The sequence below is a fragment of the Oreochromis niloticus genome, linkage group LG3 (assembly GCF_001858045.2).
Source record: "Oreochromis niloticus isolate F11D_XX linkage group LG3, O_niloticus_UMD_NMBU, whole genome shotgun sequence".
In the NCBI taxonomy this organism is placed as follows: Eukaryota; Metazoa; Chordata; class Actinopteri; order Cichliformes; family Cichlidae; genus Oreochromis; species Oreochromis niloticus.
The window spans coordinates 52847630-52919718 of NC_031967.2; the positions used below are offsets into that span (position 1 = coordinate 52847630).

General features: G+C 38.7%; 5 protein-coding genes across 6 annotated transcripts in view; 2 read left to right on the forward strand and 3 right to left on the reverse strand.

Annotated features, from left to right (window-relative positions):
- LOC102080463 (uncharacterized) overlaps positions 1–7747 on the forward strand; it is a 9972-nt gene extending 2225 nt beyond the window's left edge. The window contains exons 4-11 of the mRNA XM_019354615.2: positions 771–1040; positions 3514–3780; positions 4922–5227; positions 5524–5784; positions 6018–6266; positions 6499–6575; positions 7068–7118; positions 7253–7747. Of these exons, the coding sequence (XP_019210160.2) occupies positions 771–1040; positions 3514–3780; positions 4922–5227; positions 5524–5784; positions 6018–6266; positions 6499–6575; positions 7068–7094 (1457 nt within the window). The 3' untranslated portion in view covers positions 7095–7118; positions 7253–7747. The remainder of the gene's footprint in view (positions 1–770; positions 1041–3513; positions 3781–4921; positions 5228–5523; positions 5785–6017; positions 6267–6498; positions 6576–7067; positions 7119–7252) is intronic.
- Positions 7748–17781: 10034 nt separating this feature from the next.
- LOC112845983 (nectin-4) lies at positions 17782–20407 on the reverse strand. Its single transcript, XM_025905156.1, has 4 exons — positions 20383–20407; positions 20048–20134; positions 18095–18447; positions 17782–17862 (listed from the first exon to the last, which is right to left on the reverse strand). The coding sequence occupies exons 1-4, from the start codon at positions 20405–20407 to the stop codon at positions 17782–17784; spliced, it is 546 nt and encodes a 181-aa protein (XP_025760941.1).
- Positions 20408–33879: 13472 nt separating this feature from the next.
- On the forward strand, positions 33880–40486 carry LOC102082768 (uncharacterized). Its single transcript, XM_019354610.2, has 9 exons — positions 33880–34083; positions 34272–34304; positions 35726–36007; positions 36778–37044; positions 37466–37771; positions 38048–38314; positions 39464–39712; positions 39940–40014; positions 40440–40486. Exons 1-9 carry the CDS (start codon positions 34044–34046, stop codon positions 40484–40486), a joined length of 1566 nt encoding a protein of 521 aa, XP_019210155.2. The 5' UTR covers positions 33880–34043.
- Positions 40487–48294: 7808 nt separating this feature from the next.
- On the reverse strand, positions 48295–59861 carry LOC109199321 (nectin-4-like). Its single transcript, XM_019354618.2, has 4 exons — positions 59776–59861; positions 59401–59499; positions 50225–50563; positions 48295–49986 (listed from the first exon to the last, which is right to left on the reverse strand). Exons 1-4 carry the CDS (start codon positions 59786–59788, stop codon positions 49730–49732), a joined length of 708 nt encoding a protein of 235 aa, XP_019210163.1. The 5' UTR covers positions 59789–59861; the 3' UTR covers positions 48295–49729.
- An 8413-nt stretch (positions 59862–68274) lies between these two features.
- LOC112846434 (uncharacterized) overlaps positions 68275–72089 on the reverse strand; it is a 15982-nt gene continuing 12167 nt past the window's right edge. For both annotated transcript variants that reach the window (XR_003219384.1, XM_025905952.1), the window contains 2 exons: positions 69311–69649; positions 68275–69097 (listed from right to left, as the gene is read on the reverse strand). Coding sequence is in view for 1 of the 2 variants with exons in the window: in XM_025905952.1 (XP_025761737.1) it covers positions 68856–69097; positions 69311–69649 (581 nt within the window). In the remaining variant the exon portion in view is untranslated. The remainder of the gene's footprint in view (positions 69098–69310; positions 69650–72089) is intronic.

The following is a 72089-nucleotide window of genomic DNA, read 5'->3' on the forward strand; positions in this document are numbered from 1 at the left end:
TGTTACATATCAAACTATTAGTTTCATGCATCTGCAGTATATTTTAAGTTGTCTAACTTGTCTCCAAAATTGAGGTCACGTGAATAGATATTGCACTCAGCTATGAGGCTAGTTTAGGTGCAGTTTTTAGTTGTTTTTTTGTTTTTCTTTTTGCCTTCATGCAGACTAGTGCATTTATCTGATCAGCTTAACAGACTAAGGTAGTTACCCAGCAGAAGTCACTGGTGGAGAAAGCAACCACACACTGTGCTGCTCAGTCCTACTAACTGTTTTTGTTTAAAAACAAAATATCTGAAACAACAGCATTTAAAATACAATAACACATACCAAACATATCAGATTAACTTCCTAGTATGAAACTCAAAATGCTACATGCTGTACATGTGTAGTATTATTGTAAAAAAAAACAAAAAAAAAAAAAACCGTGAGATAATTGGATGAATTGTTTTTGTCATGTTTTTTCTCTCCTAATCTATGGGCATGTATGCATGGTTAATTAATGTGGCAATGCACATTCTGTACTTAGTTTAATTGTCTTAGTATTTATTTGTTTATAGAGTGATTAAAAAGAGGTTTCAGATTTGTGAAAAAATGTCATCAATAAATCAAACTCACTCAGAAATCAAACTGACTGACTAACTGAAACATTCACTAAAATGACAGCATTATTTGTGACATTTATGGTATATACTTTCTATGTAATACTTGTTATGTGAAATAAGTAACACGTTGATGTCATTTCTCTCTCTCTCTTTGTCCTTTTCAAAAAGTTAAGTACCTTTTTGAAAAACCCACCGCCATTCTGAGACCAATAAGTTATGAGATACCACTAGGGGGCAACGTGACACTGAGCTGCTCTGTGGAGGACTCTGACAACTGGACGATTTTGTGGTACAGAGGTTCTAATGACGAGCCAATGACAGAATATGAAGGGAAGAAAGCTATTAATGTGTCACAAAGCGGCGTCTACAGCTGCAGAGGAAGAAGTGATACAGGTCGCCTCACATACAAAAGTGATTATGCCATCATTAAAGACACCCGTGAGTTTAGCTGTTTATCTCTTGGTCAATGCAAGTTAAACTTATGTGATCTGTCCTTCTTTTTGTCTTTCTGTCAGTAATATTACATGGGGACGTATGACATGGTGAACAGGAAGAATATCAGGCCACAGACAGAGAGACAATTTTTTACTGGTTTCACAGAGTTCTTTATTTCAAAGATATAAATTTGATCAGTTTATATCAGTGTTTCCCAACCACTGTGCCGTGGTACATAGATGTGCCTTGAGAAATGATCAGGTGTGCTGTGGAGGTGATCTGGTTCCACCTGCAACTTGACTTGACTAATGAGAAGAACAGTTACATTATCTTCCATTAGAGGGCAATACAACTTCTAGCTCCAAGTAAATGGGTTGCCAACTGCCCGTAAAACAGAAGAAGACGAAGAAGAAACTACATAATAGTCATGGTGCGAGTGAGACTATGCAGTGCATAACAGCAATAGATAAATATTTAAACAGAAAAAGTAGTCAATCTGACCTGGATCCTGGAGAAAATTCTGACCCCGATAAAGGCTCCAGCATGAGTAGTGGTTAGAAGAAAGCAAAATAAGGTATACTGGGGACAAACCGAGCCTATTCAGCTTTACCTGGTGCGTGGGGAAAAATATCAATCTGCTTCTTGTGACATTTTTATTTAGGTGGTGTGCCGTGTGATTTTTTTCTAATGTGAAATATGGGTTGTGGCTCTAAAATGCTGGTAACACTGATTTACATGAACTTTACTCAGAATCCCAAACAGTTTGTATCTGTGAATCAGTGGGCTGTTTTCTGTTCATTGTACTATTACCTTGTAAATAGCAGGTTTCCTATACTTTAATCCTAAGTTTATTTTCAGCACTGTAGCCAGGTACTGTCTGTTGACCTAACATACCTGTAACCTTAGAGGCTTCATGAATTTCTTCACAAGCAAAATTTGAACCATTAGAGAAATCAGCAACCACCTTACAGACATATCATTATCTACAGCTACTTTCAGTACCAGTGATATTTATTTAGACTCTTTTTCTATTAACTTCAGTACTTACTCCAAAACATGAATGTGTCTTTTAGACCCCATTCCTACAAAACTACTCAAAGCACACGAGCCATTAATTAATTAATTAATTAATTAATTAATGCTTCAGTCTTAAATATGACCAACCTGTCTCTCTTATTGGGCTGTGTATCATTGGTACACACACACACGTATATATATATATATATATATATATATATATATATATATATATATATATATTAGGGGTGCAACAATATTCGTATCGATATTGAACCGTTCGATACAGTGCTTTCGGTTCGGTACGCATGTGTATCGAACAATACAAAATTTTTAATGTATTTTATCAACTTTTCTTTTTACGATGCTGTCTGTGTTGAGTGCTGAGTGGATCTGCGTTCGACTACTCCCCCTAGGCTACACTGTCGAGTGCAGATCCACTGAGCGTAGTGCAAGCTAGCAAGACATAAGTTAAGCTCGTTGCAACATGGCAACTGCCTCAATGCTACCCGAAATTGAACCTCCCCCACCCTCATTCAGATCTGGCGTTTGGAACTATTTTGGTTTTCATGTGAAGTATGACCCTGATGGTAAGTGCGTCATGGACAAAAGTAAAATAGTATGTCGGATGTGCCACGCAATGCTCAATTACATTGGTGGGAACTAGTGCGTTAGCGCAGTTAGCTTGTTAACGTGTTGACGCTGTCCAGCCCCACGCACGGGGCAATCCGCGGTAACTTGTTAACTGAAATTTCCCGTGTTATGGTGTTAATGTCATTTTAACGAGATTAACGCTGACAGTACTAGTGGGAACACAACGAATATGACTGCACATTTACGTCGACATCATCCTAGTGCAAAGACAAGTGGAAGCAGACAAAAACAACAAGCACGCATGCTACAAACTTTACCCGAGTCATTTAGACAGCGGTTAGCACATGATTCTCCTTATGGGGACCTGATATGTTTAATATGCTGCTGAGAGTATACCCCAGAAGAAGGGTATAGTATAGCTTTTATTTTGGAAAGAGCCCTTTCTCTGTAATAAACTCTCTTTTCCAAAGATGAGTGATTTCTCGATCAGACAGATTTATTTATTTTTTTGTTGTTTCAGCAACATTACATTTAAAAACTGTACTTTTGAGTTAAAATATATATTTATAATTTTAATAAATGACAAATTAAAAAGGCATGAACATTTTTTTGTATCGAAAAAATATCGAACCGTGACACCAAAATATCGAACTGAACTGAACCGTGAATTTTGTGTGTCCTTGCACCCCTAACATATATATATGTATATATATATATACATATATGTATATATATCTCACAGTCACATCATAAAGCGCATTGAGGCAATTCTTATCATGATTTGGCATTAAGTAAGTAAAATGTAATTTGACTGAATTGAATGATGCTGTCGTTTGTCTCCTAATTTAATATTTTCTGTGAACAGTTCCTATTACGGCCATTATAACCATACAGCCCAAATGGACTCAGATATACATGGGAGAGACATTCACTGTCAGATGTGAGATCCCAGGAGGAGAAGGAACTTACTGGAGCTATGATTGGAGACCAAAAAGGTTTACCACATATTACACAACCAATGAAAGAACATTCTACAATGTTGGTTGGGAAGACAATGGAAATTATCAATGCAGGGGCAACAAGGGGAATTCCTTGACACAGTGGAGTAATGTCATTCCAGTAAACATATCATGTAAGTTGGGCATCTTTTATCCATTTAAACTGTTTCATCAAATCAATTAAAAAAAGCTAACAAACAAAGAAGAAAACACTCTTCTTTTTGCTTTTTCGGGTGCTTAATATCTGTTGTGATTTTTTTTAAATAAGAAAGATTCAGTGAAAAAAATCAAGATAAAAAAAAGACATATCATAGTAACTTTTCTGTGTTGCTTCTCATTTATCCAGGTCATGGTACTCTAAGGGGCTTGGAAAGAAAAGCTACTAGTCTTCTTTGAGTTTTTTGAGTCCAGTCACTTAATAATTAATCAAATACAACCAAATATAAAATTGTTTTGTCATGGTCCTCTACTCCATGCCCTCTCTCTATGGTTGTCTGGTCTCCCTGTTAGTCACATGTCTGTGTTAACTCTTGCACCTCATCAAGTTTGTAAATCTAGAATCTGTGGGCGTTTCTCAATATGCGTACTTGCGTTCTTGTGTACTCGTGATACGTCATCAGTCGGAGACCAAGTACTGTTCCAATTCGAAGTACGCATCAAGCCGAGAACGCGAAAAAGTCCCGGATGTGTTCTCGATCCGCCCGTTTTATCGAGCATGCATGGTGTGGACTTGGGACAGCTATATATCCCAGAATGCATTTCGTCCAAAACTCAACAGCGGACTCCCGGCACATCATTTTCAACCCCCCCCCCAAGTGATATATAAGTCACTTAGATCACTTCTAAATGTTAATGTTTGGTTTATTTCAGTGTTTTATTTGTTCCTGAGTAAACCGGTTTGGCTGTGATTACAGTTAAGCTTCATAACATGTTACTCACAGTTAAATTAGGAGGGGACGGCAGTAAAAACTCCAGACCTGTGACATCATCACGTATGCAGGTGTTCCAATTGTACATATCGCGAGTCCGTGCTCGCGTTCTCGGCGGGTACGTACTCCCGTGCGTTCTCGGCGAGTACGTACTCACCAAGAACGCGAGTACGTACTCGCGTACTTGGGCATTGATAAACGGCCTGTGTCTCTGTTTGTGTGAGGCTACACCTGAGTTATGATAGGTTGGCTGTTCAAGATGGCAAAGTGACCCTGAGCTGATATGTGAATCCATCATCTAGCAATATTTCAAAAAATAAATAAATAAAAACTTTTCTTTCAACAGTTACACTGCGTCCTGTCCTCACTGTGTCTCCTTCATGGCTGAGTCCCGGAGCCTCAGTAAATCTGAGCTGTGAGGTTGAATATCCTTCTGAAGGATGGCTCTTCTCCTGGTATAAAGCTGTTCCTTATTATAAAATAACAGAGGAGCCCTACACTTACGAGCTGCTACCTGATGGCAGCAAGACTGCTCAGAGTTTCTACATCATTAATGGGCAGACAAGCACAGCAGGGTATGTGTGCAGAGTGGAAAGAGGAAGCAACTTCTACCACAAGTATTACAGTGACCCAAAGTTTGTCTGGTCTGCAGGTCAGTTTGCTTCTGTCTCTTTTTTAATAAGCAGAAATTATGTCATTAATTCGTTATTATGGCAGTTAAATGTCTCTACATAAATTTATTGTTTTCCCTTCTCTCCATTAACAAGCAAGACTCACTTCAGTTCTTTGTTTCTCTTATGATCTTTTTTCCATTAATATTACAGCATTGAAAATAAAAAAGATGCATGTACTTTTACTTGTATTTCAGCTCATGTCAGTACTTGTAATGATGTTTAGTTAGTTTTTATGTGCCTGTGCTTTCACGTATCGATCCATGCTGTTTTTCAGATGTTAATTCAGCAGCATCTCTCACAGTCGGCCCTGTAGTGCAAAACTTCGGCTATGACTCTGTCAAACTGACCTGTAAGGGAAACTCTCCTTCGTGGAGAGTGAGGAAGTTCCCTGAGAATAGGAGGCCATATTGCAGTAACTTTTGGGATTCAGGAGAATCCGTATGCATAATCGACACAACATATTCCGATGATGGAGTGTACTGGTGTGAGTCTATGTCAAAAGAGTTCAGCAATGCAGTCAACATCACTATACAAGGTATGTGGATTTTTTATCCGTGTCTGTTAATCATTACAACATTTCATGAATATTTCTCCCAATACTCTTTATGTTAAGCAATTCTTTTGTGGAAAAAGAGGTAAAAATGTCACATCTTCATGCTACAAGACATTTGTAAAATCTATTATTATTGTACATAAGCATTTTAAGGTATTTTTTCAGAAAGTCTGCTCCAGCTGATACAGTTAAAATATCATCTGACCGTTCTGCAGATTTTTATTCTGGTCCTATCATGGTGATCCCTGATGATCCTGTGAAAACGGGAACTTTCGTTAGTCTTAGCTGCAAGTTGAGAAGAAAAAAAATCTATCCCAGTGTGGCTTTTTACCACAATAACAAACTTATCCAAAATGATTCCCGAGAGGAGCTGAACTTCTTGGCAGTGTCAAACTCTGATGAAGGTTCCTACAAGTGTCAGTACTCAGGAAAAGAGTCGCCATCGCGTTACATGTCGGTTAAGTGTGAGTAGCATTTAAACATTAATCAAACCTAACTTAAAAAATAAACATCTTTGAAATCTTTGACAGGGAACTTATTTCTCATGCATTTTGTTAGCAAATATGTATAGCAGATAGAAATGTGTGCCTGTTTTAAGCACTGAAGTAATCTTACTGTATTTTATGGTTTAATAAACTATATTTTGTAAAAAATATCTCATATAAAATCTGTTGATTCTGTTTGTTATCCCACTAGCTGCTGCTGGACCTGAAAGCTCTGCATTTCCTGTCACAGCCAGAATGAAAGTCGTGAATGCAGTCGCCTTCATCCTGGTCAGTACTGAAACCAGTTATTATTACCATTTTAATCTGAACTGAGTCTGAGTTAGAAGTCAAAGGTAAAAGTACAGAGAATGTCATGTAACAGTGGTGGAGGACTTGTATGAGTGAGGTGAGCAGTAGTAACAAATGGGTTCAATGATGGGGTGGAACTACTCTGGGACTGGATCTGAGACCCTTGTTGTTTGCAGTAGTGATAGACAGGCTGCCTGATGACGTCAGGCTGGAGTCTCTGTAAACTATGATGTTTGTATGGACTCAAATATTTAAATGTAAATCAAAATGCATAGTTGTAAACTGAGTTTTGCAACCTTGTAAACCAAAATATCTGAAAATTTTATGTTTGTGCGTCTATAGATGGGAATTTGTGTGTGTGTGTGTGTGTAAAAATGATTTGTGTTTGTAAAAAATATTTACACAAGCTACAATTTTTTTTTAAGTCCAATAACATTAAATTAATTGTTACTGGATGATCTTTTTATGTAGGTAATGATGCTGTCTATGAATCAGTAACACAAATGGAAGAAACTGGAGAAGGTACCATATATATTTTGAATATTAAAGAGCAATACGAGATATGAAAGCTTTTTGACTGAAGGATTTCAGGTTTTGGAGGATTTGGTTCATCATGACATCCTTAAACTTTCTGTCTTTATGTGGATGTTTTACAGGTCAGTGAGGAGAGCTGTAGCAGCAAAAGAAAAAAGAAGCATTTTGTGAACCCACTGTTGCTCCTCTGCTACACAAATACACCAGTTAGTTTGTTTGAAGATAATACAACAAAATGCAGACTTCATAGTCTCTTTTAGCACAAATAAAACAAGGAATACATCTTTCAGGCTCTATAATAACTTCTTTTTTTATATTTTAAAAATTTAAAAATAATCATTTGTAGTAAGAAAAATCTGAAATATGTGATCTTTAGTGACTGATCATGTATATTTATATAATGTAGCTCTGAATAATCTCTGTATAAATTGTGTTATAGAGGGTAGCAACATGCAGTATGAAAAATGTCCTGTGTCTGTTCTTGTGACAGCAGAGCTGAAAATCTATTGATCTATTGAAATCTATTAAGTGGTGGAGGATTATCCATGATGATTACAGTTTATTACTAATGTTCCATATTTGATTTTCTGCCTTTCTGGACCAAATAAATGTTTAAAGAAATTCAGTGGCCACATTCATTTGATTGTTTTGTTTTTTTTCCATATTAATGTTGGCTTAAATTTGGCACAGATAAAGCTCATGAAAGTAAAAATTTAGATTTTACATTTTAAAATCTGCCAACAACAAACAATTTGAAACTATATATATATATCTATATCTATCTATCTATCTATCTATATATATATATATATATATATATCAGGTAGCAGCTCATAAGTGTAGGGCTCCTCTGTTATTGTTATGTGTATATACAGGGAGTGCAGAATTATTAGGCAAGTTGTATTTTTCAGGAATAATTTTATTATTGAACAACAACCATGTTCTCAATGAACCCAAAAAACTCATTAATATCAAAGCTGAATGTTTTTGGAAGTAGTTTGTAGTTTGTTTTTAGTTTGAGCTATTTTAGGGGGATATCTGTGTGTGCAGGTGACTATTACTGTGCATAATTATTAGGCAACTTAACAAAAAACAAATATATACCCATTTCAATTATTTATCTTTACCAGTGAAACCAATATAACATCTCCACATTCACAAATATACATTTCTGACATTCAAAAACAAAACAAAAACAAATCAGTGACCAATATAGCCACCTTTCTTTGCAAGGACACTCAAAAGCCTGCCATCCATGGATTCTGTCAGTGTTTTGATCTGTTCACCATCAACATTGCGTGCAGCAGCAACCACAGCCTCCCAGACACTGTTCAGAGAGGTGTACTGTTTTCCCTCCTTGTAAATCTCACATTTGATGATGGACCACAGGTTCTCAATGGGGTTCAGATCAGGTGAACAAGGAGGCCATGTCATTAGTTTTTCTTCTTTTATACCCTTTCTTGCCAGCCACGCTGTGGAGTACTTGGACGCGTGTGATGGAGCGTTGTCCTGCATGAAAATCATGTTTTTCTTGAAGGATGCAGACTTCTTCCTGTACCACTGCTTGAAGAAGGTGTCTTCCAGAAACTGGCAGTAGGACTGGGAGTTGAGCTTGACTCCATCCTCAACCTGAAAAGGCCCCACAAGCTCATCTTTGATGATACCAGCCCAAACCAGTACTCCACCTCCACCTTGCTGGCGTCTGAGTCGGACTGGAGCTCTCTGCCCTTTACCAATCCAGCCACGGGCCCATCCATCTGGCCCATCAAGACTCACTCTCATTTCATCAGTCCATAAAACCTTAGAAAAATCAGTCTTGAGATATTTCTTGGCCCAGTCTTGACGTTTCAGCTTGTGTGTCTTGTTCAGTGGTGGTCGTCTTTCAGCCTTTCTTACCTTGGCCATGTCTCTGAGTATTGCACACCTTGTGCTTTTGGTCACTCCAGTGATGTTGCAGCTCTGAAATATGGCCAAACTGGTGGCAAGTGGCATCTTGGCAGCTGCACGCTTGACTTTTCTCAGTTCATGGGCAGTTATTTTGCGCCTTGGTTTTTCCACACGCTTCTTGCGACCCTGTTGACTATTTTGAATGAAACGCTTGATTGTTCGATGATCACGCTTCAGAAGCTTTGCAATTTTAAGACTGCTGCATCCCTCTGCAAGATATCTCACTATTTTTGACTTTTCTGAGCCTGTCAAGTCCTTCTTTTGACCCATTTTGCCAAAGGAAAGGAAGTTGCCTAATAATTATGCACACTTGATATAGGGTGTTGATGTCATTAGACCACACCCCTTCTCATTACAGAGATGCACATCACCTAATATGCTTAATTGGAAGTAGGCTTTCGAGCCTATACAGCTTGGAGTAAGACAAAATACTCATTTGCCTAATAATTCTGCACTCCCTGTATATATATATATATACATATATATATATATATATATATATACATATATATATATATATAGTGCATGTAAAATGCACAATAGTTTTCCATATATGTATATACATATATATATATATATATATATATATATATATATATATATATATATTGTGCATGTAAAATGCACAATAGTTTTCCATATATGTATATATACATATATATATATATATATATATATTGTGCATGTAAAATGCACAATAGTTTTCCATATATGTATATATATATATATATGTATATATACATATATATATATATATATATATATATATAGATGCATAACTATTGTGCATGTAAAATGCACAATAGTTTTCCACATGCTTGGACAAAGGACATAACCAGAGATGGGCAGTAACGCATTACTGTAATCTGATTACTTTTTTCAAGTAACAAGTAATGTAAGGGATTACTATTGCAAAAACGGTAATTAGATTACCGTTACTTTCCCGTAGGAACGCTGCGTTACTGCGTTACTAAAACCGTGAGTTTTTTGCGAGAATGTCTCATGATAGTGACGTAAGCGAGTGCGACGTTCATGACAACAGTTGTCTGCAGATCAACAATGGATAATATATCGAGTGCGGGAGAGAGTATGAGCGTGCAGCGTTTAAAGCGTGGAAGTACTGACCTTATTTTGAGTTTGATTCCATAAAAAGTGACAAAAACATTAGTGTCCGTTGTGCGTGGGAAGAAAACTTCTTTTTACAGCGAAAAAACCCCTAAACTTCCAAGCAAGCACTGAGTGTACTACGACGTAATGGGAAACTCATAGAGAAACTTGCGGATTCTTCAACTGACCGCTGCGGCACACCTGCACCAGGGTAAACCTCCACCTGCTTTACAGGTGAAAATAGAGCAACAGGACCGCTAGTCTTTGATTTTATTTATTTTCTGCTGTGTTTTACTTGCATCTATTTGAAAGAGTGAGTGTAAACACAAAAAATATTTTATTTTATGTGCTGGAATGTGCAGAAAATAGGTTTAATTGTTAAACAAATTTCTTCCAGTCAGAGAATGTTGCATATAATTAAGTTTTTGCTTGATGCATAAAGTTAAAAGATTTAAAGTTTAAAGTTTTAAAAAGAGACTTTTCCATTTGATTACATTTTGTATGATGGATTATGCAGAAAAAGTAGAATTGGGCTGAAAGATCTATCGCTTTATCACCTATTCAGGTTGTAAATCGTGTTTTTAAAAAGTAACTAAGTTACTAAGTAATTAATTACTTTTGAAAATAAGTAATTAGTAAAGTAATGGGATTACTTTTGGAGGGAAGTAATCAGTAATTAGTATCTGATTACTTTTTTCAAGTAACTTGACCAACACTGCTTATAACTGAATTTGCTCTCAGTGGAAACAACAATAACAAATTAAATGATTGTCTACTAAAATTTGAACATCTGTCCTCATCAACAACAGTTCGGTTATAGTCTCTTCCAGCTCCAACATGACTACACACCAATGCACAAAGCAAGGTCCATAAAGAAATGGATCAGCACGTGTGGTGTAGAAGAATGTGACTGGCATGCACAGAGTCCTGAACACCTTTGGGAGGAATCAGAGCAGAGATTGCAAGTCAGATCTTTTCCTCCAACATCAACATCCAGCTCTTTTTAGAGTTGGGTTTGTACTGCAAAACAACAGAATCAACACACAATCAGTGACTTTTGATATTCAGTTTTTGTTTTTCTTTAATTGGTCATGAATATATACATTTGGAAAATCTTCATCCGCAAACTCCAGAGTTTGCAAAAGATGTTTATCTTTTCCTTTTCTGCTGCTTGCTAGATGTTCACTAGCTTTGCTTTCTGTCTTTTTCTTTTGCTCAGTGACAACACTGAGAACTGAAAACAACAGCAGGAAACTCACAGACAAGCTTTAAAAGTTCAGGGCATGCTGAAGTTCAACATGAGGCTGGTATGAATCCTGCCTCTGTTGTGTTTTATATTTTCTGTAGATCAAAAAACCAAAAACAGCAACAATTAGCACAGCGAAAGCTAAAAGTCCAGGTATCAGTGCATAAGATCCTGCCTCCTTCCCTCTATAGAGATTGACAGACCATGTGACTTTCGCGCATTGCTTTGTGGGTACCCGTGGCAACAAAATCAAAGCGTGCTGCCCAACTTTCATCACGGACATATTTATTATTATATGGTCCTAAGTTTTAGTGCATACACTCACAAATGTTTATTAACTTCAGATCCCTGCAACAAGCCCAGGTCCAGTTTACTTTGGTGATTTGGACTATTCCATTTCACAGCTGTTGTTACATTTTTTTTCCCTTTATCTCCTGTACAGGCCAACGCAATCTATTTGTCATTTCAGGTTGTAGTTTTACACAACATTTTCAGATCTAATAGAAATAAAATGAGTGTTTTGTAATTCATTCAATTTATTGTCTTTATTTATAACTGACATTATTGTTTCATTCTATTACAGAATCTAACAAGAAAGAGGCAAAATTGTAAAAATATTAGCTGCTTCGGTAAAAAAACAAATCAACAATGCAAAAAAACAAAACAAAAACAAAAACATTGCAAAACAACATACTGGAAAACAGTTATTCATCACTTGATTGCTTCAATACAACACTTGGGCACATATATGCGGGACGTTTCGTGGCTGTTTTGATATCGCTCTCTCTCTTAACCGATCAAATCTGGCTGTGGTAGCAGCTTTAAACTCGGTATGACCCAGGTTGATAGAGGGTGCCCAGTCTGGATCGCATTCCTGCATTTTGTAGGCTGGTTTTACTACAAAACACAACAAGCATTAGACCACAAAGCCACAGTGAACAAAGCAGCATAGCGCAACGAATTCAAATCAATATAAGACTTACTTGTAACCTACATCAACAATTATGTTATGAATAAATTACGTAATAACTACAACAGAAGACTTACCTTTGTGGAAATGCTTGGAGCAGACTAACATGTGAGCTGGAGTGTTCTGGAACGTTATATTTGGTCTTCGAATGGCTGCAATTCAGGGTTAACCCTGAATTTTCACTTCTCAGCAGGGTCTATCTGCTTCAGGGCATGTTAAATATGCAGCAGACTACATTTGTATTTATTATAAGCCTATTTTTAACTAGGTGTTTATATTTAATCTTCTCCAAACAGTTAACCACCATAGGGAAAAGATAAAAACTAAAATAGCCTCATCCACATCTAAAGATTAATTTAATAGATTACCATTTAGAAACAATTACATTTTTCCGTATCTTAATGACAGAGCTGTGATAGTTAATTTAAACCAACATTTTTGATAAATTTCTTCCCCAGCTTATATAATATAATATATGTGCACTGTTCCACCAAGCTGGATAAAGCCCACAAACGTTCATGCAGCACATTTACTAATCTATGGTGCTGGGGGATCAACACTAAGGCTACTGGTGCTGATATGCTTAGTCTTTAAATTGGCTGTACTTCTGCAGTTTGTTTCTCTCTGGAAGACACAACACTCATATGTTCCAGCTTTAGCAGTAATCACATCCTTCAAAACCAAAGACACGCCTCCATCCTTCATCTGTCCATCCTGCAGATCCACCCGGGTTCACAAAAGATGTATGCTGCTCTTCTGACACAGGCAGATGATTCCAGTAAATAAAGGCATTTTTATCTTCCAGGTCAGCTCTGTCCCACTCAACAACAATGATGGGGACAATGCTGTTTGGAGCTCGGAATGTCAAAGTAACAATTTTTCCATAATCAGCTGTGATGTTTCCCTGCTCTGAAGTAGGAAACACCACAGGACAGAGAGGTTAAAGGGATCAAAGTACAAAGGCTTGCTTCAGAGTTAGGAGCAAACAGAGACCAATGAACTATATGTGTTTTATCTGTCACGGTAAACTCAAGTGGACTCAAGTGCATTACTCCAAATCTTTAGAGACACAAATAATAATAATAATAATAATAATAATAATAATAATAATAATAATAAATGTACAACACCAAGTGATATATACAAAAGTGCAAGAGGTTGGGACTCTAGGGAATCCAGGGAAACAGGGTAGGTCACGCTCACTCCTCTTCAGCCACACACTCAGCGTGGACCAGACAGGGGAGTGGAAGAGTAAGAGAGGTTGGAAAGAGATGCATCTGGACTTCTTTAAGTTGCTTGTAGACGTTTCACCTCTGAGAAGCTTCTTCAGTTCTAAGGTCAAATGGGGGAGAGTCCCAGGTTTAAGCCCTGTGGGAGTAACCCACCGAGAGGGACAATGGACCCCCTAATAATCCTCTAGCTAATCACACGAGCCAAGGTGTAAAAATGGATGTAGGTCACAATCAGCCAAAGTTTCAGGTGAGCTCATTGGGAAACCTGGCCCCACCTTCTCATGTGATTTCCTGAGGTCAGATGGCCCAGGATGTGAGTGGCTGTTAAGGCGTCTGGGGAGGGAACTCAAAACTGGAATATAGATCCTTTAGATGCAGATGGACCGCTGAGTCTTGTCCTGTGGAGGTGGCTCTTCTATGTTGTGCCATGCATTTATTAAGTGGCTGTTTGGTCTCTCCAATGTAGAGGTCTGGGCATTCCTCGCTCCACTGTACAGTATACACCACATTATTAAGTTTGTGTTTAAGGTTTAATTGAACTGAACTGAAGAAGCTTCTCGGATGAAATGTGTTCAAGCAACTTAAAGAAGTCCAGACGCTTTTCTTTCCAAGCTCCTTAGACTACGATGACTTGGATGACTGAGAACCTTCACAGACAAGAGTAAGAGAGAAAACTACAACAACAAAAGCAATGTCTCAGTTGATCATCCTCAGGCAGGCATGCCGGACCATGACATTATCTTGTATTCATTAATTATTTATTGTGTGTTGCATTTAAATCTTAGTCTTGTTCATAGGTTTTACTCCGTCTTCAAAGCATTTATGTATGCACTTTTATATTCACTCTTTAATAACTAGTCAGCATATCACATGGCAGCTATACAGGTATCACAGTCAATAAGATGTATCTAGTTTTTTTTGTAAGTTGCATTAACAATTTTAAACAACTTTTGTCTGTATGTATATATATACACACACACACACACACACACACACACATATATATATATATATATATATATATATATATATATATATATATATATATAATACTCTTCTTCACAGTATTGTCGGCCATAGCAGCATACACTGACAATTCTTCTCATCTTTGCCAGGAGATGGGAAACCTTCTGCACTGCCATTCCTTTCTGAGCAGCTATATTAATACTATGTGCAAAACATTGGATTTGTGGCCCCAGTCCAGCAGCTGTGACGGCATTAACTATGTTCTTAGCATTGTCAGTAGTTACAGGTATTGTTACATTTGGTCGCACTAACTTCCGCAGGTTCAGAGAGACCTTTGGCTAAGTCGTCAGTGGCATGACTTTCGACCAGGCGTGTCTGCAAAACACAGTTTTTCATCTGCCATTCCGGATCAATGTAATGCGCAGTGACAGTGAGGTAGCTCTGCGTAGCTCTTGACGTCCAGTCGTCTTAGGTGCTTGTGTTGTATTGTGTATTGTAACAGTTTGTCAATAAATAGCTGCCAGCGAGCTGCTCTCTTTGAAGGACTTTGGGCTGGACACAGGTTAGGAGCGTGAGCTCCGAGTGCTGGTTCTTGACCAAAGACTTCCCTCGCTAGCGGGTTGAAGATGTTTTGTTATGTCTTGTTTTCTTCATGATGAATAAGTCTCTAAACTAGCGGGGCTTGTGGAAACACAGACCCAACAGCAGCACTAATAAATATATATCTATACATTCAGTATTATCAGGAAAATTAATTATTTTAGTCACATAAAGAAAACATAATATAGTGGCAACCACAAACACATTACAATTCCTGATGGTTTGGGATGGAGTCAGCGTTCCGACCTTTGTTCTCCAGTTTGTCCCTGAGCGTGATTTTCCTCTGAAGAGGCTGTTATATTTATATTCAGAGGGTGGGACATAATATTAATGTTTCGCTTCAGTAAATAACGACTGTGATTGTTCTCATATTGTTTTTACTGTACCTGTAACAGCATTAATTAAAATCTATAATCAATATTTGGACACAAAAACTACAATTTGTTTCCTCTGAGGGTTTGGAGACCGTCTGACAGTGAGCTGCTCTTACACAGAAGAAATGTGCAGATATGGAATCCAGCTGTGGTTCAGCCTGTAGATGCACGATGAAGGATTTACGTCATGTATGAAATATTTGACTTAACAGCCTCCATAAAGTTATCTTCACGAACGTTATTAATCTTCTTGGACGTCAGCAGCTGTAAAGTGTCCCAACCAACAGGAAATGTTCACACAACATTCTTAAATGTGTAGTACAAGTTTGGGAACATTTGAGGTTAAAAGAGGTTCTATTATTAAGGAGGCTCTGACTCACTGGGTGTGTCAGCACTGAGGAATGTTTTTCTTTGACACTGCCGCACGTCATTCAGACATTTCTGCACCAAGTTCAGTTCCTGCTGCTCTAAAATATATTAATGGAGCCTTGAATACATGTTAGAAACACAGGTGAATGTTTCCTCACTCAAATGTCAACCTGAGCTACAGACACAGATCTGAGTGCAGAATGAGATCTGATTGGTTTATACAGACATGACAGTTTGGGAGATTTACTTCAGACTTCTGAGTAACAGCCTTTAAAGTGATGCATCACTAACAATAAGTGAACCTCTCTAAATTGTTTAAGCACACATTCAGAGCCCTGAAAACACAGCAGGAAGTAAAACCACAGAGAAAGAATAGATCTGATCAGAAGACATGACAAACATCTCTGTCGACCAAACTGTGTGCGGAAAGATTGAATCTATGTCTGTTTATCTCAGCGTAATCTTGAATGAAGCTGGAGCAAGTTCACATTTAAAACATGTAACACGTTACAGTATTCCTCTGTGTCTTTATAAACTTGTACAGGTTACAATGTCACTCTGTAATGGAGCTGTAAACCACTCAGTACTTCATAAACATATCATAGACACAGCACCAGTGTTTACAGCATCTGTTTGTAGAAGGAAGCTCCTTGTGCTTCATTGAAGTTTAATTTTCAGCTGCTTTTCTGCTTCCAAGTGGTTCAACAAATACACAAACAAACAAAAAAAAAAGACAAAAACAAACAAACCATGACAGTACTTTAATGTCAGATATCTGAACAGAATCACTTCAGTACAAAACACCACAAGTTAGCGTTAATACATTCTCAAACATTTCAGGCTTTGTACACAGTTAATTTCCACGTTGTAAACACCAAGTATAACTTCTATGTTTTGTGCTTCTCAATCCACTAAATCAGCAGTTCTCAAATATTTTATCCTGTGTCTCATTTCAGGAAATGAATCATTGTCAATAATCTTAAAATAATAATAATAATGATGGAGATTACATTTTATTCTCAGGTCACAGCATCAGGAGATACTTGTTTGTTTTGCACAGGCAGAGACTTAATGTTTGAAAACTGCTGGACTACAAACATGTGGAGTTGCCGAATAAAGGTTTTTATCAACAGGAAGCTGTTTTTGTTCTAGTTTTTGGACAAACTATGAAAAAAAAAAATCAGCCATTTTTATCCTGGTTTCCAGACTCTGTCAACAGTGGAGGAGTATAAGCTTATGCTAACAGGCAGCTGGCATCAATAAGTGTTTGAGAGAGGAGCTATTAAAAGGAAAAAGCAGCTTCCTGTGGACACAGACCCTTACTCAGACATAATACAATCACATTAAAGATAAAAGGTAACAAACTGAGAGGAGAGAAATGGCTGTATTTTAACCTGTCTATACAACCAAAATGTACACAAACAGTGTTACAGAAAGTCTCATTTAATCTCGGTTAAATGTTACTGAATTGCTCTTAGTCTGGCTCATCACCTGGGACCTGTTTGTCATGGGAGACCCTACCAAGAGCTGAACGCTCCAGACAACTCAGCTCCCAGGATCGTCTGAGCTCACAAACCCCTCCACCACGATAAGGTGGCAATTCAAGGAGGGGGACATGCCTTGAACCCAACATGCCAAACACAACTCAGCTAATCACACATGGGCTAGTTTAATGAGTGTGGCATGTGTCAGAAAAAGACATGTAAAATAAAATTCCCAGCTTGGGGAAAAAAAATGACTGATAACAAAAAACTGTTCAATCAGGGCAACAAACAAGTGCGATGTGGGTCCTCAGGTTTTTTTGGATCCTGATGTTTTTGTTTTTTGCATCTTCTGTAGATTAATATACCACCAGTGATGGCAACAAGAAGAAGCACAGCAATGACCGTTGGCAGAACAATCTTGAGTCCTCCTGTCTGACCTGCAGGTGAGAAACAGGTGTGAGGTGTCAGGTAGGTGATGAGTGAAGAACAGAACAGAATCCATTTCCTCTTCAAACTGCTGTCAGACATTATCTACTGCACTCTGATCACATCACTCAGACCAGCTGCTTTCTACAAAGTCTCATCAACAACATCTTTAGAAACAAACATCAACAACCAGGAAGCAGCTTCACCTCTGATCACACACACACTCAACTCTACTCACTCAACTGGAGGATCAACAACACTCAGGTAGATGATATTGATGGGATCTACTTCCAGATATGCTCTTTTTCTGCGGCTTGTTCCTGTCCTCACACGACACTCGTATGATCCATTATCGGCAGTTGTCACATTCTTCAGAATCAGAGACGCATCTCCATCCTTCATATCTCTGTCCTTCAGATACACCCGGTTCACAAAAGATGGATGCTGGTGTTTTGGATCAGACCGCCCATCCCGATACAAAAGAACATATTCCTCATTTAGATCAGGTCTGCTCCACTCTATACCTATGATGTTGTCTGGAGCTTGACATGGCAGAGTAACATCCTGTTCAGTCTCAGCTGTGATGATTTCCTGGCCTGAAAGAGGAAACACGGTGCAGAGAGGTTAATGTAAAACTGCAGAGTGACATTATTGCCAGACATGGCCAGCCACAGTATGAAAATCTACACTCAGCGAGCCCAGAACTCTGAATGGGAAACATGAATGTACATTTGACACAGTCACGATGACACCAGTGATCATGACTTAAATTTAAAAGAAAAACTAAAATATTAAAAAAATCAGTTTAAGAAACTTGGTAACAAAACAAATGTCAGTGTTTGAGGTGATGGACTCAAAGTCCAACACCCCGGCAGGCCCCAGGTACCACCTACAACTACTACTATTTTTACAAATACAAAAGCAATGAAGACCTTTTAAGAATGGGAATGAAACCCCAAGCAAACTTCACTTGATACAGTTAAACATGTTTATCTGACATCCAGCCACAAAATTATTTTTATATGCAGATCAACCCTGTGTTGCATGGTTTCGCTTTAGAAAACCCAAGACACATTTAGCATTTTTTTTTTTTTTTTACTGTAGGTGTGCAGTCGCCTATTATGGGCTCATTTTGAGCAGGAAACCCCAGACAGGGAGCTGAGAGGTTATTTTAGCAAGAGGGATCTGTTTATTTAGTATTATAACGATATAATTTGCATGAAGCCTCTGCTCAATGTCTCGATCTTTTGGACTCTGTTTATCATGGGGCATTAGAATTTATAACTGGTTGTAAACCTTTAACACTGTACTTTATATTCTCTGGCTTACTTATTGGCCTTAAACATTAAAGATGTTACATAATTTAATCCAAATTGTCAACCTTTTTTTTTTAAATTTAAAATGAAATATTAAAAGTATTTCAGTTCCATAAGGCTAAATAAAAAAATAATAATAAAATAACACTAAATGTTTTGGTATGAAATCTAAATAATAAATACAGTTTGAATATTTGTTACAAATCAAATCAATTTGAAAATAATGTTTACATATATAAAAACATACTCTGAACTTTTAGGAGGGAATCTTTACTTAGTACTGTGCATTACATACAGTTTTGCAGGAATTATGTGTGTGTGTGTGTGTGTGTGTGTGTGTGTGTGTGTGTGTGTGTGTGTGAGACTGTCAATAGTTTGAGCTGAAGTGTAGAAAAATATTTGAAGACTGCTGTGTGTTTATTCCTCCTTAATTATCTTCAGTGCAGTCTAGACAGTGACACCAGAATTCCTGCGCATTTCACTCCCGCTAAGAAATCAGCCGTGTATTCAGTGAATTACTTTTTATTGATTTATTTTCGTGTGTGCTACAGATAAAAAGCTATTTTACCATTAGAGTCAAACAATCCTTCTCATAAGCTTACTGCTCAGTGACAGTCCCAGTGTTACATTAAAGTAAAACTGGCTCATAAATATAAATATTTCAAACATTCAGTCGCAAAAAACAGAAGCGCTCACTAAGGCCTGTGCATGACATAACGGTGTGGTGACATCGACGCAATTGGGATTGAGGAAGTAGTTCTCAACTGTGCTTAAATAAGAACTATTTTAACACACGTACACTGACACTGAACAAACCTAAACATATTTCACTCAAGTGGGCCCACAGTCATTTCACATATCAGGAAATAGCTGAACTCACCAGCCGAGGAAGACTTGATGAAGATGGCGAACACCAAAATCAACCAGAGCCAGACGGAAGACGTCGAGATCTCAGCTGTTCTAAAAACTGAACAGAAAAAAAGATTAAAGATTAAATTAAATCCACCGAGTCCAGTTAGTTCAAACCTAAAACATAAAATGATCCGTTTTCGTTTATTTCCAGTCACTTTACTGTCTTTTTAAAAGAATCATCTAGAAAAACGTCACACAACAGGTGTCACGTCGACATAAGGTGTAAAAAACGCCACAAGTGACACAGAGGTTTTCATCATACGTTAAAGTCAAATTAAAACTGTCAGTAAACCAAGAACAAACCTCTCATCCAATCCATAAATGCCATAGTGACTGAACGTAGTGATGCGCGAATCATGAACGAATCGTTCAATACTCGAGAATCACTTTACTGACTCGTGAATCATGATTCACAAGCCCAACTGACTCACTGACTCATCCCTGTTGCTGTTAGCAGCAACATATCTAGCTTATAATTAAAATTGTGGAGAAAAACACAACATCCAGTATCTTAACAAAAACATTTCTGCTCTGAACTGGAAGAAAAAACCCTGAGTAGAAGCTCACATCAAGACAATAGCTCCTCGGTTCACAGTAGCATCGCTCTGCTAACATGCTAACAGCACATTTGAGCTACTCACCCCCTCCTTTCCTGTGCTGAATCGTAGGGTAAGCAAATCACTCAGGACTCGCTCACCCCCTCCCTCCTGTGCTGAATCATAGAGCCAGCGAATCACTCAGGACTCACTAACCCCCTCCCTCCTGTGCTGAATCGTAGAGTGAACGAATCACTCACTGACTCACTCACCCCCTCCCTCCTGTGCTGAATCGTAAGCGTAAGGGAATCACTCAGGACTCACTAACCCCCTCCCTCCTGTGCTGAATCATAGAGCCAGCGAATCACTCAGGACTCGCTAACCCCCTCCCTCCTGTGCTGAATCATAGAGCGAACGAATCACTCACTCACTCACTCACTCACCCCCTCCCTCCTGGCTCACAGCTTCTTCTTCTTCTTGGTTGGCAACCAATGTTAAGGCGCATTACCGCCCCCTGGCTCACAGCTCAGTGGACATTTAGATGAGAAAATGTATATTTGACACATTTAAGGAAAATACTAATAAAATAAAAATAAACAAAATAAATGTTCCCTTTAGAAATTTTTTTGCTCTATAAAATAGTTGTTTTCTTTTAGAATCACTCATCTTAGCAGTAGGCAGTAGGATATACATGAAAAGAGAAAAGAAATTAAGTTTGAGTGAAAATGTACATTTTTTGCACTCTCTGGTCAACTGACTCAGTGAATCAAATGACTCAAAAAACCCGATTCACTTTGGTGAGTGACTCATTAAAACTCGATTCAGTAAAAAGAATCAAATTTACCATCACTAACTGAACATGAACGAAGTCTTCCTTAGTTTATATTCGCTCACATTCGGGCGTGCTCGTGATTTACTTGTGGGCGGGACCTGGCGCTGTCCTCAGATCGAAATGTGGAGCTTACGTAGCCTCCTTACCTGAAAGGAAGAGTAGTTATGCAAAAGCATGAACTTTCTCAAGCCAAGAGTATTTGTTAGTTTGGTCAAATTTGCCTGATGATGATATTCATTGAAACTTTAGGTATCTAAATACTGTGAGCCAAGTGCTTTCAACAAGTTCCGTGTTTTTATAAGATAAGATAAGACTTTATTGACCTCACAGCAGGGAAATTTGTACATTACCTCAGCTCAGGTACAGATAGCAGAAGAAAATAGAAATAAAATATAAACAAATACAAAATAATAAGATATTACACTATATACAACAATAGCCTACACAGTATGTGATTATGGAGAGAAGGTTGTGGAAATGCAAGAAATAAATTTTACCTTTCTTCCACTACTATTACTATGTAAGTAATAGATTGATAGAAGTATAGACATGTACATGCACACACACGTACACAGTAATATACATATGTGTACATATACCTGCCCACGTCCATATATATAAAAGTTGCATTACAGTGGCTTGCAAAAGTATTTGGCCGCCTTGAACTCTTCTACATTTTGTCACATTACAGCAACAAACATGAATCAATTTTATTGGAATTCCAGGTGAAAGACCAATACAAAGTGGTGTACACGTGAGAAGTGGAACGAAAATCATACATGATTACAAACATTTTTTACTAATAAATAACTGCAAAGTGGGGTGTGCGTAAACAAAATAGTAAAAATGGGACTGGTTAAGGTATGAAATGTAATATGGGCCCTGATCTATACAACAAATTGCTCACAGTTCGTCTGACTGTGAGTCCCAGCAGCTCTCAGTTCTTTAAAGGAGACTTTGTGTCTCTGAGCTGTGAGGAGGACGACAGCTCTGCTGGATGGACTCTGAGGAGAAACACAAGCAAACAAAAGAAGAGTCAGTGTTGAGCTGACTGGGGGAAATCAGCTGGTTCTTTCTGTATAATCAGCTACATCTACACACGTTGATGAAGCTGTGTGTAAATGGATGAAATGCTGTAGTTTGTCTCTGTGTTGAGGTGGATCAGTGATCCTGCAGAGTCCTGTCCTCCCTGTGATGGAGGGAGATGACGTCACTCTGCTCTGTAAAACAAAGACCACTCCCTCCAACCTCCCAGCTGCTTTCTATAAAGATGGCTCCCTCATCAGGAAGCAGCCTACAGGTCACATGACCATCCAGCATGTTTCCAGGTCTGATGAAGGCCTCTACAAGTGTGACATCAGCGGTCATGGAGAGTCTCCATCCAGCTGGATCACTGTCACAGGTGAGGAGCTTCACTCTGATTTCACCTTTTATTTAATCCAGATATTCACCTGAACAGGTGGGATTCTCTCTGCAGAAAAACCTACAATGACAGCTTCATCCACCACAACAGCTTTGCTCACTTCCACATCGCTGTCCACCATGACAGCTCCAACCCCTGGCTGCTCCTCCTGTCATCCTAATTTCAGACTGGTCCTGTGGTGTTCTCTCCATATTTGATCTCCACTCTCCTCTTTGTGTCTTTATTTCGACAAAGAGCCAAAGGTAACACTGAATCATTCACCGATAAATGAATACGCTGATGATTAATTCCTCTCTCTTTCTAAACTCATAAACTCTGTGTTCTCTTGGTAGAGAGTCCACCCCACCAGGCTGAACAGAGACTGGCTGATGATAATTACATCACCACTGCCAACCTAAAATTAAATGTCGACCTGTTAATTATTTAGTTGATTTGCTGCATATTTGTCTTGATGCATTCTCAATCATCCAGGAAAGTAAATCTCCAAAAGTTGAATCTGTTCATCTGGACGTAGCGTTTTGTGGGATAAACGTTTCGTCACTCATCCAAGTGACTTCTTCAGTCTCAGCTGACTGCAGGTTTCCAAATGTACTGGTTATAAGGTTTGGGGAAACCTGCAGTCAGCTGAGACTGAAGAAGTCACTTGGTTGAGTGACGAAACGTTTCTCCCACAAAACGCTACGTCCAGATGAACAGATTCAACTTTTGGAGATTTGCTGCATATTGTTTTTAAAAGTGCTTGAGAACATCTGCCTGCACAGACCCAGATCTGTTTCTGAAGTAAATAAAGTCAAAGAGGACGTGCTCTTTCTGACGTTTTTCGTGTACGAAAAACAAATGAGAGTCTATAATGGAAAATGACAGAAGAGCACTGATATTTAACCCACACAGAGTGGCAGCTGATTGGCTCAAAAAATGCCGAGAAGAAAAGTGACTGTGTGCGTTGCAGTAAGCTGCTGTACCAGCAGAGGGCGATATTTTATTTCAAGACAACGTGAAAAAAAATCCAATGAAAGTGTTTAAACAGACATTATTAATAGATTTAATAATGTCTATTATTTACAAATTAATAGATTTATTTGTAAATACATATCAGCAACTTAGCTTAATCATTTCTGCCAATTTAGGACCCTGGAATTCATACATTTTTTGCTCACTGCTGACTTCTTTGCTTTAAATATATTCTACTCCTGCTGGCACGGAGACTTCTGCATGTGTGTCCGGTGGACTGGTGAATCACTTTTTGCCACAATACTAGGTTGGGAAGTGATAAACAAGTTTAGACTTTAACTCCCCTTCTATTCTCCTGCCTGTGAGTCAATAATCAGTGTGTCTCAGCTCCCAAAAATACAGCTGGAGGACTCAGGAGGCTGCATGTGGAGCTATGATAGAGGATCCACAGAAGGATCCTCATAAATGAGGCATGGTCACAGCTGGAATATGCAAACACTGGAGGTAGGCTGATTGAATAATTCATCCTTTTTATTCACAAGTTGTTTTTGTCCCTCATCGTTTCTGTGTGTGACAAAAGAGAATACATCTTAACTGTCTCATTATTTCACGTTGTGAATGACCAACCTTCCTTCCAGTTTGTAGCTGACCCATTCCTGAGGTGCCCAACAGAGCCAAAGAGTGTGTGTGTGTGTGTGTGTGTGTGAGAGAGAGAGAGAGGCCATGGGTGCTGTTAAAGTATCTGTACATAAGTCATAAGCATGTGTCATCATTATTAAAGTTTTCCCACGGAGACTGTTATTATTCACTGTGCAAAGAGCCTCAGTGGGACAGAGAGGAGTCTGTCAGTGAAGCAGAAAGGCTCGCAGTTAACATGTAAACAAATATTTCTAGTACAATGAAAAGCTGCTGTGTCACATGACTTGCTGGAATGTATACATGCTCTATGGACTCATTATCCTAATGGCTCCTTTAGATACAGTCATGTCTGAACTTGACCTGAATTTTTCCACAATGATATAGACACACAATATGTTTGGTGTTTTTGAATGCAGGTGATAAACCTTTCTGTGGGCTGGTTGAAACCTCTGTGTGGACCAAAATTCTACATGACAAGAGTCTAATTCAAAGTAAACATGTATATAAGCTATTTTTTTTTAGATTCACTTTTACATTCATTGTAACACAGTGAAAGAATACAGATCTCTCATGCCTGGAGCAGCTTCTTTCCTGCCACAGACTGATGGTCATAACAAAATAAAGACCAACTAAAGCATAGGCACAATCATATTTACTTTCTGTGGTATATATTTATGTTTCTATGTGCAATATAAATCTAAATGACTATTGATATGTTATTTTTCTCTCAGTTTTCTCAGACCACAGTGTAATTCCAGAGCTTCTGTCTCAAACCGGAAACTACTTAACATATTGTTTTGTTTTTGCTTATCTATATTTGTTAAAAACAAACAAAAATCTTCTCTTGCTGACAGTGATGGACTTTTGAACAAACGTCACCACCCTCCTCTCACAAACTGCAACGTCACAGTGGATACAAAGCTGTCCCTGTGAGGTTAAACTCAGACAGAGATTTTTTTCTGCAACAATCTGAGAATAGTTTGGAAACATTATTGAAGTTAAAGACTCAATAAATGTTTTAGTGAAACTATGAATTATGTTTTTGTGTGTTGCACTGAAAATCTGCCTGTCTGCCTTGTTTTTCAATGATTGCTTGTGTCAGCATTGATGATGTTTCCACACAAGTTCAGTTCCTGCTGCCCTAACAAAAGCCCTGAATACATTTTAGATACACATTTAAAGGTTTCTTTGCTCAAAAGTCAACTTGAGCATTTTGTTTTGACTTGTTTCAGACCTCACAGCCTTTAAAATGTAGAGTCACCAACAATAAGCGATTTGTTTAACTCGCCAAAAATCTAGAACCCTGAAACAACAGCAAGAAATAAAACCTCAGAGAAAAGAGCTGTGCTGAGAAAGCATGATTTCCTTCAAAGGTTGACTAACATCTCTATGGACTGGTTTTTTGGTGACACGGAGGATTCCTCTATGTAGAAAGACTGACATATGTCTGTTTGTCTCAGTGTAGTCCTGAGTGAAGCTCTCAAGGGACCAGTGGGAGTGGATCCAAATGCAGACTCAATGTGGGGATGTAGAGGGAGTCTCTTTGAAGGGTGATGCAGTGAATCTTACAGAAGCGACCAGCAACCAGAAGATTGTGCTGCTGGTGAATTAAATAAAGTCTTTGGGAGTAAAGCGGAGATACAAGGAAATCAAGGCGGGTACAAAGCAAAAACATGAGCAACAAGAGACAGGAAAGGCAGGTTACCACCATGACACAGCTGATGAACTGCAGTTAGTAGAGGACTGAGCTGGTATTAAGTATTACCTCAAATTTAACACCATTGCTGCAGTGACTCCAAATGTATAACATGTTTTAACACATCACAGCATTCCTCTGTTTCCATAGAGACTCAAAGTGGTTACATTTTCACTTTGTTATAGAGCTGTAAACAACTTACAGTACTTCATGAAAACACCAGACACGGTGCCAATGTTTACAGATACTGTTTGTAGCTTTTTGTTGTTGTTGTTGTTGTTGTTGTAGTTAATGTTTTTCAATAAAATTGAATATCACCTTTAATCTTTCTAATTTCCACTTAAAAATATTTTAGTTCCCAAATTTGAACAAGCACATTGGACATTCAGTCACTAAAAAAAATACTTTTTCTGTTCATGAATACAAGTGAACAACTGTAATTTTGCATCAAGGATTATTTTATTATTCATTGTGTTGTAAAAATAAAATCATTTTAGGGCATCAGTGAAATAAACCTTACAGTGGGTGTTAGCCTACTAAATTTGGGTGAACCGACTTTGTGAACATGATAACTTGAGAATGTGGTGATGTAGGATTTTCAAACTGATAGCATAGGTGCATCACCTGAAAGTCTCCTAAACAATGTCAGATAAGTTTGAATGACAGTAAGCTCAAAGTCAGAAGTCATGTTTACTGAAAATCTTTTTGTTTTGTTTTGTTTTGTTTGCCATATATCATGCTTTGTGAATTCTCTATAACTATTTATGTCTTTGTTAAGTTTGATTATTATCTGTTTTCTGTCTGACCCAATCTACCTGTGGGTACAAATATAACATATTAATCCCCAAAACACATTTTCACTCTAAAAGGCTATTTATGCATTTAATCATTTAATTACTCATTACCATCTTTACTTGTATCAGATTGGTGGAGTGAGACAAGATGAAAATATGATGATAGTTAAATGTAAATTACAACAACAGTTAAACACATGTTTTTGTGTCTCTGTCTTAGGAAGCACCCATACTATGACACATGTGAAGAATTGATGAATAGAAAGCATCTAATTCAGCCTTTGAGCCTCATAGAGATAATATCATTGTTATTTTTATAAAAAAAAAGAAAAAATGTGTTTTCAGCTCAGCCGGTGCAACATATTGCCCATAATCACCTAATGAGTCAATAGTTCTGTTGTTCTAAAACTGTTCTGATTAAAATATGAGGCTGAATTTGAAGGTGATCCAGCTGAAAACCTTCTCCTGTAAACACTTAACAGTGGCAAGACGTATTTAAGATCTAATGAGATACAGGATTCAGTTGTTGAACACAAGATTTGAGTAAATAATCTAACATATGTAGTTCAAAAAAGAAACTAGTTATTTTTTGCGACTATAAAGAATTATGTTTTTTTTTTCATTTGAGAACTTAAGAGCAGACTTGCAAACTTGCGCAACACCACAGCTGTTTCATTTTGAAAGAATGTGGGAAACAACACAAACAACTGTGTTGAAATGTGAAGAATATTAATCTATACAATTGGTTTTGGTAAATTATCATTCAAGGTCCCCTTTGGTTATTTTTAGTAATATTTGTCAAGAAAGTCTATAAAACACTGTATTTGTTTTGAATCAAATTCAATATTAAAAAGTTGGTTTCAGTAGAAGCAACCAAAACACTACAGACATAAAGCGCATACGTAACACTTTGTCAAAGGGCTGTCAATTAGATTTTGGAGCCTTTGTCTTAAAACAATGCCAAGGATAATTCAATAATCTTAATTCAGCTCAGCACTGAAAGATGAATGGAATGATGATGGAAACTATTTCAGACGTGTTATCAATAACAATCTGAGTTTCTCAGACAGCTACAACAAAAAGAAAATATGAAACCCGCATGGACTCTGCTTGTTCTTTGGCATGTAACAGCAAGACTAAGGTTTGATAAAGTACTTGAAAAGCAGCCATATGAATACTGTGATCAAGAGAGATTTGTTTAGCTTCAGTAGGTTCCAGAATATTTGGTATTAACTCCTCCTGATATTGAATCAAGAAGGTGGCAGCGAGTTTATAACTAGCTGCCTGAATACAACAAGTGCACTGTAATTACAAGTACACCAGAATAAATACTGACGACTGCCAATAACTTCCAGTTTTGAGTGGGTGGGGTTATCAGAGAAATTCTAGTATGGTATCAATCAACAATACACTGTGAAAAATCACAAAAGTTTCTTTAAAAAAAAGGAGAACTATAATGTGAATGTGTGTGACTTGAACACAACACTTTTATAAATATAAAGAGATAACGATAAAGAACAAGTAGCGCTGTTGGCAGGTAGCTCACCTGTGTGTTAACATCTGGGCGGTGCTTCTCTGCCATATAACAGGTGGTTCTCTCTTTTTTTTTCATTCACTCCTTTGTCTGAAGCAACAAGCTTTCAGAGCATTTTAAGCTGGTTTTCAATCGAGATTTCAAAGAAACTAAAAGGTAAGCTGCATGTCTTGTTCTCCTCACATTCTGATCATACACAGTGATGACTTTATTACATTTGTTGGTACTTTTGTGGGTGGTTTGATTGGCTGTTGTCAGCTCATATCAGACAGCACATGTGCCCTGCTTCTAGCTGCAGTTGTGATAAAGCATTGCTTTATTTTTTAGATAGGCTGCTTCTGACTGTGCTTCACTGAGTTTGTTAAATTTGGTGAAAACAAAATTCCAGGTCTGTACCTGCCTCTGACTTTTTGCTGCATCCATTCAAGCAGGGGCGCGTCTAAAGTGGGAGAAAAAAAGTGAAAGAAAGTGAGAAACCTGTAATTCCTTAAAGTGAATTCAAAAACTGACAATAAAAGACAAAACCTGAAATGCATAGGCAGAAACACTTTTACAGTCACAGTTTTAAACTGTGATGATGTGACCCATAGATTTCTAAACATCTCCCTTTATCACACTTATTGTCTGTAGTGTGTATGTGTTTCTATGTGTCACTTATCACTACTCTAACAATTTTTACAAGATCCCCAATGCTACTAGCTGACAAGTGATCCAAGAGTATGACAGGGTTATTCCTATTATTTATTTCACTAATTTCAACGTAGAAATGTTATTTTTTCTACAATTTTTTTCATTTCACATAAAGAGGGCTTATTAAAGTATTAGGAACAATATATTGGTCCAGCTCAGGATATTATGCAATAGCAACTCAAAAAAAAAAAAAAAAAAAAAATTGATGCAAATAACAGCTGGATAGGACATAACAGGGGTGACATCACAACAGTGAAAGCCTGCTCCTTCAACCACACACTCATGTCCCAATTGTTAGTAAAATACTAACAAACTTTAGACAGACCTGTAATAAAATGGCATTATGCAAATGAAGAAAATCATGAGCAGGAATAGTTCCAGATAAATATAACCTCTTAAAAGTGAAATCGGTGAAGGTAAACTTTTTTTTTTTATAGCTCGTACACTGTATATATATGTATATATATACATATATATACATCACCACAAACACCATTTTCAGCAACAGATTCAAAGTTTAATTTCAAGTAATGGTGCATTACACAGACGCAAGCAATACAAGTGAGGTGTAATATCTCATCACTTCAGAAATTACTATTTGCATGCGCTATTATATATTATTCATTCTACGTAAATAGCTTACCTTCACTTCTGTGGTTCGATCGGTTTCGATGGAAACGGAGAAAGGACACAGGATTTGCTTGCTGTCCCGCTCAGTCAAAAAGTCTGGCGCATGCACAATTTGAAACACAAGACTCGGTTTGGGGTATATTTTACTGCATTTTTTGATGTAATGTTGTTACTCTTAACAGGGTATAATTAACCCCAGGGGTGATTCTAGGATCAGAGCTTTGGAGGTGCTGAGGACCCAGAGAGCTGCCCAGCCAGGCAAGATAAACGTTACACGTCACGATGAGACTTCTTCCCTGTGTCTGTCAGTCCCTGCATCCTTAAATGTCTTCAGTTGTCCCGAGTTCCCTCTGACTGTCTCCTTGGTGCATTTAAACCCCTGTTCCTCCCTGTCCTCGTCGTCTGTTGTCTTCATCTCCGCTATCAGTCATCATAATTTTACCATCTCTGTGCAAGTCTGCAAATTTCTTTATTAAATCATAAGATTCTTAAATTCATCAAGTCTCTCTGTGCCTGGGTCCTCATCACAAAACATGACATCACTGTTTTGTACATTTTAACACAATTTAATCCCCACATTTGTGAAAGAAAAGCAAAACACTTTTTTGAAAAGTCTGTGACAAAACCATCAAATCTGATAAAGGTTATTTAAATGCTGCAAACGAAGAATGGATTGGAATTAAAAAAATACATATTCTAACCTTAATTACTGGGGGGGAGTTATGAATGATGCTCATAGTCAGTAAAAAGTAAACTGAGTGCATTTTTTGGACAGAGATTCACCTTTAATGTGTATGTATAATACAATATAGATACATAAAAAATACACTCCAAAAATAGAAGAGTCCTTGAAATGTACAAAATATTATTACAAAATTAAAAAAATGGAGACACCTTGGCCTCTGGTACAATGTATACAATGTATGAAAAGATCTTTAGTGCAGATACTACTATGGCCCTGCAGATTTTTTCTTTTCTTTTAACCTATGTCGCCTCACCTTGAGGTTGGCAAATCTGTCTATCACATTTTGGTGGTCAAGTCTCTCAAGCATCTCTTTCTCAACTGACATCACAGCCAGGTGCTGGAGTCTGCTTTGACCCATGGTCCTTCTCAGTCAGGTATGGAGCTGACTCAAGACACTAAAAGACCTTTCACAGCTACAGCTGCTAACTGGGTTTGTTAGGGCAACCTGAATAACAGTTTTCAGTGTGGAGAAGATCTGATTATCCAGAAGATTGTACAATGTTAACATATCTGGAATTGCACCAGCCTCACTCTTGAGCTTCAAAAAGTTTTTGGCAACTGTGACTTCCTCTGACTGAAGCTCAATATACAGGGAGTGCAGAATTATTAGGCAAGTTGTATTTTTGAGGAATAATTTTATTATTGAACAACAACCATGTTCTCAATGAACCCAAAAAACTCATTAATATCAGAGCTGAATGTTTTTGGAAGTAGTTTTTAGTTTGTTTTTAGTTTTAGCTATTTTAGGGGGATATCTGTGTGTGCAGGTGACTATTACTGTGCATAATTATTAGGCAACCTAACAAAAAACAAATATATACCCATTTCAATTATTTATTTTTACCAGTGAAACCAATATAACATCTCCACATTCACAAATATACATTTCTGACATTCAAAAACAAAACAAAAACAAATCAGCGACCAATATAGCCACCTTTCTTTGCAAGGACACTCAAAAGCCTGCCATCCATGGATTCTGTCAGTGTTTTGATCTGTTCACCATCAACATTGCATGCAGCAGCAACCACAGCCTCCCAGACACTGTTCAGAGAGGTGTACTGTTTTCCCTCCTTGTAAATCTCACATTTGATGATGGACCACAGGTTCTCAATGGGGTTCAGATCAGGTGAACAAGGAGGCCATGTCATTAGTTTTTCTTCTTTTATACCCTTTCTTGCCAGCCACGCTGTGGAGTACTTGGACACGTGTGATGGAGCATTGTCCTGCATGAAAATCATGTTTTTCTTGAAGGATGCAGACTTCTTCCTGTACCACTGCTTGAAGAAGGTGTCTTCCAGAAACTGGCAGTAGGACTGGGAGTTGAGCTTGACTCCATCCTCAACCCGAAAAGGCCCCACAAGCTCATCTTTGATGATACCAGCACAAACCAGTACTCCACCTCCACCTTGCTGGCGTCTGAGTGGGACTGGAGCTCTCTGCCCTTTACCAATCCAGCCACGGGCCCATCCATCTGGCCCATCAAGACTCACTCTCATTTCATCAGTCCATAAAACCTTAGAAAAATCAGTCTTGAGATATTTCTTGGCCCAGTCTTGACGTTTCAGCTTGTGTGTCTTGTTCAGTGGTGGTCGTCTTTCAGCCTTTCTTACCTTGGCCATGTCTCTGAGTATTGCACACCTTGTGCTTTTGGGCACTCCAGTGATGTTGCAGCTCTGAAATATGGCCAAACTGGTGGCAATTGGCATCTTGGCAGCTGCACGCTTGACTTTTCTCAGTTCATGGGCAGTTATTTTGCGCCTTGGTTTTTCCACACGCTTCTTGCGACCCTGTTGACTATTTTGAATGAAACGCTTGATTGTTCGATGATCACGCTTCAGAAGCTTTGCAATTTTAAGACTGCTGCATCCCTCTGCAAGATATCTCACTATTTTTGACTTTTCTGAGCCTGTCAAGTCCTTCTTTTGACCCATTTTGCTAAAGGAAAGGAAGTTGCCTAATAATTATGCACACCTGATATAGGGTGTTGACGTCATTAGACCACACCCCTTCTCATTACAGAGATGCACATCACCTAATATGCTTAATTGGTAGTAGGCTTTCGAGCCTATACAGCTTGGAGTAAGACAACATGCATGAAGAGGATGATGTGGACAAAATACTCATTTGCCTAATAATTCTGCACTCCCTGTAATAATGCAGTGCCAGGGCTGACAACCCAGTTTGTTTTGCAGATTCTGTACTGCAGCTTTAATATAGGGAGAAAACAACTTCCAGATTGTATGAGTAAAATTAGTTGCTGTTTTTTTTCTTTGCCAGTTTAACTTTTTTTTTGTACTCCCTGTCTGTTTTCTTACCTGGTTCTTCCTGATCTTTTACTTTCTCCTCATGTTCTCCTCTTTCCTCTCTACCTCTTTGGCCTGTAAAAATGGCCTGTATTTGTATAGCGCTTTACTAGTCACTATGGACCCCAAAGCACTTTACACAACCAGTCATCCACCCATTCACACACTGGTGATGCTACATTGTAGCCACATCCACTCTGGGGTGCACTGACAGAGGCGAGGCTGCCGAACACTGGCGCCACCGGGCCCTTTGGACTGACAATCATAAACAAATAGTTTGTATTCAATTGGATTAAAAAAATACTATTAAGATCACTAATAAAAAAGTCCTCTCAGTGTACTTTCAACCAAAAGGCAAATAACCAAACCACATGTACATCTAATAAAAGATATAAATATTGAAACACTGATCCAACATTATTCTTGATTCTCTCATTACATTTCAAACAGGACAGTGGTAACAACAGCAGGCTACGGACAATGTTAAGTTTTAGATTTTAAATAGGCTGTATACATTTCAATGGGAGCAACAGGACGGTCAAATGTCGCTGATTTTACTACAGAGCAGGACGGATGGTAGGGTAGCAAACATAGTCAGGAAACACGTTTTCAACTCTGCAGGTTACCTGGTGTAATGTTTTTCAGCTAAAAGGAAACATGGTCTGACTCCTACCGAACTATAGTAACTGAAGGTTAAATGCAGCTAATATGTCCTGTTTTAAGGCAGGCGCTTCCACCTCCGCTCAGCTGCGTCTCAGCCACCATCGCTTTGGCAGTGCAGCAACTGAGCTAGAGCCAGAGCAGGGGAGAGTCGAGCTGGAACAAACCATTTTGGGACGGTGGGGGGGGGTTATCTATACTTTTGTTGTTAAAATGTTCCATCTCAATTAAGTGCTGTATGCTTTTTATATTTTTAGTAGTGTGTCCCAAAAACAGAAAATATTGTCAACAAAAGTAAGAAATATTTGGGGGTGCTTTGATTTATGGGCTAAAATCGCCCCTGATTAACCCATTACTTTATAATTCTTTGGCTGAGTGCATTAATAGAGTAAATTTGATATGATTTGCATAGATTATATATATATCTCTCCAAAATAGCTTTTATCAGTGTATAACTTCTCTTTCTTCTGCATTATTTATGCAAAGTAGAAAACCTCGAGATAAGCTTTGTATCAGAGAGCAGCAGGGATGGACATGAGCATGAGACACACTTTGCTGGGGTTATTCTGTAAGTATTTTCTGGGAATGGCAATAATTAAAAGAAATGTTTTTCTACTGTGAGAGATGAAGTGCAGAAGCGCTGTTTAAGTGCTGTGTGTGTGTGTGTGTGTGTGTGTGAGAGAGAGAGAGAGAGAGAGAGAGAGAGAGAATGCTGATTATGATTTTGATAATGTCTCAATTTAATCTTTGCTCCAGTGCTTGCATCAGTCTTGTCTGGCAATGCTCAAGGTAAGAAACTGTTTTCTTTGTATTTCAGTCTGAGTAACACTTAAATTAACATTTTCTTTGTATTTATATTTTACATATGAAACTATTAATTCTGTGTATCTGCACTATATTTTAAGTTCAGTAGCTGGTCTTCAAACTGCAACCAGAGACACATGAAATATTCCTATTTGTAGTGATTATCTCACAAACTGAAATTACTGGTATTTCTACTGGGTACATTTTTGAATAAGAAATACTTCTAACACTGGCTAAATTGTGCTATTATGACAATGAGACCATACAGTAAGCCTCAGGAAAGATGTCTTCCTGACAGATAAAGGCTAATACTTGATATGACACGAAATGTGACACGAAATAAAAAAAGAGAACTATCACAAAATAAAGACTATAAATTTAAGTTCCTTTCATAATAGTTTGTGAATGTCTTGTCGTGTTACAGTTTGTCTATGACACAACGAGCCTTCTTACATTTACTTTATTCATAAGTTATAAAGATCAGAGTTTTTTTTATCTCCTAAATGGATGTTTTGATGTGAACAGTTCATATTGAGTTTATTGTTGTCTTTGAGCCCGGCTAGGCTCAGAAACGATGAGGTGAAACGTCCAATGAACACATGATATTCAGTGTTCATCTGATGTTGCATTGGCTGGATTGCATAGTTTGGAAAATGTTTATTCAAGTTATTAGTTTCAGCTCAATAAGTTGAACATTGTTTTCTGCTGCTCAGTGTTACTATTTTTGTTCAAGGACACAATATCTCAAACAACAGCTTTTAAAATACAATAACACATCCCAAACATATCAGATTAACTTCCTATTAGTATTAAACTCAAAATGCAGCATGCTGTACATGTGAAATATTATTGTAAGAAATAGTATGATACATTTTGATCAATTGTTTTTGTCATGTGTTTTTTTCTCCTAATCTATGAGCACATATCCATGGTTAATTAGTGTGGCAATGCATTTTCTGTAATTTAATTATCTTAGTATTTATATTATATTTTATATATATGTGTGTATATATGTATATATATATATATATATATGTATATATCTATATATATATCTATATCTATCTATCTATCTATCTATCTATATATATATATATAATTTATATTTTATTATATGTTTTATAGGGTGTTTAAAAAGAGGCTTCAGATTTGTGAAATTGTTTTCATCAGTAAATAAAACTCACTCAGAAACAAAAAATACCTTTCAGGGGACTGTAACAACTAAAACATTCACTAAAATGACAGCATTATTAGTGACATTTATTGTATATACTTTCTATGTAGTACTTTTTTTTTGTGAAATAAATGTTCTCTCTCTCTCTCTCTCTCTCTCTCTCTCTCTCTCTCGCTCTCTCTCTCTCTCTCTCTCTCTTGCTTGACCTTTTCTCATAATACTACTGGAAAAGTGAAGTACCTTTTTGAATCACCCACTGCTATACTGAGACCAACAAGGTATGAGTTACCAATAGGGGGCAGCGTGACACTGAGCTGCTCTGTGGAGGGCTCTGGCAACTGGACGATTTTGTGGTACAGAGCTGCTTCATTTGGTTCTAAAGAAGAGCCAATGACAGAATATGAAGGGAGGAACGCTATTATTGTATCACAAAGAGGTCTCTACTCCTGCAGAGGAAGAAGCGATTCAGGTCGCCAGACATACAACAGTGATAATGCCATCATTAAAGACACTCGTGAGTTTAGCTATTTACATCTTTGTTATGAAAGTTAAACTTATGTGATCTGTCCTTCTCTTGTCTTTCTGTCAGTAATATTACCTTAGTGAAGTATGACATGGAAATAACAATGATGACTTGTGCTTGACTTCGCTATTTAAATCTTTCATTTGTTTCACAGAGTTCTTTTATAATTGAAAGATATAAATTTAAGTAGTTTAAATGACCTTTTTAAACTTTGTGTGTGGATATACTGTATGTTCCTCATACCTCAGGATTTCATGCAGATGATTAGAACATGCTGTAGGTATTACAGGTGCTGTGCTGCAGTGGTTTGTGTCATATCTATCTACTAGACTACAATTTGTGCATGTAAATGCACTTACTTTTTAAATTTGCAAATTAAAGTTCCTAACTGAATGACATGACCCTGAATATGAGCCTTGATGCTGGTTGTATTCTCTAAATACATCCGAAAAGATTCTTTAGTGCCTCCTTTAGTGGAGTTAAGGTGCTGACACGCATTTAGACGAGCATGACACTTCACCTGAAACTCAAAGATCAGGCTGGTTATTTATCCCCACAGGAGAGGATGTTCACTGTTGGATGTATTAGTGAGTCTTGAAGGACTTTGTTTGAAGTGAAGAGATTTGGGTTTCATATATCACCTCATAATATAAAGCGCGTTGAGGCAATTGCTGTCATGATTTGGCATCAAGTAAATTAAATTTAATAGAACTGAATTGAATGATGCTTCTGTCTCTTAATTTAATATTTTCTGTGAACAGTTCCTATTACGGCCATTTTGACTATACAGCCCAACTGGACTCAGATATACATGGGAGAGACATTCACTGTCATATGTGAGATCCCAGGAGGAGAAGGAACTTACTGGAGCTATGACTGGAGACCAGAAAGGTTTACCACATATTACACAACCAATGAAAGAACATTCTACAATGTTGGTTGGGAAGACAATGGAAATTATCAATGCAGGGGCAACAAGGGGCTTTCCTTGACAGAATGGAGTAATGTCATTCCAGTCACTATATCATGTAAGTTGGACAGACATGTCTTACCCATATAAACTGTTTCATCCTGTCCTGTTTTTACAGTCTCTTGTCCTGTGTGCATGTTGAGTTCTTCTTCACTCTTCTCATTAGTCTGATCTTGTTCACTTGTGTTCCCCAGTGTGTTCATTTTCCCTTGTTACCTCATTTGTGCCACACACAGCGTACTGTGACATGCTGTGGTTCAAATAATTTCAGTAAAATTAGTCTTATATTCTAATTTTGTAGCAATTTACTTATGTTCTTGTTCAAAAGTGAACACAGGCCAAACCAGAGTGATGATAAGTTGGCTGTTCAAGAGGGCAGAGTGACCCTGACCTGATTTGTGAACCCATCACTTAGCAATGTTATTAAAACAAATAAAACAAATTTAAAAAAATCTGATCTAAAAAAACTCTTTCAACAGTTAAACTGCATCCTGTCCTCACCGTGTCTCCTTCATGGCTGAGTCCCGGAGCCTCAGTAACTCTGAGCTGTGAGATTGAATATCCCTCGGAGGGATGGAGCTATTACTGGTATAAAGCTATTCCTAATATGGACATAAAAGAAGAGCCCTACAAGTACGAGCTGCTACCAGATGGCAGCGAGACTGCTCAGACTTTGTACATCATTACCGGACAAACACACACAGCAGCATATGTGTGCAGAGCGCAAAGAGGAAGGAACTACTACTACACCTATTACAGTAAACCAAAGTTTGTCTGGTCTGCAGGTCAGTTTGTTTCTGTCTCTTTTTGATAAGCTGTATTTAATGTCATTAATTATTTATATAACCGTAAGATCAATGTGCATTTGCGCTCCCTGCAAACAAGGACTAAATTTAACATTTTCCCTTCTCTCTATGATCAAGTAAGAGTGAATTCCCTTCTTTGGTTCTTTTAACACATCCATGTGCTTTTACTTGCATTTAAGCTCATGTCGATGCTTGATACTTAGTTATTATGTGTTGTGCCTGTGCTTTCACTTATCTATCCGTGTTGTTTTTCAGATCTTTATTCAGCAGCATCTCTCACAGTCGGCCCTGTAGAGCAAAGATTAGGCTTTGACTTTGTCAGACTGACCTGTACGGGAAACTCTACTTGGTGGAGAGTGAGGAAGTTCCCTGAGAATAGCGTGCCGTATTGCAGTGACGTTTGGAATCTAGGAGAATCCGTATGCACACTCTACACAGTAATTTCATATTCAGATGATGGAGTGTACTGGTGTGAGTCTATGTCAAAACAGTTCAGCAATGCAGTCAACATCACTTTACAGGGTATGTAGAATATTTTTTTGTATCTTATAATGTTTCATAAATATTTCTCTCAGTACTCTGTATGTTAAACATTTTTTTGTGAAAAAACAGGCAAAAAATGTAAATGTTATGTTATCTGTCATGTAAAAGCTGCAAAAAGGACTCTCTACATTGCATCTGCAGTAAAAGTATTCACAGCACTTGCTCCACAGTTCATTATGTTACTCTTATAAACTTTCCAAAAGAACAACCAAGCAAAAATCTCTGGCCCGATGTCGAGCATTGTGTCTGGAAACCAGGCAGCACTCATCACCTGACTATTACCATCCTTACAGATGTTTTCACCACAGAAAACTGAGAGACTAGTCAGTGTTGAGGGAAAAATTAATGCAGCCACGTACAGAGACACCCTTGATGATAATCTCCTCCACAGTGCCACATCTTCCAACAGGCCGACGGTCATAAGCACTCAGAGTTGGATTCAGGACAACTACATGAATGTCCTTGAACTCGATTAATGATCTTTGGAGAGAGTTGAAAATGGCTGCACACCAACACTCCCCATCCAAGCTAATGGAGTTTAAGAGGTCTCACAGAGGGCAAAGTAACCTTGACACTTCGAAGGGCTCTGTGAGCGAAAAGAAAGGATGATTAGTTATGCCTCACTTACTGTTTTGTCCAATTTAAAGCAATGCTGGTGTTACTTTATTAGACATATTCAATGACATCTGTATCATTATTTTCTCTTGACGTTTTAGTACTGAGTAAAGCTACTAATATATTTAATTTTATTTTTTTCATATTTTACTCTGGGCTTGTAATTAAGATAAGGATGGTCTGGAATTTAAAACAGTGTTGTTTCCAAAAAGGCAGCTGGTTACAGGCTGAATCAGGGGAAATGTTAAAAAAAAATTACCCTGGAGCTTAGAGGTTAGGTTTTTATGTCATTAGACACAATTTAAAAGCTCTATATAGTTCATGAACCTGCTGTTTATTTGGAAATTGTTATTTTTATAGAACAGTTATTAAGTAAGCCAGGTCACATGTCACACCTTAATGCTACAAGACATTTCTATTATTATTGCACATAAGCATTTTTTGTTTTTGTTTTGTTCTGAAAGTCTGCACCAGCTGATCCAGTTAATAAAATATCATCTGACTGTTTTTCAGATTTTTATTCTGGTCCTCTCATGGTGATCCCTGATGATCCTGTGAAAAAGGGAACTTTCGTTAGTCTTAGCTGCAACTTGAGAATAAAAAAAATCTTTCCCTTTGTGGCTTTTTACCACAATAACAAACTTATTCAAAATGACTCCCGAGAGGAGCTGAACTTCTTGGCAGTGTCAAAGTCTGATGAAGGTTCCTACAAGTGTCAGTACTCAGGAAAAGAGTCGCCATCACGTTGGATGTCGGTTAAGTGTGAGTAGCATTGCAACATTATTTAAACATGACTTTTTTAAAAACCATCTTAATGTTTGAGAAAGAACTCAGTCCTCATGTATTGTATTAGCAAATATGTATAGCAGATAGAAATGTGTGCCTGTTTTAAGCACTGAAGTAATTTTACTGTATTTTATGGTTTAATAAACTATATTTTGTAAAAATGTCTCATATAAAATCTGTTGATTGTGTTGTTATCCCACTAGCTGCTGCTGGACCTGAAAGCTCTTCATTTCCTGTCAGAATGAAAGTCATGAATGCAGTCGCCTTCATCCTGGTCAGTACTGAAACCAGTTATTATTACCATTTTAATCTGAACTGAGACTGAGTTAGAGGTCAAAATTAAAAGTACAGAGAATGTCAGGAGCCCTTGTGAATCTAATTAAAGCATATGATAGGGTGCCAAGAGAGTTATTGCGGTACTGCATTTTTTGGCATGAAGATAAGCACTTCTTGCACATTTCGTTATGTTACTCTTATGAACTTTCCAAAAGAACAACCAAGCAAAAATCTCCAAGAGTGCCAAGCGAGTAACAATAATACTACATTTTTTTGCATGAGGAGGTCAAGACTGATAGAGAAGTATTTGAGAGTGGTGGAGGACATGTATGAAGACAATGAGTGAGGTGAGCAGTAGCAACAAATGGGTTCAATGATGAGGTGGAACTACATCAGGGATCGTCTCTGGGCCCCTTGTTGTTTGCAGTGGAGATGGACAGGCTGCCTGATGAGGTCAGGCTGGACTCTCTGTAGACTATGATGTTTGCAGATGACACTGTGATCTGCAGTGAGAGTTGGGAGCAGGTGGAATAGAGGATGGGGAGATGGAGGAATGGTTTGGAGAGAAAAGGAGTGAATGTCACTAGAAGCAAGACATAGTCAATGTGTGCGGGAAGATAAACATGTGAGGAGTAGAGGTCATGAAGGCAGATGGGTTTTAATCCCGATTAAAGACAAACTTAGAGAGGCATGGCGGAGATGGTTTGGACATCTGCATAGGAGGGATAGTGGGCATAAGCTGCCAGAGAGGAGGAAAAGAGAAAGACCACAGAGAAAATTAATGTGTGCCTGTATCACTTTAAGAAAAATCAGCACTGTCTTTGGTGTTGGCTTGTTTATCCTCTACTAAACAATGAAATTAAGAAAACAATCTTTTCTCCAGTCTGGGATCATCTGAGATCCCAGTGGCCTAAAAGGACTTTTTGTTTTTCTTAGAGGGTTGGTGTCACTGTAGAGTATAACAGAGACAGGCTGAGATGGAGGTAGATGATCTGCTGTGGTGATTCCTAAAGGAGCAGCAGGAAGAAGAAGATTTTAAGTCTTTATCTGCTTTAATGTACATGCAGCTCATGGCTGTCAGTATTGAAGTCCACGAGACCTTGTTCTGGGCAAACAGTACAACAGCCAATTGACAAACAGATTAAAGTCAAATAACATTTTAAATACTTAAGTAATTCTTAACTATTTGAATGAAATAATCCACGAATGTTAGTGTTTCACATCATAATAACAGCATTACAGACTCGCAGTATGAAAATATTGCATAATTGTGGTTTTAGTGATACAATAGTTTCCAAAATACTCGGTCTTTGCAGTGTAGTTAAAAAATGTGATATTTATTGAGTCTAATTAATTGTTTTTGGATTTATTTTTTAATGTAGGTAATGCTTGTGTCTGTGAATCAGTAACACAAATGGAAGAAACTGGAGAAGGTACTGTATATCTTTTGAATATCAAAGAGCAATTTGAGATGCGAAGGCTTTTTGACTGAAGAATTTAAGTTTTTGTCTCTTCATGACATCCTTAAACTTTCTATGTCTTCATGTGGATGTTTTACAGGTCAGTGAAAGGAAAAGGAAAAAAAGATGCATTTTGTGAACCCACTGTTGCTCCTCTGCTGCACAAATATCAGACATGCTTCATATTTTCTACAATTAGTTTGTTTGAAGATAATAAAAACAAAATACAGACTTTCAGCACAAATAAAGCAAGAAATAAATTATTCAAGGTTCTATAATCACTTGTTTTTTTACATTTTAAAAATTTAAAAATAATCATTTGTAGTAAGTAAAACTGAAATATGTGATCCTGAGTGACTGATAATGCAACTTTATATAATTTAGCTCTGAATAATCTCTGGATAGATTTTATTATAGAGGGTAGTAACATGCAAAATGAAAAATCTCCTGTTTCTGTCTTTGTGACATCTGCAAAATCCAGTAAAGATTTTACAGCACGCAGAAAGTCAGCCATGTTCTTCATTTCTATATCATTGCCTCTCTACTCTTGACGCTCTTTTAGTAAACCTAATCTGTGCAGTAAAATCTTTGGCTTAATATTTCTTAAAAATGGTAAACATCACAAAACTAAAATGTACATATACATGATCTGAAATATGTCATTTTATATTTTCTTCATTACATAGACTCTCCAATGACAGATAACCCTAACCCTTCCCCTCAGATGACTGTGGACCAGACTCAACTTAAATGTTCAAAGGTGCTTCAGGTGCCATAGTGGGCTGGGGGATCCCTGCAACCATTCCAGTTTTCTCTAGCACCCCCTTGAAAAAGAGTGTCCTACGGAGGAATGGAAAATTTTGGATGTTTTTTTTTTCTTTTCTGCTGCTCACTAGATGCTCACCAGCTGAAGTTTTTATTAAACAAAATAAAACAAAAACTTTTGTTTTTCGGAGAATAGATTGCTGAGTTTACAAAGTGCACCTAAAGGCACCACGAATTGCGTCCACGTATTGAAGCACAAATCAGGAAATTGAGTCTTTTGCAGCTTCATTTTGCCATCTTTGTGAGGTTGGCGCAGTGTCAGAGTGTGTAAAGAAATAAAAGAGGTTCGAATGTGTTTGGATATAAACTCAATACAGACTACAAAGCCAGAAATCCACAAAACGTATAATGGCATGTGTTTCTTGAATCATTTGTACGAGCCTGATTTCTCCTTAAACACACACATGCAAAATCAGTGTCAAAAGCATTATTAACTTGGTGCTATTATTATTATGCGCATTTCACTTACTGGGATGCACACAGGTGAAAATCTGTAAAGTCAAGCAGAGAAGTGCAGGTAAAGCAGTTTTCTCTCTTCCTCCAGGTCTGCTTATCACAAACTTTGATTGTTCCAAAGTCCTTTGATTCTAGTTTTCTAGGAGCTGGGCAGAGCACACCCAAACCGATCAAGATCAAAAGAAAAATAAATCTGGGGGAAAGTGATACAGAAATCAGGTGATTTTTCTCCCCACAGAGTGTGACTGCTGCTGTTAGATAAGTCAGTTTAAGTTGAGTGGGTTTAAGGAAAGGTGGAGGAGAGAGAACAAACAATGCTGCCACCTACAGACCAGTTCAATTAAACAGCAGTAATCAAACACTGAGCCAGTTTGTGGTGCTGTAGCTTCTGTACATTTTGAATATTTTAATACATTTGCTCTATGACTGGTTAGGACTTGAATAAAGAAAATATCAAAGCTCACTCTGTATTTCGCTCAGCTCTTGCTGCTCTAAAAAACCCCGTAATGGAGCCCTGAAACATTCACATGTGTTAGAAACACAACCTCTCTCTAAAGACAACCTGAGCTATAGACAATCATGCAAGTACAAAATTCGATCTGATTGCTTTATAATTAAAGACATAACACTTTGCAAGACTTACTTCTCAGAGTTTCAGCCTTTAAAATTCCCCAGTTACTAACAATAAATAAACCTGTTTAATTTGTTTATGCTCAGTTTAGCTTGGCACACAGCCAGACTCAAACAACAGCAGGAAATAAAATCATAAAAGAAAGCTCTGATCAAAGGTCATGATTGCTTTTAAAGGCTGACTAACATCTATGTGGACTGTATGTGGAAAGAGATATGATGGAAAAAATATGTTATGCAATGTTCTAATTAGTGTGAACTGTATAACAGTCACCCAGTACACTTATTCCTACCCAGTTAGGGTGGGATTAAGAAAATGTAATAAAAAGTCACTGGGGACTTTGAGCACTTGCATTAGACCTTGTGCTTTTGCTCCCTTGCAAGAATAAAAGGTCCAGTTCTTCACCGTTTCTCATTTTTGTTAATTTTTATTCTGACAAGTGAGTCTATCTCACCATAATCCTGAATGAAGCTGAATTTGAAAGTTTTACTGCAGAAAGTAAAAATTTAAAATATGTTGTAATAGATTATAAAGAAAGAGAGTAATGTTGTATACTTAAACTGGTTAAAACTTCGCTTTATATTGGAGCTCCTAATACTTTATAAAAATATCAGAGACACTGTACTAATGCCTACCATTTGTAGATGGAAGCTCCTTATGGCGAGTTGTAGTTATTGTGCTATTTTCAGATGCTTTTCTGCTTCGAGGACATTCAATAAATACACAAATATTTAAAATAAACATGAAATTACTTTATTCTCAGTTATCTGAACTCAAAACAGCAACAAACACTGAAGACTTTACACCACTTGGGTCAAAGGACGGCACAAGTTAGCATTAATCATTTCACACTTTGTAAGCAAGTAAGCAACCAATTTATTTATATAGTACTTTGTTTTCAGCTGGGAGTTGTTCTCAAAGTGCTGTACACTTGACATGCCGAAAACGATACACTGAATAAAAATAAACATTTAAAAATAAAATGATGATTGGAATTACATTTAAAATAAAAAAAAAAATCAGCACAAATAGCAAAAATAAAAATGGTATGAAATGATAATTAGAATTAAACTGTACACAGTTCAATTGCACACATTGTAAACAGTAAGTACAATTACTTCTAAGAGCTGTGCTTTTCATTTCACAAAATCGCCAGATCTCGAACTTTTTCTACTGTGGTTCCTTTCTGGAGCCGAATAATTTTTGATTAGTCTTTAACAAAAAGGCTGGAGGTTGCATTTTACTCATTGATCAGAGCCTGAGCAGATCCTTATCATATCCACGGTGTAGTGTAGTCTATTTACACTAGCGTTTGCAGTGTAGTGTACTGCATTTACACCAATCCTAACACTGTATTGTGTCCATTTCAAGTGTAATCTATTTACACTTGTGTTTACAGTGTGTGGTGGATTTTTGTGTGATATGTATAACTATGTAACTATATACTCTATATATCTATGTGCACTGAACATATATATTTTAACTTTCATGTAGAGTCTTAAGCACAAGACATTTTTGCTTCACCAAGGTTTATTAAGTTGGTACAGTAACAGGGCAGTTAATGTAGGGGGAGAGTTCTCTTGAATAATTTACTCTCCGGTAACTAACCTTCCCTAATACACACTCAACGTCTTTAACGCAGCACAACCAAAACAGTAACATTGTAATAGAGATCCTGAACACATCACGATAAAATATCATACACACACACACACACACACACACACACACACACACACACACACTTTGAACCCACACTGAAGTGTTTTTAGGCATGCAACCTGTGTATTATATGTTATAAGATTGTGCCACTTGCTGTATAAGATTTAATAATTAGGATTAATGTGTGACCTTTGACCGTGTCATGACCTATTGTGATAAGCCAGAGCAAGGGGTACTCAGAGTCCTGACTGGCCTTTGGCCAAGACCTTGGCCGCTACCTGACCCCAGCAGCTGTGCTGGGCGTGTGGGAAAGTTACCCAGCAGCAGGGGGCGGGGATACTGGTCCCTATATTAGGGGACCAGAGGACGCCCCCAGTGCTTTTTCCTCCTGCTGCTGCTACCTGTCCGTCTCTGTGTCGCTCTGTTGTCTGTGCTTAAGGCTGTACACCCCGGGGTTTTTGCTTTGCTTGCTTTCTGCTTTGTAATTCTCTTGCTAAATGTCTGTATGTATTTTTCCTGCTGTTCATATGATTCAGTGTATTAAACTCTGTTCCAAGAATTCTACTCTTTTACAGAGCATCTTTTTGAGTGTCTTGATTTTAATTGGATTTGGATCTCCACATCGTTGGTGGAAGAAGGTTATCAGGATGGCTTCAAAATTTGCGACCACAAGTGTATTGAATTTACAGTGTAGCCTAGCGCATTTTACGCTTGTGTTTCAAGTAGGGATGGGTATCGAAACCCGGTTCTTGTTGAGAACCGGTTCCCACTGTTTCAATTCCTTGGAATTGTTTGCCATTTTTGCAAACGATTCCCTTATCGATTCCAGTTGCCCCGAAAGACGTCACCACGTTGCAGAGCGTCATTTACCTGGCAGGTTTGAGCGGCTCAAACGCTCAAAAGTTTGGTTATACTTTACGAGAACGGATGAAAACAGGGCAACTTGCAATACTTGCAAAGTAGATATTTCATTTAAGGGAGGAAACACTACAAATATGCAAAAGCATTTGCTCACAAAACACGCGATAACTTTAAATGAATGTCGTGTTGACAATTCCACTCCGGACTCGTGAATCTCAACCCAGCAGCAGCGGTAACGTTTGCACGTCCTCTCCCGTTAATGCGGCAGGTAAATAATCAACTAATAGTGCATATTATGTTAGTGCGATCTGCCTTATTACAAAACCTGCCATTACTGTGCATTTAGGTGACCATGATGACAGAGACAGACAGAGTCTGGCTGGCGCTTGCTGGCAGTTGTCGCTGCAGTCTACTGTTAGCGTCTCCTTTCAGGCCAGGATAGACGAATGTCACCGAGCAGTGACTAAGTTTGTGGTCAAAGCCTTGCACCCATTTGCCACAGCAGATGCCCCCGATTTTCGGTAAGTGAATGTGTTTAATTGTAGGCAGGGACATTACTGGATATTCTTGTGTAGTTGCTACAGAATAATTTATGTTATACTTTGTTATTGCTACAGAAGAATATTTATTTTATTATTTTACATTTACAATTTTTTTTTTTCCCAGGGACCCCATTGAAGAGTCATAGGCTGTGGATCGCTTAAGATCTCACTGTTGGGTTTGTAAGGCCATGTTACTCCTAAATTTCTATCTTGTTCAAAGAGAAGATATAAAACAAAGTTCTAAGCTCATAGACCTTAGTGTTCTCCTTTTTTAAAAAGAATCGACAAGAGAATAGATAAAGAATGGAATCATTAAAAAGAATCGAAAATGGAATCGGAATCGTGAAAATCTTATCAATACCAATCCCTAGTTTCAAGTGTAGCCTAGTGCATTTTACGCTTGTGTTTCAAGTGTAATTAAGTGCATTTTACGCTTGTGTTTCAAGTGTAAGTAAATGCATTTTACGCTTGTGTTTCAAGTGTAATTAAGTGCATTTTACGCTTGTGTTTCAAGTGTAAGTAAATGCATTTTACGCTTGTGTTTCAAGTGTAATTAAGTGCATTTTACGCTTGTGTTTCAAGTGTAAGTAAATGCATTTTACACTTGTGTTTCAAGTGTAGCCTAGTGCATTTTACACTTGTGTTTCAAGTGTAATTAAGTGCATTTTACACTTGTGTTTCAAGTGTAGCCTAGTGCATTTTACACTTGTGTTTCAAGTGTAACTAAGTGCATTTTACACTTGTGTTTCAAGTGTAATTAAGTGCATTTTACACTTGTGTTTCAAGTGTAGCCTAGTGCATTTTACACTTGTGTTTCAAGTGTAACTAAGTGCATTTTACACTTGTGTTTCAAGTGTAACTAAGTGCATTTTACACTTGTGTTTCAAGTGTAACTAAGTGCATTTTACACTTGTGTTTCAAGTGTAAGAAAATGCATTTTACGCTTGTGTTTCAAGTGTAAGAAAATGCATTTTACGCTTGTGTTTCAAGTGTAACTAAGTGCATTTTACACTTGTGTTTCAAGTGTAACTAAGTGCATTTTACACTTGTGTTTCAAGTGTAGCCTAGTGCATTTTACACTTGTGTTTCAAGTGTAGAATAGTGCATTTTACACTTGTGTTTCAAGTGTAACTAAGTGCATTTTACACTTGTGTTTCAAGTGTAGCCTAGTGCATTTTACACTTGTGTTTCAAGTGTAGCCTAGTGCATTTTACACTTGTGTTTCAAGTGTAACTAAGTGCATTTTACACTTGTGTTTCAAGTGTAGCCTAGTGCATTTTACGCTTGTGTTTCAAGTGTAACTAAGTGCATTTTACACTTGTGTTTCAAGTGTAACTAAGTGCATTTTACGCTTGTGTTTCAAGTGTAGCTTAGTGCATTTTACACTTGTGTTTCAAGTGTAACTAAGTGCATTTTACACTTGTGTTTCAAGTGTAACTAAGTGCATTTTACACTTGTGTTTCAAGTGTAGCTTAGTGCATTTTACGCTTGTGTTTCAAGTGTAGCCTAGTGCATTTTACGCTTGTGTTTCAAGTGTAGCCTAGTGCATTTTACGCTTGTGTTTCAAGTGTAGCCTAGTGCATTTTACGCTTGTGTTTCAAGTGTAACTAAGTGCATTTTACACTTGTGTTTCAAGTGTAACTAAGTGCATTTTACACTTGTTTCAAGTGTAGCTTAGTGCATTTTACACTTGTGTTTCAAGTGTAGCCTAGTGCATTTTACACTTGTGTTTCAAGTGTAGCTTAGTGCATTTTACGCTTGTGTTTCAAGTGTAACTAAGTGCATTTTACGCTTGTGTTTCAAGTGTAAGAAAATTCATTCTACGCTTGTGTTTCAAGTGTAACTAAGTGCATTTTACACTTGTGTTTCAAGTGTAGCCTAGTGCATTTTACACTTGTGTTTCAAGTGTAGCCTAGTGCATTTTACGCTTGTGTTTCAAGTGTAACCTAGTGCATTTTACGCTTGTGTTTCAAGTGTAGCCTAGTGCATTTTACGCTTGTGTTTCAAGTGTAACCTAGTGCATTTTACACTTGTGTTTCAAGTGTAGCCTAGTGCATTTTACACTTGTGTTTCAAGTGTAGCCTAGTGCATTTTTCACTTGCGTTTCAAGAGTGGCTGAGTTCATTTACACTTGTGTTTCAACTGTAGCTTGGTCCATTTTACACTTGTGTTTCAAGTGTAACCTAGTGCATTTTACACTTGTGTTTCAAGTGTAGCCTAGTGCATTTTACGCTTGTGTTTCAAGTGTAGCCTAGTGCATTTTTCACTTGCGTTTCAAGAGTGGCTGAGTTCATTTACACTTGTGTTTCAACTGTAGCTTGGTCCATTTTACACTTGTGTTTCAAGTGTAACCTAGTGCATTTTACACTTGTGTTTCAAGTGTAACCTAGTGCATTTTACGCTTGTGTTTCAAGTGTAGCCTAGTGCATTTTACGCTTGTGTTTCAAGTGTAGCCTAGTGCATTTTTCACTTGCGTTTCAAGAGTGGCTGAGTTCATTTACACTTGTGTTTCAACTGTAGCTTGGTCCATTTTACACTTGTGTTTCAAGTGTAACCTAGTGCATTTTACACTTGTGTTTCAAGTGTAGCCTAGTGCATTTTACACTTGTGTTTCAAGTGTAACCTAGTGCATTTTACACTTGTGTTTCAAGTGTAACCTAGTGCATTTTACACTTGTGTTTCAAGTGTAACCTAGTGCATTTTACACTTGTGTTTCAAGTGTAACCTAGTGCATTTTACACTTGTGTTTCAAGTGTAACCTAGTGCATTTTACACTTGTGTTTCAAGTGTAGTTTAGTGCATTTTACACTTGTGTTTCAAGTGTAACCTAGTGCATTTTACACTTGTGTTTCAAGTGTAACCTAGTGCATTTTACACTTGTGTTTCAAGTGTAGTTTAGTGCATTTTACACTTGTGTTTCAAGTTTAGCTTAGATGCTTACATAAATGCACTATGTTTACACTGTATCAGGTGTATGGTGTAGTGTACTACATTTACACTTGTTTTTACTGTGTATTATGTTTACGGTGCCATTCGCCATTATAACCTCAGTGCCTCGAATCCAACATGCCAAACACATCTGAGCTAATTGCACACGAGCTAGCCAAATGGTTGTAGCATGCATTTTGAGAAATAAGAAAATTTCTCTGATAAGAGTTAAAAAAAGAACCAAAAATAAAACAAAAAACAATAAGACAAACACTAATTCAAATTTCTGCACTAAATGGTTAGCATGTTTTCTTTGTATGTTTGCACTATTCAACTTACTTGCAAACAGCGGTCAAGACTGAAAAACCTGCAGCTCTTCATCTGTTTCTCTCCCAGAAAGAAGAGACTTACAGTTTAGCTGTTGACTGATCAGTTGGTGTTCAGCTGGATGACTGTATAAATCCATCCGCTGCTGATTTTTACGGTTTCTGTAGATCAGAATACCAACAACAAAAATAAGTAGCATAGCAGAAATTGACAGACCAACTATCAGTTTAGTCTTCTCTTGTCCAGCCTCTTTTGATTCATCTTCCTCTTGTACTGGCTGACCTGCAGGTGAGAAACAGGTGTGAGGTGTCGGCTGTCAGGTAGGTGATGAGTGAAGAACAGAACAGAATCCATTTCCTCTTCAAACTGCTGTCAGACATTATCTACTGCACTCTGATCACATCACTCAGACCAGCTGCTTTCTACAAAGTCTCATCAACAACATCTTTAGAAACAAACATCAACAACCAGGAAGCAGCTTCACCTCTGATCACACACACACTCAACTCTACTCACTCACCTGGAGGAACAACAACTCTCAGGTAGATTATACTGACAGGATCAATTTCCAGATACGCTCTCTTCCTGCGGCTTGTTCCTGTCCTCACACGACATTCGTATTTGCCAGTATCAGCAGTCGTAACATTCTTCAGAATCAAAGACGCATCTCCGTCCTTTAGATACACCCGGCTCACAAAAGATGGATGCTGGTGTTTTGGATCGGACCGCCCATCCCGATACAAAAGAACATATTCCTCATTTAGATCAGGTCTGCTCCACTCTATACCTATGATGTTGTCTGGAGCTTGACATGGCAGAGTAACATCCTGTTCAGTCTCAGCTGTGATGATTTCCTGGCCTGAAAGAGGAAACAACACAGCGCAAAGGGTTTAATGTAAAACTGCACAGTGATATTTGCCAGACACGGCCAGCCACAGTATAAAAATTACAGTCAGAAAGCCTCAATTCTGAATGGGTAATGTCATTGTACATCTGCTACAGTCATGATCGCACCAGGGCTGGACTGTGACAAAAAATCGGCCCAGGCATTTTGACTACAGACTGGCCCACCAGGTATTATTGGAAAAACCATATAGCCTTTGTATGAAAACAAAAGCTGTTGTGACAGTGATGTACACTGTCTTGTTGGTATATTTGTTTCAGTCTAATACACTTAAACCTACACCATCCTCCCTATTCTGGTATTCTAAACAGTACTTAGCCAAAACCAAAAGACTGCTTTGTCGAGTTAACCTCCTGAACTATCTACAACACATGGTGGAAACCTGAAATTAAGACAGAGAAGACTAGAGGTGAGACATGATCATTACTGATTACTGATGACAGATTTAGATATATTTTCATAAACCATTCATTTGCCACATCAATAAACAGCATGGCAGGGCAAAATACTTTTTTCTAACATGGCAACCTTTAAAAAGTGAAAGGAGACAGAAAGACAGGTGAGAAAGAATAAAACTTAATTGACTTTTTGATGGCATTTTACACACAGTACTGGTACAGAATCTGGGAAAATACTGGCATCATATACAGTACTTATTTCTGAAGAAATTATGATGGAACTCTGAAAAAAATTTACTATATACAATAACAGATTTCTATACATTTGAAATCACATGACTATGGTTTTAAGATTCAGATACTTATTTATTAAAGCTAGACATTTTAAATGTTGTAGTTGTTGTTGTTGTTAATTTATGTCAAACATGTAAACAATATAAAGGTACATTTAATAAAGAAAATAAGAGAGAAAAAAATACTATACAAAAGTCAATACATTTCAATATAGCTACAGTTCTGATTCATTTACATGTTGAAGGGGAGAAAGAAAAGTATATCTTTGTTCCCCCCTTTCCCTGTTAATGCCCTACCTGGCCCCCTGGCAACACTTTGCTAGATCCGCCCCTGCACAGTTACCAGCTGTCAGCTACTTAGAAAAGGATCCTGGTGTTATTTGTCTCTCAGAAACAATTCATAACTTCCCTTCAACTCATTCATGTCACCTAAAAGGTAAACCTGTTTCTCCATCACCTGTTCAGCCCTGATGATTCAGTAAGGACATCTCCTGGTTTCATCTTCATGTTTCCCTCTCACCAGATAACCAAACTGATATCATGACCAGCAGGTTTTACAGCTGTGGCTCCAGCAAACATCAGCTGATACTAGAAATTAATATTAAATAAATTCTAACAACAGCTGATCAAGCTTAAACGTGCTGCTGTTGTTTATCCGCGGGTTTCCTCTTTTTGGCGCAAAGTGGGCGATAAACAAACAAGAGAGAAAAGCCGATTGAAGTAGCAACAGAAGAGGGAGGGGGAGAGAATGAGAGAAGAAGAAACAGCGTAAACACAGAATAACTCCAGGTTTGTGTCTTTTCCATTCTAGCTGAAGTACAGGACAAACTGTGTTTCCTTTCAGCTCAGTAAGAAACGCGTAATATTTTCTCTGAATGCGGGACGATTCCGTTTTTTATGGGACAGTTGAAAACTCTAATAACTAACCTTGTGAATAAAATAAAGTTCACTATCAGTAACATCACAGCACCCACCCAGCTGTATAGAAACTAGCTAGTACGCAGTACGAGTTATTGTAACTGACGGTAAAAAGTCAGCACAACGAAAATAAACTACACCTAAACTTGGTTTATATCTGACCCAGATAGACTGCAGGTCATAACTTCTTACCTGAAGTTCAGTTTATCTGATACTTGGACCGGTGGCCGCCTCAGGTCTCTCCTCGTCCTGCCTCACCTTTCCCTCATCCACCTGCTGGGCTTCACCACTTGCTAATGTTACTGAATCTGTGGAAGCTCCGCAATAGCCACCGCCAAACAACTGAGCTATTTTTCCCAGCATCTGGGCAATCCACCACCTTTCAGTGTTTATACCATTACGAGAAAAAAAAGAGAAAAAAAAAAACATCGGCCCATAAAAACAAAAAATCACCATCGGGCATACCGGGTAAATGCCCAGTATGCCCGATGGCCAGTCCAGCTATGGATCACACTAATTTAAATCTTTAAACTTTAACCTTAAAAATTTAAAATATTTTTAAAAATCAATTTAATAAACTTAGGGTACATAATAGAAACTTAGTAACAAAACAAATTTAAGTGTTTGAGGTGACAAACTCAAAGGCCAACACCCTGCAGGCCCCAGGGTACCATCTGGAACTACTACCATTTTTACAAACACAAAAACTATGAAGACATTTCAAGAATTAAATGTCAGTTCAACATGTTCAGCTGACATCCAGCCACAAAATAATTTTTATATGCTGATCAACCCTGTGTGTTGCATAGTTTTGCTTTAGAAAACCCAAGAGTCATTTAACAGTTCTTTCGGTGGGATTTAATTTACTGAAGCAGAAATACATTTCACTTATTTAGTTATCACAGAAAAAACAGGACAGATTCACAGATATGTTATTCAGTAAACACTGAGTTTACTGTAGTCTGTACTGCAGTCTCCCATTATGGGTTAATTCTGAGCAGGAAACCCAGAAACGGACTGCTGCTCTGAAGCTGAGAGGTTAATTTAGCAAGAGGGATTTGTTTATTTTTTATTACACTGATATAAATTACATGAAGCTGATGATGATCCTTTGGACTTTGTCTATCACGGGGCATTAGGATTTATAATAATAATAATGGATTGCATTTATATAGCGCTTTTCGGGACCCCTCAAAGCGCTTTACAATACCACTATTCATTCACTCTCGCATTCATACACCGGCGAAGGCAAGCTACAGTTGTAGCCACAGCTGCCCTGGGGCGCACTGACAGAGGCGAGGCTGCCATATCGCGCCATCGGCCCCTCTGGCCAACACCAGTAGGCGGTAGGTGAAGTGTCTTGCCCAAGGACACAACGACCGAGACTGTCCGAGCCGGGGCTCGAACCGGCAACCTTCCGATTACAAGACGAACACCCAAGTCTTGAGCCACGATCGCCCCATTATAACTGGTTGTAAACTTGTAACACTGTACTTTTTAACCCTAGAACACTATCGCCGGGTGATTTACACCCGGGAAAATACATTTACATGATTTCTCTCTCCTGCAGCTGTTTGCGTGTCGGGGAGCCTGTGCCTTCACCAGGGAAGTCTCAAATTTCCCAGGAATGGGTGGACCAAAGACCAGCTTTCCAGAGTCATTATTTTGTTTTAGGAGGGTTTTTTTCATCTTGTTAGACATGGCACAGTTGAAAGTAAAAGACGACCACTCTAATTTGTCATGTGTTGTCATATTTTGATATATTTGATTACTTTTTATTGGTTATATTATATCGGGTAAAAATCACCCGGCACTAGTGATTGTGTTACTATTTATAGCGATAGTGTTCTAGGGTTGACACTGTACTTTATATTTTCTGGTTGACTGGACCTTATTGGCCTTAAACATTAAAGACATTAAATAACTTATTCAAAATTGTCAACCTTTTCTTTTATTAAAAATGAAATATTAATACTTCCCAACCTGTAGAGGTTTTCACTGATCACAATCCTCTCGTGTTCCTCTCTCGTATGTATAACAACAATCAACGACTGATGAGGTGGGCTTTAATTTCACAAAACTACAACATTGAAATAAAGCATAAGAGAGGATGTGAAAATATTGTGGCAGATGCCCTTTCAAGAATGTGATGGTGTAAGGTTAACAAACTTACACGTTTGTTTATCTGGGTGGGGGTGTTACATCCCCCAGGAGGATGTCTCTTCTCCCTACTAACTGTTTGTTTTGTCTAGGCTCCACCTCCTCTGCCCTGATTGGATGCTGCTCAGGGCCCAGCTAATTGTTAATCAGCAGAGCACTACTTAAGGCCTGTGGAGCTGTGCTTCTGTGCCCTCTGGCCATTTTGGTTGCCATACCTATGCAGGCTTGCATGCCCTTGTAACTTGTATGAGCATTGTTGTTTTCTTGTTCAGACTGCTTGTAGGGGAGAGCTGCCTTTTGCTTTGACACCCTATGTGTTGTTAGGTAGGTTATGGTTATAGGTTGTATATTTTGTTTCTTTGGAGTTAGGTAAGTTTCTTTTATTTCTACATCAGGGATGTTTTGTTTGTTATGTTGGCCTTGGCTCTCCCTGACGTTATACCTCAGTCTGAACCCAAATCTCATCACCAGCATTAAATAAACCTTCTACACTTACCATCTTGGCTCCTCCTTCACTATCCACCTTGATGTTCGTCCCTTCAACCCCCTATACTAGCCAGGCGACGTAACATAAATTGGGCGCTCGTCCGGGATAATATCTACTTCCGGCGCCCCCCCGTGTGCGGCAGCCTGTTACAGCAGCTCTGCTCATTCTGAGTTTCTTTCTTTCTTATCTTTTCTTCTCATAATTTTTCTATAACTAACGTATTAGTAATTAGACTCTGCAACCATGCACTACCGTTTTGTGCTAGTTCTGTTCGTTTTTCTTAGTTTTTTTCTACTTTTTTCACCCGTGTGTGGAGACCCAGAGCGGGGATCCTTTGTTTACAGTAAGGATCAGCTGTTAGCACTGCGTCCTGCAGCAGTACTGCCGGAGGACAGACCCGACATTCCCAGCGAGCTGAGGAGGAAAAGACGGGGGTGTCGTGCTGGGAAGGAGCGCCGTCGCCCGAGAAGGAGACGTTATCGACCATCTCTTCCTTCTGTAATTATTGGAAATGTCAGATCTTTGCCCAATAAAATGGATGAGCTCACGTCGCTAACCTGGTCACAGAGGGAGTACCGGCAATGTAGCATCATGATGCTAACGGAGTCGTGGCTAACACCGCTAACTCCGGACACGAGCGTGACACTACCGGGATTCCAGCTGCTGTGAGCGGACAGGATGAGAGACAGCGGTAAGAGGAAAGGAGGGGGACTGGCAGTGTTTGTGAATGACAGATGGTGTAACCCTGGGCACATCACTGTGAAAGAACAACTCTGCAGCAGAGACGTTGAGCTGCTAGCCGTTAGCATGCGTCCATACTACCTGCCCCGGGAATTCTCGCATGTTATCGCGATAACAGCGTATGTCCCCCCCTCGGCCAACGCGGATGCAGCCTGTGACTCTCTCCACTCTGTGGTCAGCAGACTGCAAACACAATCTCCGAGAGCCCTTCTCATAATATCAGGAGACTTTAATCATGCCTCACTGGACTCCACACTGCCCACATTCACCCAGTATGTGACCTGCCCAACCAGAGACAATAAAACACTGGACTTACTGTATGCCAATGCTGAAGAGGCATACAGTTCATCACCTCTCCCTCCCCTGGGCAGATCTGATCATAACCTGGTGCACCTTGTCCCTGTGTATGAGCCCTTAGTGCGCAGGGAGCCACCAGTCACCCGCACAGTGCAGAGATAGTCGGAGGAGAGCGAGGAGGCTCTTAAGGATTGTTTTGAGTCCACTGTGTGGGAGGTGATCTGTGACGACCACGGAGAGGACATCGACAGCCTTACTACATGCATTACGGACTATATTAATTTCTGTGTGGATAACACCGTACCTACCAGGACTGTACGGTGTTTCTCCAATAACAAACCCTGGATTACCCCAGAAATTAAAGCCGTCCTCAAGCAGAAGAGGAGGGCCTTCAAATCCAAAGACAAAGAGGAGTTGAAAAGGGTGCAGAGAGAGCTGAGGGGACTGATAAGGAATGGGAAGGACAGCTACAGGCAGAAGATGGAGAACCAGCTTCAGCAAAACAATGTTGGTGAAGTCTGGAGAGGCCTCAGAACCATCTCAGGCCACAAACATCAGAACTCTCTGCCTGGGAGGGATGTGAGGTGGGCAAATGAACTGAATCATTTCTTCAACAGATTTGATTCAGCCATGAGGCAGTCTCCAACATCGGCTGCAGACTCACCCACCCCCACTGCTGCTGTTCCAACTCTGACACCTCAGACACTTCACACCTCCTCTATTCACCCTGCTCACTCCTCCCCACCCCCAACAACAACAGCATCCAATACACACTCAACACAAGGCTCCAGCCTGTCTCTCTCAACCACCCAGGTTAGGAGGGAACTGAGGAGGATTAATGGCAAGAAGGCAGCGGGCCCAGATGGCATCAGCTCGAGGGTCGTCAGGTCCTGCGCGGACCAACTGTGTGGTGTGATGGAGCACCTCTTCAACCTGAGCCTGAGGCTGGGAAGAGTCCCACAGCTCTGGAAAACCTCCTGTGTTGTTCCAGTGCCAAAGACTTCACGCCCCAAGGACCTCAACAGCTACAGGCCGGTGGCTCTGACATCCCACCTGATGAAGACCCTGGAGCGGCTGGTCCTGGCTCAGCTTCGGCGCCTTGTGAGCTCATCACTGGACCCACTTCAGTTTGCCTACCAGCCTGGCATTGGAGCTGATGATGCCGTCATTCACCTCCTACATCGCTCCCTCGCTCACCTGGAGACCGCTGGAAGCACTGTGAGAATCATGTTCTTTGATTTCTCCAGTGCCTTCAACACTATTCTTCCCTCGGTTCTGAAGGACAAGCTGGAGAACTCTGGAGTGGACCATCACCTCACTACCTGGATTTTGGACTACCTCACCAACCGACCACAGTATGTGAGGACTCAGGGCTGTGTGTCGGACAGGGTTGTCTGCAGTACGGGGGCCCCACAGGGAACGGTTCTGGCTCCGTTCCTATTCACCATCTACACTGCAGACTTCTCCCACAACTCCACCCAGTGCTTCCTGCAGAAGTTCTCTGATGACTCTGCTATAGTCGGCCTCATCATTGATGGGGACGACAAGGAGTACAGAGGACTGACTCAGGACTTTGTGGACTGGTGCCAGCTGAACTACCTCCAGATCAATGCCAGTAAAACCAAGGAGCTGGTGGTAGACTTCCGCAGGCACAAGCATCCTCCACTGCAACCACTGAACATCCAAGGTATGGACATTGAGACTGTGGACAGCTACAGGTACCTTGGTGTTCATCTGAACAGCAAACTGGACTGGACTCATAACTCAGACGCCCTCTACAGGAAAGGGCAGAGCAGGCTGTACCTGCTGCGGAGACTCAGGTCGTTTGGAGTGGAGGGCCCACTCCTGAAGACCTTCTATGACTCTGTGGTGGCCTCAGCCATCTTTTATGGTGTGGTCTGCTGGGGAGGCAGCATCTCTGTTGGGGACAGGAAGAGACTGAACAGGCTGATCCGAAGGGCCAGCTCTGTTCTAGGATGCCCTCTGGACCCAGTGGAGGTGGTGAGTGACAGGAGAATGGTGGCTAAGCTGCCATCCCTGTTGGACAACATCTCCCACCCCATGCATGAGACTGTGACAGCACTGAGCAGCTCCTTCAGTGGGAGACTGCGGCACCCACGGTGTGGGACGGAGAGATTTCGCAGGTCTTTCCTCCCCACTGCTGTCAGACTCCACAACAAAGACTTTAACTGATCAAACACATCCACAAATGTGCAATAACACAAATGTGCAATAATCTTTCTGGCAACCGTTGTATTTTTCACTCTGTTGTATATAGCATTTGTATTCTATTTTTATCCTATTGTATATTTTATTCTATTTTATTCTACTGTATATAGTATTCTATTTTTATTCTATTCTGTACAGCTGTGTACTGTATTTATTCTTATTTTATTTTATTCTAATTGTCCTTCATAACTTTTGCACTGTCCACTTCCTGCTGTGACAAAACAAATTTCCCACGTGTGGGACTAATAAAGGTTATCTTATCTTATCTTATCCTGTTCAATCCATTTTTAGATGGTGAAGGTTTGGAGTTGTTTGTTTCTGCTGGTGTATTTGGCAGAGGTTAGCATGGCAACTGGTGTGTTCAATTTGAGTGCATTTTTGAGTAGTCCTTCTTGGGAGGAGCTAAATGTGTGTAGAAAACATGATTTGTTTGCTATAGCAGCACACTTTGAGTTAAATGTATCAAGGCAAATGGTGAAAGAGGACTTGAAAACTGCTGTTTCAAACAAACTTGTGGAAGAAGGCCTGCTTCCTGTTTCTAAATCACCTCGTTTGCCAGTTCCTCTTGACAGGACCACTAATGAAGGAGTGAAGCCTGCTGTGTCAAAGGGAGAAGGGCAAAACCCTGCTGCTTTGGAGCAACAAACAGTGGAAAATTTAAGTACTAATGGCTCACTTGTCTTTGCCTTGGTGGCACTAGTCATTTTAGCCAACCTGGTATTCCATTTTAAGATTAAACCTCTTCTCACCCAAAATCTGGTGTTCATCTCCTTTTATGTTGCGACTTTTGAGCCGAAGTTACGACCCAGCTCAAATCATCCCCCAGTAACATCCCCAAGTGTTACTGGGGGATGTAACAGTATCTTATTTCCATACGGCTAAATATAAAAAATAAATAAAAATAATTGTTTTGGTATGATATCTAAATCAGATATGCAGTTTGAACATTTCTTAGAAATCAAAATGTTTGAAAATAATGTTTACATATATAAAAATATACTCTCAACTTTGATGAGGGAATCTTTACATAGTATTGTGCATTACAGACAGTTTTAGAGGGATTGTGTGTGTGTGTTGTGTGTGGCTGTCAATAGTTTCAGAGTTAAAAGTGTAGAAAAATATTGGAAGGCTGCTGTGTGTTTATTCCTCCATAATTATCATCTATCAGCTATCAGTGAGGCCTTTGCATGACGTAAACAATGAGCTGACGTTTAAATAACTGAAGTTGGTCCAAAGTCATTTTCTATATCAGAAAATAGTTTAACTCACCACCGAAGGAAGTTGGAGTGAAAACGGCCAACAGTAAAATCAACCGGAGACTGAATGAAGACGTTGCATCAGACATTTCAGCTGTCCGAAAAACAGAAACTGAAAAAAAGATTCGAGATTAAATTAAATCTACCGAGTCGGAGAGTTCAAACTCAAAGGTAAAAATGCTCAAAGTTTTCGGTCATTTCCTTTCACTTTACTGTTTTTCAAAGAAACACATGAAGAAACAACTCGCCCCGTGTCACGTATGACGTTACATATCATTTATAACGTCCAGGAAGCATGAGGTAAACATCGACACGTAAAATTAGTGACACAGAGTTTCTATTCATGCTGTGAAGTCAAATTAAAGCTGTCATCAAAGCAAGAACAAACCTTTTATCCACATGTAATCGAGTCGCTAAAATTCCACAGTAACACAATGCGTTACTTCCGCGAACACTTAGGTGCGCTCAGCCTCCCTACCTTCAGGGAACACGTGATTTTCTTGTAGCCATGACAACGCTTTTTTTTTAAATCTTACAATAAACAGTTCTCAGCGTATTTATAGTCTAAAGTCCATCATACTTTTCAAAATGAAAAAAAAATTCACAACTAATCAGTCTGCCTGCAGTGTCATACTCTAAACCAATCAGAAACCACACTTGACATGTGCCAATGATGAAGTAAACAAATTACTGTCAGATATGAAAAAAGTACATTCTCACAAAAGTTAAACATAAAACAAAAATAATAGAAAAAAATATACCAATAAAGTAAGAATACATTTTATTTAGACAGAGAGGAGGCGGCTCATGTTAAATAACATCCTAATTAAAGAAACCAACTTCAGGGATTCTGTAGCTTAATAAAGTTGATCTCATTCAGTCAATAATTTATTCACGGTTTACTTAAAATAAATAAAATCTGCATTTACAGTACTTCACAAATTTATTAGAACACTCGTCTAAAAACATCAAAGATATTTTTGAAGTCTGTCAGAAAAAATTGTTTACAATTAAAACTCATATTATTCTTAATTAAAGAAATCACAAATTGAATTGACATTTTATATTTATATTCTCTGTTCACGAATGCAAATACATAAGTGTAATTTGTCATCTTTATTAAAAAGAAATAATAATAATATTGTGTTTTACTGTTTTTTCTGCTTCTTTTTAAAACAGTAAATGTGAAAATTCTTAAATAACAGTAGCAATTATATTTTCACATTAAATATATCAATTTAATTAAAGAGCTTGTGCACACAGGTGGATTAACCATTACAGAAACATAACCAATTATTTTTTTTAAAGGGCTCAATAACAATCAAGTGTTTAAAAAAAAAAGTCCAAATTCAGATTTGATTTTCAGCACACATTTCAAACATCACTGTACTGAGTATTCAAGGTGAGTCAGTCCCCGGTGGACTGTAGCAGCTCCACATCTCATCCCAGAAGGACAAAACTAATAATTAAGCTTCTAAAATCATTTTCATAGAATACAAAGCTCTTCACATCAGGATTAAAACTCAGTGTCAGGAATTTGTTGGTAGAGCTCCTTTAGGATCTTGAAGATGACCTCTTCCACTTTAGGAGGGAGAAGAACTGAAACATACCTCCTCATTGAGCCTACACTGAAAAAAAGGTCATGTTGGATTTACTTGATTCAATAGTGGACATTGGTTGCACACAAATGTTTTGCTTTGGCAGAAACTTAAACAATTGAGTTCAATCAACACAACTTCTTCATATTCAATAAACCTGTGCATTTTGTGTTCATAAAACACAATTGAAACATGTTTAGATGAAGTAAGTTGAGCTCTTGGAATATTTTAATCCTTCACAATTTTGTCATTTTATTTCAACACTATTCAATAACTTTTACCCCAATACTACTTGGTCACTTAAATACTACATGTTGTCTTCATATTACATAATATTCAACAAAGTCTAGATCCTGGTTACCATAAAAATTGAATGGATCTACAACAACTACCATCCTCCTATCTTTATCCTGGTTGCAGGGGGGCTGGGAAATAACGCTGAAGTGATAGGTTTCAAGGTAGGATACACCCTGGACAGCTCACCAGTCAATCACAAACAACCATTTGCACTTACATTGACAGGTAATTTAGAATCACCAATTAACCTAACTCTAACAACTGCATGACTTTTAACTGTGGGAAGAAACCAGAATACCCAGAGAGAAACCAGTGCAAACTAGCCAGATTGTGGATTTGAACCCAGGATCTTCTTACTGTGAAGCAACAGCACTAACCACCATGCCACCAATCCAGATTTAACACAAGTAGGAAAGCTATGATTTCAAGGCTTGATGCAGAAGTTTTCTGTACGTTTTTGTCCTTGACAGGTTAAACCACAATAAATAGCGATAGCATACACGTGGTGTGTGTGTAATTGTCTGCCTCTTATAACTCCAGTGTTTTCCTGCAGTTTGACATCTCGTGCGATCTTGTGAATTTCATGAGTTCAGCAACTAACCACTCTTACTAGATTGTATCATGTCATCTCAACAAGGACAAATTAAGTTGTTGAATTTCGTACAGATCCTTCATGATTTAATTATGTTCATAGAAACATGAAATTATTGTGTTTAAATTATAAGTTAGACTTTTTTAATGTAACAACCACCCAATTTACCTTTTTCGGTATACCAAAAAAAAGTAGAAGCGGCTGCTCGATTTGACTGAGATGGATGCCTTCCTGAAACCACGATCCAAAGCGTACGAGACTGAAAGTTATTGACTTACTTCACTCGAACATGAAATGAACAATTTAATCTAGTCTCTCTGCATATCATGTAGTTTCTACACTATATAGTTACACTTAACTTTAAAGCATTATGCACTTATGTTAAATACACGCAAGATGCTTACGTAAATCCAAGAGTTGGCCAATCCCTTTTTTTCAGTGTATCTCATATTCCTTCAGATTTCCTCTTAATGGCTAACAGGAGTCTCCTGATAACTCAGTTTGTATTTCAACTTTCACAAAAGGCAGCTGCTGCTATGCAAGTTTAACACCACTTGAAAAATAGTAAAAAGTCATATTTTGCATGGTTACATCTTAACAAGATTCCAAAGAACATTTGTTGTAAAATTCTGTTCATGTATTTTCTTTTCTTTTAAATGTACGGAATCTGAGCATGGTGCAATATTGAGGTGGGGAAAGTGTAATCTCCGAATGAAGGCCTAATCCTCCACGTTAACTAGCTGTGGATGGGAGTTTACTTCACATAACAATCCATCCTGTGGAAGTGGGTTTATTCACTGCATTTTTACCAAAACATCTTTCAAGTGTGCATCTATTACATTGTGTTTTTATATATATTGTCAGATGATTGCTGTGATGCTGTATCGATTGCACTGTTGGAAACTGTCACAACAGTCCTCTGATGTGTTTATAATTATCTCAATTTGTGATTTGCCAAACTATAAAGCGATATTAATCTCAGAGCTGATCTCAAGGCAACAAGAAACACAAGAACAATTTTCCATTTAATTTATTGAGACAAATTAGCTATCATAAATATACAAAGACATACTTAAATTTAGAATGCTTTACATATCATTTAGGTGAATAAATTAAATACAGCTTTTACATTGTGCAGTGATGAAGTCTTTATTTGTCACTTGCAGTTGCCTGAAGCGAAAATTTCGACCTCCTCCGACCATACATAGATCACACAAACATCACATCGAGTAGACAGTTCAGAACAGGTATCATTAAAGAAAACAATGAAATAAACAACACAATATGGAGTGGAGGAGAAAAAAAAAGAGAACTCTACTCAGACTGAGCTCCTGGTAGGAGAACAGTATGAGAACAGAAAGAGAAAGAGAACAGTGTAGACAGCAGCATCCGGTCCTGCAGCATGACGTTGTGCTGGTCCAGTCAACCTGCCAGCCCTTCCATCACTTTGATCATAGCGGCTAACCTTGTAGAGTTTTGAACATCCATAACAGCTTTCTTCAGCCAGGGCTGAGTCAGCTCTGATCAGCAAGAACCTTGTTCTCATTGTTCCTCACTGTTCTGAATAGGTATAAATCTTCTGTGTCCTCAATAGACAGTCCCGTTGTGTATCCGAAAGGAAACGTCCCTCCAGGACAATCAGGCTCTCCTGAACAGGGTGTCTGCAGGGTGTCTGTGTCCCTACTCTAAGTCAGGGTATCAGATGCAAATGTTGCAGTCAGTCAAATTCAAAATTACTACTACTTACTACTCCAGCTTATCAGGAGTCGAGAGCTGGAGACAACTCAGCTCCCAGGATCTTTGAGCTCAGAAAAAAAGAATTCAAGGAGGGAGCTGAATGATTAGTAGTAGTGATGGCCGGCGTGAAGCTGACGCTCCGGAGCATGTGTCGAAAAAACCCCCACACTGGTTCAGAAGCACTGTGTCGAGGCTTGCTTCGTTTGGCAAAAGTCACGTGACCAGTGACGTCCAAAGCTTCATTACTCACATAACTGCTTCGGTACCTGATTCAAATGGATATAAGGAAGTGAATTATTCACGGGATTTGTAGAGTGTGTTGATGGTGACAGATAGCGAAGAGGTGATCATTCCACTGACAGATATGGAGCCAGCGAGGAAGAGAGGACGTTCTGGCGTGTGGGAATATTTTGAGTTGATTTCGGTCAATTGGGTAGGTTTGCCAGCTTTGTGTTCTTGTTTGCCTCTGTTTTGTATTTGTTTATTTTGACTGAAAAGGTTACAAACTTTGTCTTTAACACACGCGCACACACACACGTATATGTGTGTGTGTGTGTGTGTGTGTGTATATATATATATATACATATGTATGTGTGAGTGTGTGTGGGGGGGAGGGTTAGTGTGTATAAATAAGACTAGAATTACTTCATGTACTATTTAGGTTCGGTGCTTGGTCTGTGACCAGCAGCTGGCCTACAACAACAACACCTCATCGATGCTGAGGCATTTCCGTGCTAAGCACGATGCGGTCCCATCTACGAGTACAATGACATTGAATCCAAGCATTTATAGTATGGACATCAACTGTCATTCAGTCATTCATTCATGTCTCGCATCACTTGCACAAAATGTCACTAATTGCATTTGACTTCACTTTTTGGGTGACAGGATTCACTGGTGGGTGGTTCTTCCTCTTCTTATGAAATGTCCGCAGGCTATTGGTAAGATGGGAGACCCATTTACTTGATCCCACAACACATAATGACTATTAAACTACGTGCGAATAATGGCATTAAAGCCTAATTAACTTATACAACACAGTTAAGCCTATTTTTATCGTCATATTCAAATGTTTTTTTTGTATTGAAGGGATCATGAACACAAAGCCCACTCAGACCAGACAGCAGGTGGTCGATGCTGCTTTGGTGAACATGATCATGAAGGACTCGCAGCCCTTTTCGATTGTTGACGATGCTGGTTTCAGACAGTTTGTTGGTGTCTTGCACCCAACCTACACAATCCCCACCAGAAAAGCTCTTAAGGAAATGGTGGCGGAAAAGTTCAAGGAGGAAAAGGAGAAAGGAAAGAGAGAAGTGGAGAAGGCTGCTGTCAGTCTCACCAGTGACATGTGGACATCCATTCATATAGATGCCTACTTGGCTGTGACATGTCATTTTGTCAATGAACAAGATACACTGTCCACAGTGTTGCTAGGAGTGGGACATTTCTCCAAGGCACATACAGCAGAAAATATTGCTGAGGTGAAAAAGGTTTTGATGGAGGAGTGGGGCATCCAAAATAAAGTCAGATGCCTCGTCACTGATGCCGCACCAAACATGATTTCCTCATCTAAAATACTGAAAGTCCGCCACACAAAGTGCATTGCACATGCTCTGAACCTCATTGTGAGAAAATCAATTGACAACACACCTGGGCTTGAGGAGATCAGAGGTAAGGCTCGTAAAATGGTAAGCTATTTCCGATCTAGCGCAACAGCAAAGGAGAAGCTCTGCCAAATGCAGCAGCAGATGGGCAGATCACATCTAAAGCTCCTTCAGGAGGTTGACACCAGGTGGAACAGCACATACACCATGCTGCAGCATCTGTATGAGGAGAGAGAGCCAGTTAGTGCTGCCCTTGTCTTAATGAGAACAAATCTCAGACCTGTCACTGCTGAGGAGTACCACTCAGTTAAAGAGTACCTGGAGGTGCTTTCTCCTTTTTACACAGCCACTACTGAACTTTCTGGAGAGCAGAGAGTATCTGGGTTCAAAGTCATTTCACATGTCTGCATGCTGCGGTATGCAATTACTAAAAAACAACCTCAAGTTCAGGATGACAAACCCGCCAGCTGTGCATGAACCTCACAAGAATGCTGGGTGAATGTTTGTCTTGGAAACAATGAGTGTAATGACCATTGCTACCCTGCTTGATCCAAGATTCAAGGCTGTGGGGTTTTGCAGTCAGACCAATGCTCAAGCTGCAGTGAGACGTCTGACTGCAGAATGTGCCACCATCATTGAAAATGAAAAAGACCAGATAATGCCTGTCCCTCCTGTCCCATCTACCTCGTCACAGCCAGAGCCAGCAACCAGTTCTGCAACTCAGTCAGGTATAGCTTTTGTTGACCTGAAGTCCATAACACAATGACAGGGTTCCAGCATATTCTAAAAATGTCTCAATAGTAACAATTTGCTTTAATATCCCAAAGTTTCAATTCTGTTATTGGAAATATGTGACTATAAGAAGTTTTTTAACAAAACTAAAATCTGCTTTTCAAAATATAAATTTCATTAGATATCTTTAGTATCACTTACATTTGAATATTCACATTTCATGTAATGAGTGAACCAAAATATTTCATTTTAAAATAAATCTGAAAATGTTATTCTACAAAATGTGCAGCTATTTAATTTCATTAGTCTTTCAGGTGGTGGTCTGTGGGATTTGCTGGACAGCCATGGTGGAGAGGCAGGTGAGGAATGCCACAGCAGATGCCACAGTGGAAGTACAGAGGTATATGGCAGATCCTTTGATTCCCTGGACAGAGGATACGCTCCACTTCTGGGCAACCAGGAAGACTGTATACCCCCATCTTTATAAACTTGCTTTGCAGTTTTTGTGCACCCCAGCATCATCCGTTCCATGTGAGAGGATCTTCTCTAAGGCAGGAGAAATTATATCCAAGAAAAGGAACAGACTCGGTCCTCGCACAGTGGAACAAATTCTTTTCTTGAATAAAAACCAAACAGGATAACCTTAAATGCATCATGTTTTTATTTGACATGTTCGCAAGAATTTTCCCCTCCCAGTTCACAATCAGTTCTTTCCCAGTTTCAAAATATATCAGAGATTTAGCAAATATAACATGATTTATAAACAGACCTGTCCAGGTGTCCAGTGGTTAATTGCTAAGTACCTGGAGGCGGGACCTCACAGCAGAGGCATGCGCCATAATGTGTTGTATGTTATTATATGTATTTTGCATCTATTTTATTTACCAACATCAAGAAGTGACAGGCAAAGAAATACCACACCATGGTGCATGTTTACATAAGAACGGTTTATTGGTTAAATCTATCCATTAGACTAATGATGGCCGCTTGAAGCTGGCGCTCCGGTGCGTACCCAAAAAACAACACACTGCAGAAGCACTGTGTCGTTTGGCCAGAGTCACGTGATCAGTGACGTCCGAAGCTTCATTTAGAACACAAGTGATTCAGTGGTTTATAAGGAAGTGAATCATTCATTTTATCTGCAGAAGTGAAAAACTTTAAATTTCCAAAATCATCTTTTCATAATGTAAATATCATTACAGCATATGACTTTAGAAACACTTTCATGTGAATTAAAGCTAATAAAGACTAAAAAAAATGTATTTCACAGTATACGTAAATTACATTGCTACACATTTTAGAAAATCATTTTGTTTATTGTTTTTAGGTGATAGTCTGCAGGACCCAGGAAGACCGCATACCTGCATATCTACCAACTTGCAGTGTAGTTTCTGCACTCCACAGCCTCTTCTGTTCCATGCGAGAGGATTTTCTCTTGGGCAGGAGAAATTATTTCTAAGAAAAGAAACAGACTCGGCCAGCGCACAGTAGAACTAATCCTCTTTTTAAATGAAAATAACAAAAGGGCTACCTTACATAGATCATGTTTTTACTTTGCAAGTTCATGGTTAGGGGTGGGTTTTGATTATCGCTTTTCTGATTACATTCTAAATTGAATAAAGTGATATTGATTCATTAAAATCCTGAGTCAATTTGTAAATTAAACGTTATTTTGCCTGAAACGCCAGCATCTCAGGTTAAACGTCACAAAATTTCATCAAACACCAAACAGCTAAAACATACAAACGTAAACACAGAGCGCGGACCCGACGCATCAGAATCAAATTTTGATGTGTCGGCGGGTTCGCGCTGTGTTTATCTTTTTTTCCGCTGGCTTCTGCAGCTGCAGGTTTCATAACTCTCTGTTTACATCTCTAATTAAGTCTCACAAGTGTCAGCTTTCTTTTAATAGATACAAAAATATACTGATAAATGATCAGAATTGTAATATTTTTGACTGTCTGAGGCTAAACTTTACAGATTCCAATCAAATTGAATCGGATCCTGTATCGAATCAAAATGATTCTACAAATCAGTGACAATACCCAGCCGTACTCAGCCCCCTAAGCATTTTCCCTTTCCAGTTCACAATCAATCCTACTCCTAGGTCAAAAATATGTATAGGACAATTGGCCTAATCTTATATTTTGTATGAACATACCTGTCCAGCTGTCCAGTGATTAAATGCACAAGTATATAGAGGCAGGACTTCACAGCAGGAGCAGACTCCATAATGTGCTGTACATTATCATATGTATATTATATATATTGCTCACTTATTGTATTTACCAACATCAAGGAGCCATAAGCAAAGAAAGGCCACACCATGGTGCATGTTTACATAAGGAAAGTTTATTGATCAAAATGTATTAAGCAAATAAGCATTACAAATTTTTCAGCCCCCCAATCGAGGAAAAAAAACACAAAAAAAACCAATTACATGTTCAAAGCAACGCAACGGTGGCCCAATATCAGAGAGAACTCCCCTCTGGAGTGAGCAGTGATAATTAAGCAGTCCGTTTTATTTTGCAGATTCAAGCTGCTCTTCATAATTTTCGCCACCAGATGTCACCGGAGAGGACTGTGTTGAAAAGCTTCGAGTAATGAACCGTTTTTGAATACAAGCTTCAGTGCTTCAGAAAGCTTCATTTGGCCATCACTAATTAGTAGTGACATGTGAACCAGACTCTATTTGAACTCGGAGCAGATTCAACAGTTCCTTAGGAGATTCATGAAGCTGACTCAAACAGGAACACATACACGTCTGGTACTGCTGCTGTTGTTTTATAGTGTTCACAGAAGAGGATGCTGCTGCAGAAAACTCTGGATTGTTTGGTTATTTGAGATTATCTGTTGGTCAGCTGCTGCATCAACATGTGAGTTAAACTGGGAAAAGTTTTAAGGTCTTTCAAACTGGCTGAATTTGAATTGGAGGCTTGTATGAAACCTGCTTCTGCTGTGCTTTATATTTTCTGTAAATCAGAAAAAAGACAAAAGCAAAAAAAAGCACAGCAGCAACTAGCAGTCCAACTGTTAGTAAATCAAATTCTGCATTCTTCCCTTCACTCTCCTTCCCTCCTGCCTCCTTCCCTTCGCCCTCCGTCCCTCCTGCCTCCTTCCCTCCATCCTCTGTGTCTCCTCCTGTCTGACCTGCAGGTGAGAAACAGGTGTGAGGTGTCAGCTGTCAGGTAGGTGATGAGTGGAGAACAGAACAGAATCCATTTCCTCTTCAAACTGCTGTCAGACATTATCTACTGCACTCTGATCACATCACTCAGACCAGCTGCTTTCTACAAAGTCTCATCAACAACCAGGAAGCAGCTTCACCTCTGATCACGCACACACTCAACTCTACTCACTCACCTGGAGGATCAACTCTCAGGTAGATGATGCTGATGGATTTCCATGAGCGTGTGTCTTCCATAAAGACACGACACTCGTATGTTCCACTATCAGCAGTCGTCACATTGTTCAGAATCAAAGACACGTCTCCATCCTTCATCTGTCTGTCCTGCAGATCCACCCGGTTCTTAAAAGATGGATGCTGGTTGTCTGGATATAAGTGACCGTCCCGGTACAAAAGGACATATTCTTTCCACAGGTCAGTTCTTCTCCACTCTACATGGGTGGTTTTGTTGTTTGGAGCTTGACACGGCAGAGTGATGTTGTCCTGTCCAGATTTAGCTGTGATGATTTCCTGGCCTGAAAGAGAAAACAACGCCAAGCAGAGAGCTTAATGTAAAACTACACTAAGGATCAGCAACCAGTTAGCTCTACTGAACTGGACCAGAGGGAGTACATTATATGAGACTCAGTGTCAGTTTCAGCTGACATCCATCCACTCTGAATGAAGATGAGCTCAGTTATTCATGTGTGAAGGAGGCTAGCTGTGTGAACTTCAAGCTCTGCTGATGGTTTATAAATTTACCAGTTTTATTGTTGAACTGGGCTGATGTGCTACAGCTTCTCCCAGAAAGACTGAATCTATTGTTTGTTGATCAAATCTAAAACAATTCCCAGATGCAGACTTCTTGAAAGAGGATGCCGAGTAGACGACAACAGATTTAAGCACAGAAACACAGCATCGGGGTAGTAAGATGTGTATTTGCTGCCGCCATATTGCTGAAGGCATTTAAAAACCTGACCTTTTCCTGTAAAATACAGTTTCCATCATTTTGCACGTGTTTTTCATGTTTCAGTGATATTGAAAAAAAAACCCTAAAGAAACTGAGAAAAATGTTCCACAGTTAGGTAGCTGTTTGATGATATTTTAACACTATTAAAGTGTTTAATCATAGTAAGTACCGTATTTAATCTCACTTAAAGATCACTGACTGCTGATCTTAAATTAAATTGCTTCTTGATGAACATTTTAATTAATGTATTAGAAAGATGGTTTTGTGTTTATCTTTTATTCAAATAGGGTAATCTGAGTTTAAGCGTGTGACTTAAAGACAAGTAAAGGAGACAATGTGGCTAAAGTGTGACACACTCTGCAGCAGGATAGTAGATATTTGATGATAAATGATTTTTGTTTTTTTCTAAATAACATTTTAAAACAGCCAGTAAAGATTTAAGAGGGTTTCATGTCCACAACTATACATATATAAAGGCTAATTTACATCATGTGGCCCTGCACTCATAAACTGACATGGATGTAACCCTGTCTGTGAAGCTGGATTTAAAAAATAAGTACTTAAAGTTTAAGTTTTTAAAAATGTTGAGCCCCATCTTGTGTCCGTACAGAAAATTAGTTTACTGAGTTGGTTGATTGGTTGCGGTCAATCGACTTATATTTGTTTATGTTAACTAACTAGTAACAGAACCAATAACTCAGAGGAACATAACGCTAAAACTAAAAAACAGTCAACAGGGATCACTTTTGTGCTGCGCTTGACTTTAACAATAAGTCCAAGTGTCATGGTCCATGTGCCTGTTCGGCTGAGTCAGTACTGATTGGATAGTTAAATATGTGATTGACATGACATTGGCCAATCAGATGAAAGGAAGAAAAATAGGGTCAAAATTCGTACTTGTAACTTGAAACTTGAGTGTAGAGTTTCACACGTATTTTTTGGCTAAGTCCACACACAAATCTTTTTTACACACACATAGAAATTCTTTTTACACATACAAATCCTGATTTACAAGTACAAAACTGATTTAGTACAAAATATTTATGACCACAATTTGAGCCCATACAGTATGGCTACAAGTGTTTTTGTCTATTTTGTCCCTTCTCGTGCCCTGTGCTCTACCGGGGCAGAGTTCATTGTGGACTCCCGCCCCCCACCCCTGGCTTCCGCACATGCATGCATGTATTCATCAGCTTTCTTCAAGTTTCTTTCGAGCGTCATTCTAACACCAATCTACTCTTTTCATGCCAGATTCTGCATGCCCCGCCTGAGGACCTGCTGCTGCTGATCTGTTGTGAGTGTGGTGAGTCGGTGTTGTGCGAAGAGAATCCCTGGGAAGAGAAGCCCCGTGTGTGAATAACCCGCTTGTGTTTTTCCCTCACTGCCCTCGTGACCCCTGGAGACCTCAAACCCCTTTCCTTCACCTGTACATAGTGGCACTCGGTGTGAGAAAATAAACTAACTGATCTCTGTGATTCTAGTCTGCGTCTGAGTCCCCCCTGAGCCCGTGACACTAAGTTAAGAAACCGAGGATATACTTTCACGCTCTCTGTCTCAAGCAGTAAGTGGCGCTTTCTTGTTTGACAAGCTGCACTGATACGAGAAAATCCAGCTGTTAGTTGTAATGTTCGGGTTTTTGAAGCACTTGAATCAATCCAATGAATGTGGATTGTGTGGAGGAGAGACTTTTTGAGTCAGGTTACAGGTGGTTCACCAGACCGATAAGCTGAAGAAACCCTGATTTTTGCCTAGTGTGGTGTGCAGTCAGCTGATGTTATCAGCACTATTTTATGAAATTAAAAATTATCTCTTTTCCCAAGCAAAACGAAACAGTTTACAAACAATTGTTACCTCCTGCTTGGTGTCAGTCCCTAAGGCAACACACCCCAAGGAGTCAAACCACTTAAGACCCGTTGCCCTGACCTCATACCTGATAAAGACCATGGAAAGGATTATACTACACCACTTTTGTCCACTTGTCGGGAGAGATCTAGACCCGCTGCAGT

What these genes read in the sequence shown, in the direction of transcription:
- LOC112845983 (XM_025905156.1), bottom strand. Translation starts at nt 20,407, where the DNA reads ATGGCATTTATGGATTGGATGAGAG. An exon ending in ATTTATGGATTGGATGAGAG is followed by an intron (nt 20,135 to 20,382) that starts GTTTGTTCTTGG and finishes TTTTCTGTTCAG; the next exon opens with TTTTTAGAACAGCTGAGATC. An exon ending in TGAGTGTTGTTGATCCTCCA is followed by an intron (nt 17,863 to 18,094) that starts GTTGAGTGAGTA and finishes TCTCACCTGCAG; the next exon opens with GTCAGACAGGAGGACTCAAG.
- LOC102082768 (XM_019354610.2), top strand. Translation starts at nt 34,044, where the DNA reads ATGGACATGAGCATGAGACACACTTTGCTGGGGTTATTCT. An exon ending in CATTCCAGTCACTATATCAT is followed by an intron (nt 37,045 to 37,465) that starts GTAAGTTGGACA and finishes CTCTTTCAACAG; the next exon opens with TTAAACTGCATCCTGTCCTC. An exon ending in ACGTTGGATGTCGGTTAAGT is followed by an intron (nt 39,713 to 39,939) that starts GTGAGTAGCATT and finishes TTATCCCACTAG; the next exon opens with CTGCTGCTGGACCTGAAAGC.
- LOC109199321 (XM_019354618.2), bottom strand. An exon ending in CACTCCAACTTCCTTCGGTG is followed by an intron (nt 50,564 to 59,400) that starts GTGAGTTAAACT and finishes TTCCTCTTTCAG; the next exon opens with GCCAGGAAATCATCACAGCT. An exon ending in GAGAGTTGTTGTTCCTCCAG is followed by an intron (nt 49,987 to 50,224) that starts GTGAGTGAGTAG and finishes TCTCACCTGCAG; the next exon opens with GTCAGCCAGTACAAGAGGAA.